The sequence below is a fragment of the Stegostoma tigrinum genome, chromosome 3 (assembly GCF_030684315.1).
Source record: "Stegostoma tigrinum isolate sSteTig4 chromosome 3, sSteTig4.hap1, whole genome shotgun sequence".
NCBI classification, from domain to species: Eukaryota; Metazoa; Chordata; class Chondrichthyes; order Orectolobiformes; family Stegostomatidae; genus Stegostoma; species Stegostoma tigrinum.
The window spans coordinates 37,889,254-37,961,342 of record NC_081356.1 but is presented as its reverse complement, the minus strand read 5'-3'; positions in this window follow the sequence as shown (position 1 = coordinate 37,961,342).

Genomic DNA, 72,089 nt, shown 5'->3' with positions numbered 1-72,089 from the left:
TTTTGAATGATGATCTTCTCCATCCTTGACAGCTCACAAACTGATCTGCTAGAGCTTGCTTTTCAGGTTTCTCACGTGGTAAGTCACAGGGCAATATGATGAGCCCCTTAAGTGGGAATTAATTTCTTACTTAAGGGCCTCAAGTGGCACTGGGAGAAGGTAATTCACAAGCCTTTCAGCTGCAGTATTAATGGGATGACAACAACAGGAAGACAAGAGAATCTGAGCCCACCACTCTCCTGCCCAATTAAAGGTGCCATAGAGATGTATAGCATAGAAACAGACCCTTCGGTCCAATTCATCCATGCTAACTAGATATCCAAAATTAATCTAGTCCCATTTGCCAGCATTTGGCCTATATCTCTCTAATCCTTTCCTATTCGTGGACCCATCCACAGCCCTTTTAAATGTTGCAACGGTAGAAGCTTCCACCAGCTTCTCCAGCAGCTCATTCCATACATGCACCACTCTCTGTGTGAAAACGTTCCCCCTTGGGTCCCTGTTATTTCTTTCCCCTCTCACGTTAACCTTATGCCCACTAGTTTTGGACTCCCCTACTCTGGGAAAAGATCTTGGTTATTCACCCTATCCATGCCCCTCATGATTGTATAAACCTCTGCAAGGTCACCCGTCAGCCTCCAAATCTCCAGGGAAGATATCCCCAACCCATTCACCACCACCATAGCTCAAACCCTCCAACCCTGTCAACCTCCTTGTAAATCTTTTCTGAAGCCTTTCAAGTTTTCACAACATCATTTCTAGAACAGGGAGACCAGAACAGAATGCAATATTCTAAAAGTGGTCTAACCAATGTCCTGTATAGCCACACCATGACCTCCCAACTCCTATACTCAATGCACTGACCAATAACGGCAAGCATAACAAATGCCTTCTTCATTACCATGTCTAACAACGACTCCACTTTCAAGGAATTATGACACTGCATCTCAAGGTCTTTGTTTGGCAACACAGCCCAGAACCCTACTATTAAGTGTCTAAGTCCTGCGCTGATTTGCATCCAAGTGTAGCACTTCACATTTATCTAAATTAAACTGTATCAGCCACTTCTCAGCCTAAAGCCCCATCAGATCAAGGTCTCTTTCAGTGCCCCTGCCACTAGAGACATTGTACCATTAATATTTCTTAATATAATAAATACATCATGTCTGTGCTGTCTTCCAGTCTGCACTGATACTGCATCCAGGGTCATTTTCTGCTTCAACCTTTTGCCAAAATTTCAGGAGATGGTTCAAATAAATTAATAGTGGTAGACTCCTCCATCGGCTTATCTTTCTAACTGCACAATCTGTCACGAGACTGCCAAAGATCTCAAAATATGCTTCTGATATTTTTAAGAGGCACATTTTTCCTCAGTCACTTAAATTTCTAGAGGCAAAGTTTCTGTTCTAAGCACAATTAATATCCACAAAACACGGTACTGAGTTGGATGATCAGTCATGATACTGAATTGCCTACTCCTGTACCTAGTTTCTGTTTCTAAAAGCATTGTCTCCTTTACCCTTTTACCCTCAAAATATTATCAATAAAACAGAGGCATTGAAACTGATTGAATAAAATGTTGAGATGCAATACACCTCTCTACCTTGTTCATGCAGGCATTGAAAAAAAATACTTCATAGAGAGATCAAATAATTATGAAACATTAAAACTATCAGTCAAATGAACATATGAAATAGGCATAAAACTAGACCATTGAGTCTTTGGAGCCTACCCTGCCATTCTTTATATCATGGATGATCTGTCTGCATTTACATCAATAATATTTGATTCCCTTGCCTAACAAAAATCTAACCATTATTCCTTTAAAATATTTAATGACTGTGCCTTCATTGCCTTCTGAGGCAGAGAATTCCAATGTTGCTCAACCCTGCAAGAGTTCAAAAACAAATCTCATCGGTCCTAAAAGGACAAACCCTAATTTTAAAAACAGAGTGCCCTAGTTCTGAATTGACCCACAAGCGAGAACATCTTCTCCAATGTCAAGATCATTCAGGATCTTGTGCATTTCAATCAAATCATCTCTTACTCTAAACTCCAATAAGTTCAGCCTGTTTAATCTATACTTATAAGAAAACTCACTCTTTCAGGATATCAATTTAGTAAACCTCCTCTGAACCATCTTAAATGTACTTCCAACCTTTCTTATACAAGAGTACCATGCACAGTTTTGATCTTAGAAATGTGGTCTCACTAATGCCTTGTATAAAATCCTTACTGTTATGTTCACTTGCTCATGCATTAAAGGATAGCATCCCATTAGCTGTCTTGGTTATGTGCAGTGCTTTATGACGTATGCACTACAACATCTAAATCATTCTGCATCTCAGCTTTGCAGTCATTCTTATTTTCAGTGATACTCAGTTTTTTTCATTCTTCTGACCGAAGTGAACAAGTTCACATTTTCCCACATTGTGCTCCATCTGCCTGATTTTTTGCTCACTCAACCTATCCATATCCCTCTGCAACTTCTTTATTTATTCTTGATGACATACTTTCTAACCTATCGTGGTATTGTTTGTGAATTTAGCTACTGCGCTATTGCTCTCTCTACTAGGTTGTTGATGTCAATTTTAAAATATTGATGACCTAGAACAGATCCATGCAGGACTCAACTTGTCATATCTGGCCAATCAGACTAACATCCATTTAGGTATTACCTCTGCTTTCAGCCTCTCTTCTATCTATGTGAATATGCCATAACATTTTATTTTCTGCAATAACCTTTGATGTGACACTTCATCACATACCTTCAGGAAGTTAGGACATTCCTTAGCTACTGAGCAAACAAGCTCCTGCCAAGCTAAGTCTGCTAACTAACAAAGCAGTAGGGAATTGAGGAGTAATACCATTACTCAGAGAAAGTGCGGTTGGAATCTGGAACTTGTTACCACAAGAAATGTTTGAAGCAAATTGCTAAGATGCATTCAAAAATACAGAACATGGCAGAATATATAACCAAAGATAGTCAAAATTCTGAGATGTGGCAGGATGAAAGAATGAAAGCTAATGCGGTACATAAATATTAGCACAGAATTATTGGGCTGAATAGCCTGTGTTTTTCCCCAGTTGTGTATCATGTGTATGTAACTGGGACTGCTAAAACAATATTCTATATTTTTAAACTAATATGCCTAGACTAATGTCAGCAGATACAATAATTGCCCTGAATTAAAGTCAAAGAAATATGGTTTAGTGGGGCTTCCATATAAACATCATAGTACCACTTTGGAACTGCTTCTGTGAGTGTCCTCCAATGCCCTACAAAGAGAAGACAAAGATTTAATCTTTCTACTAAACTCCCTAATAAATGCATGCAATGAGAAAATGCATGTTTATTTTTCCAGGCTTTGTAAGAGTAAATTAAATATTGATCATGATTGCAGTTACTTTTGAATTTGCATCCAGCAAAATAGTTTCTTTGTGTCATGTAATGTCTTGCATATTTTATTTTTCTGTCAAATTTTGTTGAACTAAGTATTTATGAAGTCAAGTGCAAATGACCATGAATGGAATTAAGAATACTTTAATTATGGCTGTGTTGTGGCATTCTTACCAGTGAGTCAGAAGATAGGAGGAAGTATCAGATGATCAAACAGGCAATCATTCAGATGAGATGTTTGACCAAAACTCTGTCCACGCTTTCCGGTAGATATAAAAGATGTGGTTTGAACAAAAGCAGCAAAACTTCATCTGATGCCACGGAAATGGTTTACTCCTCTCCCAACATTACTTAAAAAATGTATATTTGGTGATTTTTCTTATTGCGACTTGAGAGCTTGTTGTGTGCAAATTAGTTACTGTGTCAACTACCTGCTTTACGAGGAAGTTGACACAGTAGCCAAGATGTATCTTGGGGCAAAGGGTTCTTGTGGTGGTGTGGTAGTATCACTACCTTTGGGACAGGATAATGGGAACTGCAGATGCTGGAGAATCCAAGATAACAAAGTGTGGAGCTGGATGAACACAGCAGCCAAGCAGCATCTCAGGAGCACAAAAGCTGATGTTTCGGGCCTAGACCCTTCATCAGAGAGGGTCCCTCTCTGATGAAGGGTCTAGGCCCGAAACGTCAGCTTTTGTGCTCCTGAGATGCTGCTTGGCCTGCTGTGTTCATCCAGTTCCACACTTTGTTATCTTTGGGACAGGATGCCTGGTTTCAAGTTCCACCCGTTCCAGGTGTGTGTAAGTACATCTCTGAACATTTTGGTTTAAAAATAGTTTTGGGGGCCTGCTTATCATGCAGTGGTAGTGCCACTACCACTGGACCAAGAGGCCTGGGTTCAAGTCCCATGAAAGAACTGTGAATGCTGGATGTCTGAAAACAAACAACAAAAACAGAAAATGCTCAATAAACTAAAACTTTCTGGCAGCATCTTCAAGAGAAAACAGTTAAAATATTTTGAGTCCAGTGACCCTTCTTATGAACTAAACACTGGTTATCTAGGGAAAATATATTCCTAGAAATATGTATCTTATTTAAAAAAGTAACAGCCAACTAGAACTCTTTAAAATTCTAGTAAAGAAAATACCACAGGCAGTTAAATTTGTGGCCAAACACAATTGTGTCTTTGGTAAATCTGGTTATCTTGTGGAACACAGCCCAAAAGTTACACCACTACGGACTAAATTTAGATCTTTTCCCCCCCTTTCTTCAAACCACACTATTATATCGAAAGGAAATAATATAAAAACAGCAAGACATCAATTTAAATAAAAAGTTAATTGGCTATATTGCCAAATCAGGTATCAAGGGAAATCATGCTAAGGGTGTCACCCTTCAAAAGTCTGCTTGTTTTACCTTTACCAAAACGGTTGCATTACAAGTTACAGCAAATTTTAAAAGCCCCACGGCAGATGATGTAAGTTCAATTGAAAACTGACCTACCTACAACAGTGCAAGCATTGTCAATTGCCACAAAAAATCCAACTAGTTCACTAATTTCTTTTAGAGAAAGAAGGTTATTCATCCAAACACTTACATGTGATTTCAAATTTGCAGTGACGTGACTGACTCTCAACTGCTCTCTGAAGTGGAACTAGCAAACCACTCGGATTAAAGGCAATGAGAAATGGACAGCAAGTGTTGGTCCAGCCTGTGAGACCCATATCCATGAAGGTTTCCTTTAAAAAAAACAGAAATCAATGAGGCTGATCAGATTGTGGTCTTTGCTTTAATTGCCTGTCTGAAGGCTACACCCACTCCCCTGTTCACCCTAGGTACCAAAGTGTGGAGCTGGATGAACACAGCAGGCCAAGCAGCATCTTAGGAGCACAAAAGCTGACGTTTCGGGCCTAGACCCTTCATCAGAAAAGGGGGATGGGGAGACGGTTTTGAAATAAATAAAGAGAGAGGGGGAAGCAGATCGAAGATGGTTAGAGGCGAAGATAGGTGGAGAGGAGACAGACAAGTTAATGGAGTGGGGATGGAGCCTGTAGAAGTGAGTATAGGTGGGGAGGTAGGGAGGGGATAGGTCAGTCTGGGGAGAACAGACAGGTCAAGGGGGCAAAATGAGGTAAGTAGGTCAGAAATGGGGGTGCAGCTTGAGGTGGGAGGAGGGGATAGGTGAGAGGAAGAACAGGTTAGGGAGGCGGGTCGAGCCGGGCTGGTTTTGAGATGCAGTGGGGGGAGGGGAGATTTTGAAGCTTGTGAAATCCATACTGATACCATTGGGCTGCAGGGTTCCCAAGTGGAATAGTAGTTGCTGTTCCTGCAACCTTCGGGTGGTATCGTTGTGGCACTTCAGGAGGCCCAGGATGGACATGTCATCTAAGGAATGCGACAGGGTGTTGAAGTGGTTCACTACTGGGAGGTGCAATTGTTTATTGCAAACCAAGTGTAGGTGTTCTGCAAAGTGGTCCCCTAGCCTCCGCTTGGTTTCCCGGACGTAGAGGAAGCCACAACAGGTACAGTGAATGCAGTATGCCACATTAGCAGATGTGCAGGTGAACATCTGCGTGATGTGGAAAGTCTTCTTGGCTCCATCCCTGCCCCTTTAATTTGTCTGTCCTCTCCACCTATCTTCTCCTCTATCCATCTTCAATCCACCTCCCCTTCTCTCCCTACTTATTTCAGAACTCTCTCCCCATCCCCCCTTTCTGATGAAGGGTCTAGGCCCAAAACGTCAGCTTTTGTGCTCCTAAGATGCTGTGTTCATCCAGCTCCACGCTTCGTTATCTCAGATTCTCCAGCATCTGCAGTTCCCATTACCCCTGTTCACCCTATCAACTTTACTCCCGTTGTCAACCCCGTTAACTCTGCCTTAAACATCTCATTAGTTTGGGCATGTTAAGAATCCATTCACAGTGCCACTTATGGGAAAACAGCACAGCACTTGATAGTGAATCCTATTTGGTTGTCAGCATCTCCGCATGAGCAGTTTATATGCTCTCCTTGCTGGGGTTGAGTAGATAAATATTAGTTGGCCAACTACCAAGCTTGGCTCTCCCTGCCTTAGTGCAGGTCATTTACTCCTCGAATGCGACAGAGAATGGGAATGAACAATAAAAGCACCCGGCACAGCCACTAGTGTAGTTGCAGGTGGGAGTAAAAGGTGGTTAGGCAGCCCGACTGAGTTAGTAGGAAGCGCAGAACACATGCAAGGTTCACAGTTGGGGATGGGTGAGAAGCGATCGAGAGCCGACGCTGGGCACAACTGTGTGAGTGCTCGACTACATTTACTGGTGTTTGGAGGGTAGAATTGGAGTGTGTGTAATAAAACAGCAGAGCGCTACCCTTGCGGCACACAGAAAACCATTAATTTCCTTCTTTCATTGCTGGATGTTCGTCCGAACCTGTGACAGCTTACCCATCCAGGTGGCAACTTCAGGGGCTTGTGTCGTGGTCTGCTCGGGCAGTGCTGAGGAAAGATGTCGGCTCTCCCCTCAGAGATGGCAAGAACTGCCGAAGCCGGAGTTAAAAACCACGCTGCGTGGATGGAGCTGGAGGAACACAGCAGGCCAGGCAGCATCATAAGTTCAGCATCGTTTCCGAAGAAGGGTCCCGACCCGAAACGTGGGTTTCCCTGCTCCTCTGATGCTGCCTGGCCCGCTGTATTCCTTCAGCTTTCCTCTCCTCCATGCTATCCAACGTATCCCTATCAACAAAGTGAGGTTCCTACTTCCCTTTCTCGACCGTGTCATTTAAAACTATGCAACAACTGACGAGAACAGTCGGTTCCGAACTTCGTGCATTTGACACGGTGCCGCTCTGGGATTTAAACATGGCGCCAGCGTAACGAATCCCCGGATGTGGCGGGTACTGGCCCTGTTGATGAGCTTGAGACAGCACAACAATAGCGTACCGGGAGAGTGATGTACCTACAGTAAAGGTGAGCAGTGAACTACAATGTGTGGGATAACTTGCTCAAGCTCACAGAGGGGAGGCCCTGCATGAGACTCTCTGAAATGGATATTCAGATGAATTTTGCTAAAATTCAGCACCATGTGGTTAAGATCGATGGTGAAATTAGTAATTCGACAAACAAGCGATGCTGAATGTTTGGAGTAATATTTCCAAGCTTATCAATGGATGTCCATTCCGTTGTGAAATAAAACCTCATGGGAAACTAAGTGTCAAGCTAAAGAGTTTAAAATGCAAGAACTAAAATACTGAGAGAATGAATGCTCAGTTTTGTTTTAAATTATTCATTCATAAGATGTGGGCATTACTGGCTGGGCTGTTATTTATTACCTGTCCCTGAGAGGACAGTCAAGAGTTAACTACTTTACTCTGGGTCTGGAGTCACATGTAAGCCAGACCAAATAAGAGCAGCAGTTTCCTTCCTAAATGAACCAGATGGGATTTTGCGATCACTGACAAATTTCATTGCCATCATAAAACTCGTAATTCCAGACTTCTGTTTTTCTCTTGAATTCAAATCCCATCATTTTCCAGAAGTTTGAGCATTAGAATACTTCTAGAAATTAGCAAAGAATAATGTGAAAAAAATGAATAGAGTGAAAAAACGAATGACTGAAAATTAACTGGGAATATTTTTTTAAAAGCCTCTAAGACCTCCTACAAAAGTGCAAATGTAAGCTAATGAAGGTAAACATTGGTTTCTTAGTGGCTAGGACAGAAGTTATAATAGGCCTAAGGGAAGAAATATTTATCAAATGTTTTATACCTGTCTTCACAGAAGGAGCCACAATAAATACCAGAAATAGTGGGAAAATAAGAATTTAATTAAAATAACTTGAAGTAATCAAAATTAATAATGAAATAGTATGCATTAATTTCTCTATTACCAAAAACAATTAAGCCCCTGGGCCTGAGATTCTATAGCCTAGGGCCCTCAAAGAGACGTCTGTAGATGTGGTGGATGCATCAGTTTTAATCTCCAGATTTCCATAGTTCCTGCAAATTTGAACGTAGAAAATTTATCCTTATTTATCAAGAAAGGAGGAAGTGAGAAATTGGAGTACTACAAACCTGTTGTTCAGGCATCAATACTGAGAAACATTCTGGAATGCATGATTAAGATTGTGGTTTCAGGGCACCTTGAAAATCATACGTGATGTACAGTCATGGTTGTAATACTAGAGACTAGGTGCAACTACAGTTCATGAGATAGATTTCTGGAATTAGAGGGTTCTCCTAAGGATACAGATTGAGAAGAATGGAACCAGTCTTCTTGGAGCTCATAAAAATGAGGTGATCGCATCTCTGATGCAGAGAAGCAGATTTCTCTGGCTGGAGAGATTGGAGGTGCGGGGTCGGGGAAAATTCATGTTAAAAATTTAATGCTTCAGATGTTCAGTCATTTAGAACTTTCAAGACAGATGATCAGATTTTTGTACTCAGAGGGATTATAGATATGGAAGTCAGGAGGGAAAGGGGAGTTGAAGTAGAGGATCAGCAATAGAAGTATAGAAAATAGGAGCAGGACACCATCCAGTCATTTAAGTGTGCTCTGTCATTCAATATGATCATGCCTTATCAATCTTTGGCCCCAGTTGTGTTTCGTGACTGAGAATTCCATTGGCTGACCATTCTTTGTTTGAAGAATCTTCTCATCTTATCCTAAATTGCCTATCCTGTGTCCTTACATCATGACCCCTGAGATCTTGACTCCCCCACCATCATGAATATCTTTTTAGAGTTTACCGTGTCTAGTCCTGTTTGAATTTCATCGATATCTATGAGATCTTCCCTCATTCTTCTAAACTTCAGTGAATATAGACCTAACTGATTATAGTATCTCTTCATACATCAGTCCTGCCATCCTAGGAATAAATCTGGTAAACCTTTGATGCACACCCTCCATAGCCAGACCATCCTGCCTCAGATAAAGTGACCAAAACTGCACACAACGTGTCAGGTATGGGCCTCACCAACTGCAATAAAATATCCCTGCTCCTATGCCTGAATCTTCTCACTATGTAGAGCAACATATCATTGTCATCATCACTTCCTGCGGTATTTGCATGCTTACTTTCAGTGACTGATGTAGAAGGACATCCAGGTCTTGTTGCATGCCCCCCTTACCCACCTTACCCAACCTATAACCATTCAGATAATTATCTGTCTTCCTGTTTTTGTTACTAACATGGATAACATCACACTTATCCACATTATACTGCACTAAAAAGCCCAAAGAACTGTGAATGTTAGAAATCAAAAACAGAAATTGCTGGCAAAACTCAGGAGGTCTGGCAGCATCTATGAAAAGAAAGCACAGTTGACTTTTCAGATCCAGTGACCCTTCTGAGGCCCGAAAATTATTGGACTTCAAATTGAGTCCTGAAGACTGCAGGGTTCCCAAAACTGAGATGCTCTTCTGCCAGCTTTGTTGGAGCACTGCAGAAGGGCCGAGACAGAGCTGTTGCTGAGGCAACAAGCTCACCGTTATTTTTGGTGACAGACCTGAGCAAGAGCTCAATGTCACCTCCTGCACAATAGAGTAGTGCAATATTAGGTGCAGCAAATCAGACAGGACTCAACTTACAATACAAAAACCAAAAGAACTACAGATGCTGTAAATCAGGAACAAAATCAAAGTTATTGGAAAAGCTCAACAGGTCAGGCAGCATCTGTGAAGGAAATAACAGAGTTAACGTTTCTGGTCCAGTGACCCTTCCTCAGAACTGATGGTGGCTGGGCAAACGTTACTTTATATGCAGAAAATAGGGAGATGGGTGGGCTAAGGTGTAAGTGATAGGATAGAGCCCAAAGAGAGAGAAAGACATTTGGACAGACAAAGAGATAATGGGAACTGCAGATGGTGGAGAATCCAAGATAACAAAGTGTGAAGATGGATGAACACAGCAGGCCAAGCAGCATCTCAGGAGCACAAAAGCTGACATTTCGGGCCTAGACCCTTCATCAGAGAGGGGGATGGGGAGAGGGTTCTGAAATAAATAGGGAGAGACGGGGAGGCGGATCGAAGATGGATAGAGGAGAAGATAGGTGGAGAGGAGAGTATGGGTGGGGAGATGGGAAGGAATAGGTCAGTCCAGGGAGGACAGACAGGTCAAGGAGGCGGAATGAGGTTAGTAGGTGGGAAATGGGGGTGCAGCTTGAGGTGGGAGGTGGGGATATGTGAGAGGAAGAACAGGTTAGGGAGGCGGGGACGAGCTGGGCTGGTTTTGGGATGCAGTGGGGAAGGGGGAGATTTTGAAGCTTGTGAAGTGCACATTGATACCATTCGGCTGCAGGGTTCCCAAGCAGAATTTGAGTTGCTGTTCCTGCAACTTTCGGGTGGCATCATTGTGGTACTGCAGGAGGCCCATGATGGACATGTCATCGAAGGAATGGGAGGGGGAGCTAAAATGGTTCGCGACTGGGAGGTGCAGTTGTTTACTGCGCACCGAGGTGTTCTACAAAGCCGTCCCCAAGCCTCCGCTTGGTTTCCCCAATGTAGAGGAAGCCACACCAGGTACAATGGATACAGTATACTACATTGGCAGATGTGCAGGTGAACATCTGCTTAATATGGAAAATCACCTTGGGGCCTGGGATGGGGGTGAGGAGGAGTTGTGGGGGCAGGTGTAGCACTTCCTGCGGTTGCAGGGGAAGGTGCCGGGTGTGGTGGGGTTGGAGAGGAGTGTGGAGCGGACACGGGAGTCACGGAGAGAGTGGTCTCTCCGGAAGGCAGACAAGGGTGTGGATGGAAAAATGTCTTGGGTGGTGGGGTCGGATTGTAGATGGCGGAAGTGTCGGAGGATGATGCGTTGTATCCGGAGGTTGGTGGGGGTGGTATGTGAGAACGAGGGGGATTCTCGTAGGGTGGTTATTGCGGGGGGGGGGGGGGGGGTGTGAGGGGCGTGTAGCGGAAAATGCGGGAGACACGGTCAAGGGCGTCCTCGACCACTGCGGTGGAGGAGTTGCAGTCCTTGAAGAACGCGGCCATCTGGGATGTGCGGGAGTGGAATGCCTCATCCTGGGAGCAGATGCGGCGGAGGGGATGGAATTTTTGTAGGGGGCTGGGTGGGAGGAGGTGTATTCTAGGTAGCTGTGGGAGTTGGTGGGCTTGAAATGGGCATCCGTTTCTAGCTGGTTGCCTGAGATGGAGACAGAAAGGTCCAGGAAAGTGAGGGATGTGTTGGAGATGGCCCAGGTCAACTTGAGGTTGGGGTGGAAGGTTGTGGTGAAGTGGATGAACTGTTCGAGCTCCTCTTGGGAGCAAGAGGCGGCGCTGATACAGTCATCAATGTAATGGAGGAAGAGGTGGTGTTTGGGGCCAGTGTAGGTGCGGAAGAGGGACTGCTCCACGTAATCTCCAAAGAGGCAGGCATAGCTTGGGTCCATGCGGGTACCCATGGCCACTCCCTTCGTCTGTAGGAAGTGGGAGGAATCGAAAGAGAAGTTGTTGAGAGTGAGGACGGGTTCGGCTATGCAGATGAGGATGTCGGTGGAGGGGGACTGGTTGGGCCTGCGGGACAGGAAGAAGTGGAGGGCCTTTAGGCCATCCGCATGAGGAATGCAGGTGTATAGGGACTGTCTGCTCTGGTCGACCTATTGTCTCCGCCTGCTCCTGCCCCACCAAACTCCTCTCCGCCTATCTGGACTCCATTTTCTCCCCTTTGGTCCAGGAGCTCACCACCTACGTCCATGACACCACCCACGCCCTCCACCTCCTCCAGAACTTCCAATTCCCTGGCCCCCAACACCTCATTTTCACCATGGACATCCAGTCCCTTTACACCTGCATTCCTCATGCAGATGTCCTTAAGGCCCCCCGCTTTTACTTGTCCCGCAGGCCTGACCAGTCCCCCTACACCAACACCCTCATCTGCCTAGTCGAACTCGTCCTCACCCTCAACAACTTCTCTTTCGATTCCTCCCACTTCCTACAGTCAAAGGAGGTGGCCGTTGGTACCCGCATGGGCCCAAGCTATGCCTGCCTCTTTGTAGATTACGTGGTACAGCCCCTTTTCTGCACCTACACTGGCCCCAAACCCCACCTCTTCCTCCGTTATATTGCTGACTGTATTGGTGCCGCCTCTTGCTCCCAAGAGGAGATTGAACAGTTCATCCACTTCACCACCACCTTCCACCCCAACCTCAAGTTGACCTGGGCCATCTCCAACACATCCCTCACCTTTCTAGACCTCTCTGTCTCCATGTCAGGCAACCAGCTAGAAACCGATGTCCATTTCAAGCCCACTGACTCCCACAGCTACCTAGAATACACCTCCTCCCACCCATCCCCCTACAAAAATTCCATCCCCTATTCCCAATTCCTTCGCCTCTGCCGCATCTGCTCCCAGATGAGGCATTCCACTCCCGCACATCCCAGATGGCTGCGTTCTTCAAGGACCGCAACTCCCCGCGCACCCCCCCCCCTCCGCCAGCAGTTGTCGAGACTGCCCTTGACCGTGTCTCCCGCATTTCCTGCAACACACCCCAAACAGCCGTCCCCCGCCATAACCGCCCTAAGAGAATACCCCTCGTCCTCACATACACCCACACCCCAGCAACCTCCGGATACAACGCATCATCCTCCGACACTTCCGCCATCTACAATCCGACCCCACCACCCAAGACAATTTTCCATCTGCACCCTTGTCTGCCTTCCGGAGAGACCACTCCCTCTGTGACTCCCTTGTCCGCTCCACACTCCTCTCCAACCCCACCACACCCGGCACCTTCCCCTGCAACCGCAGGAAGTGCTACACCTGCCCCCACACCTCCTCCTCACCCCCATCCCAGACCCCAAGGTGATTTTCCATATTAAGCAGATGTTCACCTGCACATCTGCTTAATGTAGTATACTGTATCCACTGTACCCGGTGTGGCTTCCTCTACATTGGGGAAACCAAGCGGAGGCTTGGGGACTGCTTTGCAGAACACCTCCGCTTGGTGCGCAATAAACAACTGCACCTCCCAGTCGCGAACCATTTTAGCTCCCCCTCCCATTCCTTAGATGACATGTCCATCATGGGCCTCCTGCAGTGCCACAGTGATGCCACCCAAAGGTTGCAGAAGGAGCAACTCATATTCCGCTTGAGAACCCTGCAGCCGAATGGTATCAATGTGCACTTCACAAGCTTCAAAATCTCCCCCTCCGCCACTGCATCCCAAAACCAGCCCAGCTTGTCCCCTCCTCCCTAACCTGTTTTTCCTCTCACATATCCCCTCCTCCCACCTCAAGGCGCAACTCCATTTCCCACCTACTAACCTCATCCCACCTCCTTGACCTGTCTGTCCTCCCTGGACTGACCTATCCCCTCCCCACCTTCCCACCTATACTCTCCTCTCTACCTATCTTCTCCTCTATCCATCTTAGATCGCCTCCCCCTCTCTCCCTATTTATTTCAGAGACCTCTTCCCATCCCCCTCTCTGATGAAGGGTCTAGGCCCGAAATGTCAGCTTTTGTGCTCCTGAGATGCTGCTTGGCTTGCTGTGTTCATTCAGCTTCACACTTTGTTATCTTGGACAGACAAAGAAGTTGCTAATGATCAGGCTGGGAAGGTGAATAGTTGTTAATGGGGACTGTTAGTGACTATCAAAGGAGGCGTGTATTGGTAGGCTATGTGGTAACAAGACCTGGCATGTGGGGTAGGGGCTGGGACATGGCAGAGTTTAGGCCCTCAAATTATTGAACTCAATATTGAGTCTGGATGACTGTGGGGTCCCCAAGCGGAAAATGAGGTGTTGTTCCTCCAGTTTGCAGTGGGCTTCGCTGGAAAACTGCAGCAAGCCAGAGACACAGATGTTGGCCAGGGAGCAGGGTGGTGTGTTAAAGTGGCAAGCAACAGATAGTTCAGGGTCTTTTTTTGTGAGCAGAACATAGATGTCTTCACTTCGTTTCCCAAATGTAGAGGAGACCACACTCTGAGCAGCGAATGCAGTGGACTAGATTCTAGGAAGTGCAGGTTGAAGTGTTGCTTCACCTGGAAGGTATGCTTGGGCCCTTGGATACTGGGGAGGGAGGATGTGAATGAGCAGGTGTTGTACCTTCGTCGGTTACAGGGGTAGGTGCTCTAGGGCTGTGGGGGGTGTTGGGGGTGAAGGAATTGTGGACCATGGTGTCCTGGAGGGAATGGTGCCTGCAGAAGGTGGACCAATGGGGTGCAGGGGAATATGTGTCTGGTGGTGGCATCTCGCTGAACATGGCGGAAATGGCATCTGATGATCTTCTGGATGTGGATGCTGGTGGGATGGTAGGTGAGGATAAGGGGAACCCTATTGCTGTTGTTGAAATGATAGTCTGTTGGTATCTTCAATAGCAGGAGATCCACATCCAGCTTCTAATGTAGTAGAATATCACATAACTATTGCTGCATCAGTTAAAACACTTTGCTGAGGGTAAATTCACACCACCATGTGTCATCCAGAACTTGGCTATAATCCATTAAAATTGCAGGGGGCTCAGAGGTGCCCCCCCCAGCCATGGACCCTTAAGCCAATTTTAATTCATTAATTGGTTATTTTATTTACCAGAAGTCCTTTTTAATTCTCAGAGGGAGAAATCAAGTAATGTGAGAATTTTAACCCAAATGATAAAACCAGTACATTCAGACAGCAAATTCAAAGAGAAATACAAGTTAGTAGAGAATTATAATATTGAATTTTGAAGTTACAGTGGAAGACAAGAGAATTATACATTCATACAAATAAACCTTCTCGGTTTTAATATATAGTATGCGTTTGTTGTTAAAATCATTTACCATCCCTTTCACTACACTAGATTAATTTTAACACCAGAACCCAAAAAGAGACTTAAATATACCTGTCATATGTAAAAGACTTCAGATTCAAAAAAACACAATCCCTTTGGAGACTGCAAGCTAGAAGGTTCTCTTGAGATGGGGTTCTTTAAGCTTTAGTAAAATGTTTTAGGATATTCACTCACCTAGTGTCACTGGGGCCTTGTCACCATTCGATTGGGTGATATATTCTTTAATTTAGCTTAATTGGCTGTGGCCTTTGTGTATAATTAATTTTAGTAACAGGGCAATGAGGCCATTCAATATGTTCCCCTAATTTTCTTCAGAACCCAAGTTTATGATGGCTTATATAAATGTCAGTTTCTGTGTTTTGTAACAGTTGGATGAAGATATATTCATAAATGCAGCCATTATGTGTGTTTAAATTCAAAGTTTTTGATTTCTAGCTTACAGTATGCAAGAAGATTTTAGATTAATGTTTATTCTTTACAACAACATGCCTAATGTAAACAAAAACAAAAATTGTTGGAAAAGCGCAGCAGGCTTGGCAGCATCTGTGGAGAGAAATCAGAGTTAATGTTTTGGGTCCAATGACACTTCCGCAGGGTTGAGAATTGAGATAGGATCACTGGACCTGAAACAGTAACTTTGATTTTTGTCTGCAGATGCTGCCAGATCTGAGTTTTTCCAGAAATTTCTGTTCTTTTTTTCTGATTTCTAGCATCTGCAGTTATTTCAGTTCTTATAAATCTGCGTGAGTTTAAATTCTGTACTTTACAATTGAATTAATGAGTATCTATTGTTGATCTTTCAAATATATGCATAACATATTGTGAATTATCTTGCCCTGGCCCAATTACATTGCTATGGTTATTGACGTATAATTTTTTTTATTCCTAACACATTGTGACTTTGTTATGTGACACAGCATCTTCGAGACTTAGGAAGTAGTTAATATCAAGAAATCATTTATGACTTCTATGATGGCTTCCTTATTAACTTTTCAATAAACTTCAGCCTGAGAATGCTAGATATTTTTAAAACTAAAAATGACCATCTAAACTGACTCACACAGCCAATGAAAATTGGGTGTGCCTGTAATTGGGGGTAGGAAGCTTACAATTGTATTCCCCCACTGATGGCTCCACCGTCCTGACTCTTTGAAAGCCCAATCCATTGTATTTAGAACATAGAACATAGAACAGTACAGCACAGAACAGGCCCTTCAGCCCACAATGTTGTGCCGACCATTGATCCTCATGTATGCACCCTCAAATTTCTGTGACCATATACATGTCCAGCAGTCTCTTAAATGACCCCAATGACCTTGCTTCCACAACTGCTGCTGGCAACGCATTCCATGCTCCCACAACTCTCTGCGTAAAGAACCTGCCTCTGACATCCCCTCTATACTTTCCTCCAAACAGCTTAAAACTATGACCCCTCGTGCTAGCCATTTCTGCCCTGGGAAATAGTCTCTGGCTATCAACTCTATCTATGCCTCTCATTATCTTGTATACCTCAATTAGGTCCCCTCTCCTCCTCCTTTTCTCCAATGAAAAGAGACCGAGCTCAGTCAACCTCTCTTCATAAGATAAGCCCTCCAGTCCAGGCAGCATCCTGGTAAACCTCCTCTGAACCCTCTCCAAAGCATCCACATCTTTCCTATAATAGGGCGCCCAGAACTGGATGCAGTATTCCAAGTGCGGTCTAACCAAAGTTTTATAGAGCTGCAACAAGATCTCACGACTCTTAAACTCAATCCCCCTGTTAATGAAAGCCAAAACACCATATGCTTTCTTAACAACCCTGTCCACTTGGGTGGCCATTTTAAGGGATCTATGTATCTGCACACCAAGATCCCTCTGTTCCTCCACGCTGCCAAGAATCCTATCCTGTATCTATCCTGTATCCTATCCTGTATCCTGTTGCTATCGGTTTCTCAGGACGACCTCCAAGAATCCTATTTGTACAGATAAAATACTTTACAAGTTGTTTTAAAACATTGTTGCATTATAAACATTGAAAGTACAGAGTTCCAACTACAGTTGTTGAGGCCGTCTGAAACCTCTGCTCTCCCAAGGCACTTACAAGATTAAGAATCTACCTTCATGTTGGCTGAATCCATTGCTGGAGGTGGTAACATCAAAATGTGTATTTTACAATTACAGTTGAGTGATTTTAAATTTCCTGCATTCACATTGTCAAGTAATGAGCATGTTAAGTTCTCTGCCAAAATTATTCATTGTGTCAATTTAATTGAAATGATGTGAGACTAATACTGAGTCAATAGCTAACGCTTGCCATGTGTGTAGAATTGTGAACTACTGCAAATCATTTAATGCTTCACTGGACCACACAGGACAAAAAAGCAATCTCCTGCTCATAGGGCAGCAGCACAGAATTATCCTTGTCAACTAGTCTTTGGTTTCCTGTCTATGAAGAGATGGGCTGGTGCATCAAAAATAATTGGTCAATGCTGCTCGTAAAATAGTTTGCTGAATCTTGGTATATAACTATATTGGTTGTATTGGCTATTCAAAATTGTGATGGTAAATGTGAGACCAGTTTATCATTGTACACTATTTTCATTGTCCTAATTGGAGCATCACAACTTAGAATTTGAATGCAAAAGCTTTAGACTCATGTTTTCTTTCCCTTTTCGGATCCTGTTAGGAATATAAAGCATAGAATCCCTACAGTGTGGAAACCGGTGTACATGGAGAAAACTCATGCAAACTGAACAGAGCCAGTCACCCGAGGGTGGAATCAAATCTGGGTCGCTGGCGCAGTGAAGCAGCAGTGCTAACTGCTGAGGCACTGTGCTGCCCAGGGCTTTCTGCTCAGTGCAGACCTGCACTGTAACAACAATAACTTGCATTTATATAGTAAGTTTAATGTGGTTAAACATCTCACAGTGCATCAAAGGAACTTCATCAACCAAATTTTGACACCAAGCCAAAAAAGGAGTTACGAGGACAGGTGTCTGAAAGCTTGCCCAAAATTGTAACTTCTGTGGGGCCTTTTAAATGAGGACCTAAAGAGCGGGGAGGTCTAGGGTTTTACGGGGATAATTTCAGGTTTTAGGCATCAATCTGTGAGGCTGAGCCAAAGTTTAAATCATTGCAAAAACAAAAATAGAAATGATTATCTTCATTATATTTATAATTAAATGAAAGTTCCAGAATCTTGCTCAAAGTCTACCGGTGATCCAGTATTTTGAAAGTTAACATACATTACTGACTTTCATTCCCGCCACCTTTAAAATAGACATACAGACATCTCAACTTTACACGTTGATACAGATTTTAAAAATCCAAGTTTTAAAATTTAAAAATATATAAAATCACAAATAATCAAATTATTCCTTGTTAGATGTAAATGATTTAAACTGTTCTTTAGAAATGTAGTGGAATGAATATCCATTTGTTTGCACATTAGAAATTGTTTCAATTTTTCTTTATATTTCGCATTGATATTTACCCAGTTGCAAAAGTATTAGTTTTTTTTCATCTTCATTTTTGGGATTGGGCAGTGCTGATAAAGCTGCAGTTTATTGTCTTTCTGTAGTTGCCTCTGAGACCTCTCATTAAGCTGCTGTGGGTGATGTGATGAAGGCATGACAACAAAATGCGAGCTAGAGACAGACAAGGTTTTAACACAGTGACGTGGAAGAAATGTGATTTATATACCTAAGTCAGGTTGGTGCATGATGAGAATGGATACTTGGATGTATTGGTACCCTTCTGCCCTTTTGAGATAGTGTAGCTTGGGGAGCATTTGACAAAACCTTCATAACTTGCAGCCTTGCATGCGACCACACGAATTAGGAGCAGGAGTGACCACTAGAGCTTGCTCCCTCAATCAATGACATAAGACCTGATCTGACTGTGGACTCAACTTCACTTTCTTGCCTAACCCAATAACCTTTAACTCTCGTTAGTCAATAATCCATTTATCTCTGTGTTGTAAAGACTCAATGACACTGCCTGTGCTGCTTGCTGGGGAAGAGAATTACAAACAATCATGAAAATCCTATTCATTTCATCCTAAATGGGAGACCGCTTAGTTTTAAACTACCCCGTAGTTCTTTCCACAATGGGAAACATTTGGAAAAAGCTTTTCTGATTAGCCTGATTTGCTGCAGATCTTATCCATTCCCAACTTACATTGCTCCGTCAGCAATAGAAAATGTTATGAACAGATTGGTAGCTGGCAGTAATGATTTACTACAGATCATGCAAACAGTTGACCCCTCTCTAGTTTGATTCTGATTAAAATGGAATGTTGAGTAAGATATTGACAGCTGCTCAGTTGGTTTTGATTGCCTCTGAACCATTTTATAAATTAAACCTGCACCTAATTCAAAGATAGAATGCAAATTCATTTGTAATGCACTGCCATTTTCATCTCTTAACCAATTAAAACCAACTCAGTTTTTTTCAGTAGCTGCTCAATTATGTCCTCAAAAATGTGGGAATTTTGTAGCATTTTACAGATTTTTTAAAAAAAAATGACACAGTTTTCCTGATTTTACAAACCCACTGCAGATGTTCTAGATCTGCCTGTTGCTATCGGTTTCTCAGGACGACCTCCAATGCCAGTATATGGTTCCTTAGATAAGGGCCAAAAACTGATCGTAGTGTTTGGACTGTGATCTGACGAGTGCCTTGTATAGTTTTTAACAAGGTGTCTCTTTTTTTAATGCCACATTCACTTTTGAAATAAAGGCCAAAGTTCCATTTGACTTCACTATTGCCTGCTGAAATTGGATGCTAGCATTTTATGATTTACAGATGAGAACTCCCAAAACCCTTAGGGTACAGAAAGCTATGATACAATCTCCTGTTAAATAATATGCAGCTCCTCTACTTCTTTCTCTCAAAGTTAATAACTTCACCTTTTCCTACATTATATTCCACTTGCCAAGTTTTTGCCCACACGCTTAGCCGGTTTCTATCCCTGTGTAGACTCTTTGTGTCATTCTCACCTTTTGTCATCTGTAAACTTGGCTGTAAGGTATGTGCATTGTTCATCTAAGTCAACTTCAATACATATTGCAAATAATTGTAGCTCCAGCATTGATCCTTGTGGCTGCCAGTTAGTTACAGGATACCTCCTGAAAATGCCTTCTTCGTCCCAACTCCGTTTTCTAATAGTTAGCCAGTCCTCGATCCATGTTGGCTTTGAAAAACACAATGCTCATAATGTGGTTCCCTCTACATTGGGGAAATGAAGCATAGACTAGGTGGTGGCTTGTAGAACAACTGTGTTCTGCCTGCAAAAATGACCCTGAGCAGTTGCCTGCCACTTCAACTACCCCCCTGTTCTCTGACCAATATCTTTGACCCAGGCTTGCCACAGTGCTCCAGTGAAGCTCAGTGTAAGCTGAAAGAATGACACCACATTTTCCGCTTGGGAACCCTGCAGCCTTATGGACTCAACATCAAGTTCAATGATTTTAGGGCTTGAACTCTACTGTGTCCTAGCCCCCACTCTGTCACACCAGGCCTTGTGATTGTGTACAGTTGAAAGAACTACAGATGCTGTAAATCAGGAACAAAAACAGAAGTTGCTGGAAAAGCTCATTAAGTCTGGCAGCATTTGTGCAGAAAAAATCAGACTTAATGCTTCGGGTCTGGTGAGGAAGGGTCAGCTTGTGATCATGTAGTCTATTATTACACACAATCTATTCTTAGCCATTAACAGTGTCCATTAATAGCTCTTCACTCTTCTTTGTCCATCCAACTGTTTTTCTCTCTCTTCGGGCTCTATCCCCAATCACCTTTAGTTTAGTCCTCACTCCCTCCCCAACCCCAGCTTCTGCATAAAAGCTAATGTTTCCTAGCTACCATCAATTTTAAGGAAGTGTCACCAGACCTGCAACATTAACTCTGATTTCTCTTCACAAATGCAACCAGGTCTGCTGACCTTTTCTAGCAATTTCTGTGTTTGTTTTTGATTTACAGCATCTGCGGTTCTTTCAGCTTTTATTTCATCTTGAAAACCCTTACAAGGTTCATGGGGAGTGACTCATGAACTTCCCCATGGAGCTTGTTGAGTATGAGTTCCCTTGGTAACTTGCCCTTGGAATGTCCTGACCAGCTAGAACTCATCACCTGAACCTTCCATGAATCAGACCCAGTTGCCCATATTAGGCTTTGCATGAAAGTATCTAATAAATAAATTTGTTACTTTGGCAATTTATCAATCCTGTGTGATTTTTGCAGACTCTAAGGATTCTTAAACGATTACTACAAATACACCTACGATCTCTGGCTACTTCTTTCAATAACCTAGCAAGCATCCCATTCAGTCCAGAGGACATCCTGGCCTTAAGCCCATTAGTAGCATATTTTCCCCAGTGTTAATTACTATATTGATTTCTTCTCCTGCTTTTTCTCCTTGATGATTTAATGTTTACTTTGTTTGTAAGGGGCATTCCTCTGTCACTGAAACATGGAGGGAACATGCAATGCTGATTGACTATGCAATGCAAGCATCCTGCTTCCCAGAGGTTTGCTCCTCTGCGGTGACTGCTGTGCATAAGGGTATGCGTGTTCTTCGCAACCCTATTCCTGCAGAGCATAACAATGTCTCCGGTGGTCATCATACATGAAAGTATTCTAAAAGAAGTACAAACTCATTTTAAATATAAGCAGATTGTGCAATACCACAGGAATGTTGAAAAATACAGTGCATTTATTCATACTTTGTTGCTTTACAAAGGGTTACACTTGTGCATGCAAAATGATTGGCATATTCCTTTGTCTTTCTCTTTCTGTCACTAAGTCTTGGTGCTACCTCAACAGCCACAGCTAGGCTGGTGGAAACCTGCGTTACTGGTTTGCTAGTATCAGAGATAATGGGAACTGCAGATGCTGGAGATTCCAAGATAATAAAATGTGAAGCTGGATGAACACAGCAGGCCAAGCAGCATCTCAGGAGCACAAAAGCTGACGTTTCGGGCCTAGACCCTTCATCAGAGAGGGGGATGGGGGGAGGGAACTGGAATAAATAGGGAGAGAGGGGGAGGCGGACCGAAGATGGAGAGTAAAGAAGATAGGTGGAGAAGGTGTGGGTGGGGAGGTAGGGAGGGGATAGGTCAGTCCAGGGAAGACGGACAGGTCAAGCAGGTGGGATGAGGTTAGTAGGTAGCTGGGGGTGCGGCTTGGGGTGGGAGGAAGGGATGGGTGAGAGGAAGAACCGGTTAGGGAGGCAGAGACAGGTTGGACTGGTTTTGGGATGCAGTGGGTGGGGGGGAAGAGCTGGGCTGGTTGTGTGGTGCAGTGGGGGGAGGGGATGAACTGGGCTGGTTTAGGGATGCAGTGGGGGAAGGGGAGATTTTGAAACTGGTGAAGTCCACATTGATACCATATGGCTGCAGGGTTCCCAGGCGGAATATGAGTTGCTGTTCCTGCAACCTTCGGGTGGCATCATTGTGGCAGTGCAGGAGGCCCATGATGGACATGTCATCAAGAGAATGGGAGGGGGAGTGGAAATGGTTTGCGACTGGGAGGTGCAGTTGTTTGTTGCGAACTGAGCGGAGGTGTTCTGCAAAGCGGTCCCCAAGCCTCCGCTTGGTTTCCCCAATGTAGAGAAAGCCGCACCGGGTACAGTGGATGCAGTATACCACATTGGCAGATGTGCAGGTGAACCTCTGCTTAATGTGGAATGTCATCTTGGGGCCTGGGATGGGGGTGAGGGAGGAGGTGTGGGGACAAGTGTAGCATTTCCTGCGGTTGCAGGGGAAGGTGCCGGGTGTGGTGGGGTTGGAGGGCAGTGTGGAGCGAACAAGGGAGTCACGGAGAGAGTGGTCTCTCCGGAAAGCAGACAGGGGTGGGGATGGAAAAATGTCTTGGGTGGTGGGGTCGGATTGTAAATGGCGGAAGTGTCGGAGGATAATGCGTTGTATCCGGAGGTTGGTAGGGTGGTGTGTGAGAACGAGGGGGATCCTCTTGGGGCGGTTGTGGCGGGGGCGGGGTGTGAGGGATGTGTCGCGGGAAATGCGGGAGACGCGGTCAAGGGCGTTCTCAATCACCGTGGGGGGGAAGTTGCGGTCCTTAAAGAACTTGGACATCTGGGATGTGCGGGAGTGGAATGTCTTATCGTGGGAGCAGATGCGGCGGAGGCGGAGGAATTGGGAATAGGGGATGGAATTTTTGCAGGAGGGTGGGTGGGAGGAGGTGTATTCTAGGTAGCTGTGGGAGTCGGTGGGCTTGAAATGGACATCAGTTACAAGCTGGTTGCCTGAGATGGAGCATTTACTGGTTTGCTAGATGTGACTTTGATAGACATCCTTTACAGGCCTAAGGCCTAGAGGACTCTGGCCAGCTGGGATCTGCTGTATAGTGTAACCCTGTCAGCCTAAGCTGAAGGAGGCATTTGGGTCAGAGAGGGAGTGGAGCAGCACGGCATCTCTAGAGTTTCCCAAGAGTGCAACTCTTGGGTGCCTGTCTGTTGCTTGTTCCTGCTGTTATGAAGCAATGACAGTTACTTCAGCCCTTGAGAACATGGGGCACCTGTTGTGAGGTTAAGGTGCTTCAGCTTTCCCCACCCCCGACCCTCCTGCTTTGTTGATGAATGAATGCATGGAGACTGCGTACGTTCTGGAATCATGAGATCAGACGGATCATGGGAGTACTCCTGCTCTTTGTTCCAATATGTACAAGATCAATGGCAGGTGTTTTCCTGTTTGTCTGTGTAGCTTCATCAATTCATTTATGACCAGTCCAGAGACTCTACCTATCACATACTCAGCAGGTTCCTGCTCTCTTGCAGTCCTCCAAGTATTGGTGACCTCAGCTTTTCCCTCCTTTAGCTATGATCCTGTTCCTGCTCTAAGAAGATTACCTTCTGAGGTGAATGTTTCTGTGCTGATGACAGGTATGGTGAAATTTCTTGATGGTGCATCCCCTGAAGGTCCTGGGTATTCTTCTTCAGAGTTCTGTGGTGCTGTGAGAAATAGGCCTGGATCCTGGGGCTATGCTGCTTCTTATCTGGCACTGGGTTGTGAGAAGATTCTACTGCCTGCAGAGAAAAAATCTAGGTTTGTTAAGGTCACAAGTTAATGTTTTATTAAGACTTTGGTGTCTGATGTGTAGCTGTGGTAGTTGCTGTGAGGATTTCTCTCTAAGCACTGCAGGTATCCAATCTTGTCTTCACCATAGGTAGGCTCCCCCTGATCTCATACCAGTTCACCAGGCTGTTCCTCAAGTGTTGTGAGCACCCTTTGATTAGACAGGGACACTTAAATTGAAAGAGATAATTTATTTGCTTGCAGCAATGCATCTGGTCACACCCCTTCGGTTCCATGTGAACTGTTCAAAACCACTGCCTTCATTCAGACTATTTTGGTATCCTGGCCTCCTGTTCTCCTGCCTTAGAAAGAGGATCACCCCTTATTTGTAAACTCTCTCCAGCAATGACCATCACTTAGTTGTGGCATTGTGTTTTTCCAGTTCTGTGACATGATAAGAGGTGGGTGCAGATTAAGAGCAGAAGGTTGAATGATGCTCCAGGGTTGCAGAGAATGAAGGGCTGTCTGTCAGCCTTTTAAGCATGAACCCAAAGTTTGGAGCATAGAAAGTCCCCTCGTAGGCAGAAATTCCTATGCTCCCAACACTGAATTTTGATTGTTCTACTTACATTTGAATAGATGATGAGCTAAAAATGTAACCATGCGAACAAATAAGAATTGGCCCTGTGTGGATGCCAGTCCGACTTTACAGGCCTACCTCTACACCTTGCCACAAAAATGAAAGTTTTTGCCCCTTCCGTACACTCCTGACTTGTACATTGCTAAAGTGCTCATCATATTGTGACATTAAGAGATATAAGTGGCCAAAAATCACAGCATGTCTGTCTGAATATCTCAGCCTGTAATTATTCTTGACTAAGAAAGTAATAACATTCTCTCATCAGTGCTTAGTAGTCTGCCCTGCATCTGCTACAAAACATGCCAGAATTAGAATGAAAATTTGTCTTTCAAATGAAGAAGTCATCCTTTATTCACGAGGGATGAGTAGATTTAAAAATAACATGTAATGCCATTTTTCATTTCATGTTATGTGCCAATTTGCCAATTTTTAAAATCAGCATTCCAGAATTTTCTCCTCGTTTTTGCTTAGTCTATGGATTGTACAATCTGAAGTTTCTATATTTGTGGACTGGATTAATATTTCCAAGACTGTTCTTAATTTGTGATGTGCAATCTCTGTTCCTTATCCAGCTGAGATCAATTTTAATCAACTTTCTTTTGTCTCTGCTCGCCAAGGGAGGATTATCTATGCTGGATACCCAACATCATAAGCAAGCACTCGTAAAGCATGTAGAATATAGCTAGTGGCCAATTAAACATTCATACAGCCTAGATCTCAGAAAAGCAAGGTTTGACAACGCAACCTTACAGTCGCTTTTGAGTGCGAGAGCAAAATATTTGATAAGATCAGTACAGAGAGCATCCAGACACACAATTTCAACAATTTTGATGGCTGGAAGTGAGACAGTCAGGTTAGGTTTAGTTGTGTGAGACCCTTAGACTTTATTTTCATGTCCAAAATTAGAAGATACAGGAATGATATCAGTGCTGCTGGACAAGAGCAGAATGTCACAGAAGGTCAGGCCTTTGAAGAGGAATCCGTCCAATTTTTCACCACAAAACAACTGAGGAAGGTGGTGTATTTGGGAATGATTGAGGATGGGGAGGGATTCAGAGTTGCCAAAGTCAAGCAAGGCTCGGGGATCCATACAGGTCTGGGCCAGAGCTCCTCCTGCTCCACAGGAATGCCAGGCAAAAATTACTTTCACAAATTTAATTTGCCATCTCTTGCCAGCCTGTGGACTTCCACCATGGTCAAGAAATGCCACAGGTTTGTGGGGAATTGCTTTCCCCAATCCAGTAGGACACAGCTTTAAGACTTAATCTCAGGTGGGTCTACCTGCAGTGGCAGCCTCACTGGCCTTGAAAGTTAGGCAAGTGGGAATGGAGCAACCTCAGGCTGACAAATGGACATATTCTAACATAAACCACTTTGGTGTTGAATGGGTGAAATAGTTTAAATTTTCAGGAATGAATTGCATTAACCAACTGGAACAAGTACGCGACATGAAAAAATGAGGAGTTGGTGATTCATTTTTTCCAAAATGGAGTTCTAGTGAGTTCATTTCCGTAATGAAGTCTATGATGAATGATTTTATTATCACATGTATTTTACAGTGACAAAAACAGTAAAATACAATGAAAAGATTTTCCACTGTCATCACAATCTGGTGCCATTTTGAATAATTTTAAGAATAAGCAGAAAAAATGCTTGAAGAGAGTCCATCAGTCCTGACCCAGAACATCATCGACACCTGCCTGCCATCTACTTCCAGAGATATAGAGGAAACTGGAATTATGGCTATTTGATAGTTTCTTTCATGAGCTGTGGGTCAAACATAGATCAAATATTCATACGTCAAGAAATGAGTTCGTGGCAGCATGCTTGAAATTGGTAACAATAAGACCATAAGACATAAGAGTGGAAGTAAGGCCATTCAGCCTATTGAGTCCACTCCGACATTTAATTATGGCTGATGGGCATTTCAACTCCACTTCCCTGGACTCTCCCCGTAGTCCTTAATTGCTTGTGAGATCAAGAATTTATCAATCTCTGTCTTGAAGACATTTAATGTCCCGGCCTCTACTGTGCTTTGTGGCAATGAATTCCACAGGCCCACCACTCTCTGGCTGAAGAAATGTCTCCTCATTTCCATTTTAAATTTACCCCCTATAATTCTAAGGCTGTGCCCACAGGTGCTAGTCTCCCCGCCTAACGGAAACAACTTCCCAGCATCCACCCTTTCTAAGCCGTGCATTATCTTGAAAGTTTCTATTAGATCTCCCTTCAACCTTTTAAACTGTAATGAATACAATCCCAGGATCCTCAACCATTCATCGTACGTAACAGAGAACAATCTCTCAAACTCGCGTATTGTGCCTCGATCTGCTTATGAATCAGGGAGTTGCATGCTCCAGCTGGCTGCTGCCTTTGTAGTTGTGACACTGCATGCTAAAATCTAAGGAAATGCAGTTGGAGATGATGTAGGAAAACGTTGGGGAGGAAAATGATCAGGAGGTAGAGGAAAATGATTCGAAAGGGGTAACATGTAAACTAGTAGTTTGGTGAAGCCAGGTGGCATGGTCCTGCACCTTTCTGCTCCATTATCCTTTCTGATAATGATCTGTCCTGATTGGCTGTTTTTAAAACCTACTTGTCAGGTCACATGTACCATGTTTCCCTGAACACAGCTTTGACTGAAGTTGCCATAGTCTTAGGGGACCATAGGGGGGCTGCCTTCAGTAGAGAGAGATAAAGAGAGAGATGGTACTGATGGTGGTTTAACATAAGGAGCACCATTCCTCAGGCAGGGAGAAAAATTGAGAGGATTGTACATGGTTACCTCAGTTGGGGCAGGATTTCAATCCATTTTGTTGTTATTCCTATGCACCACAAACCAGCCGTCTGAGATAACTAAAACTCTCGCATTGATTATATTACCAAAAAGGGAAAGGGGTGTTAAAAAGGCATGAGTTCCCATTTTGTCTTTGTAAACGGTCAAATACCAGTTCCAGGTACAAGCTTGAAATGGATTCTCCTTCTGCTTTACAAGATGTGGGGCACAGTTTCATAACAATGGTGTGGGCTACAATACTATCAAAATGGCATTCCACAGCACTATTGTGATCTGATCTCCAGGAATTCCAGGAGATTTATACCCTTTAATTATTGATAGAAATTATGCTACTAGGGCTCCCAGCTTCCTGGAGAATGTTTGTTTGTCCCAGTAGAAACCCCAACCTGAAGAGCTGCAAACAAGTCAGAGACCACCAGCTCTCCATTACCAGCAGCACCACTGGGAATAGTGGCTGATGATGGTACTACAGTGAAGCCCTCATTAGGAGATAACAAGGTGTAGAGCTGGATGAACACAGCAGCCAAGCAACATCAGTGGAGCAGGAAAGCGGATGTTTCGGGTCTTCTTCAGAAATGGGGGAGAGGAAGGGGGGCTCTGAAATAAATAGGGAGAGAGGGGGAGGTGGATAGAAGATGGATAAAGGAGAAGATAGGTGGAGAGGAGACAGACAGGTCAAAGAGGGGGGCATGGAACAGTAAGGGTGAATGTAGGTGGGGAGTTAGGGAGGGGATAGGTCAGTCCAGGGAAGATGGACAAGTCAACGGGCTAGGGTGAGGTTAGTAGCTAGGAGATGGGGGTGGGGCTTGAGGTGGGAGGATGGGATAGGTGGGAGGAAGGACAGGTTGGGGAGGCAGGGCCCTCATCAGGATTCATCTTTATATGCCAGAGAAAACTAAGTGGCTAGTGAAGGAGTAGCTCAGATTAGAGACTCAAAGGCTGCTCTCAGTAGGCTTCCCCAGGCACCCTACCTTCCAGGAACAAAAACAAAGTTGCTGGAAAAGCTCAGCAGGTCTGGCAACATCTGTGGAGGAGAAAACAGAGTTAACATTTCGGGTCCAGTGACCCTTCCTCAGAACTCAGTTCTATTGCCAAATGTTGCCAGACCTGCTGAGCTTTTCCAACAACTTTGTTTTTGTTCCTGATTTACAGCATCCACAGTTCTTTTGGTTTTTACCTACCCTCCAGTGTTGGGTCCATTGATCAGTCAGTGTTTTTGGATGAAGGTATCTCTAGCCCACAATCTCACGCAACACCCTCTCCACAAGGTGGAAGTAAAACCCAACAGTTTAGTCTGTCAGTTTTCTTGCATGGTGAGCCTCCTCACCTGCTACTGTTTAAATAGCAATGATGAGAGGAAGATGCCATTTTGTGGGAATTGGGAGTTCCCCACACCATTTGCTTCCACCTGACCAATCTGCTTGCCTTGTTTTGGAACTGTCCTCAGGAGGTGGGGCATGGGGGGGACAGAGAATGGAATTACATTCTGTCAACAATGACTGGTGCATTCCCAGCAGGTACTGCATGATGTCACTCCACTTCTCATACAGCACGGTTCAAATACCAGTGCACTACCGTTAAAGCTGTCAGCCAGCTGAATGCTGCAGCTCCATGACCAGTGTGTTTGGTGGCATTCCAATGCGTATAAATGAGCAGAAGGGCAACATTTCCAAATGCAAGATAACATGGTGTGAAGCTGGGTAAACACAGCAGGCCAAGCAGCATCAAAGGAGCAGGAAAGGTTGACATTTCGGGCCAAGACCGTTCTTCAGACTTTCCTGCTCTTCTGCTGCTTGCCCTGCTGTGTTCATCCAGCATCACACCGTGTTATCTCACATCCTCCACCATCAGCAGTTCCAACTATCTCTGTAACTATTTCCAAATGCAATACAGGTACTTCTGCTATAATGCACATTTCATGAACGTAAATTGTTTACAGCGTGATTCATGAATAGTGGACACTGTTTAGATAATGCAGATTTTTTGCTGTACACGTATAGCAATTTCCCTATAGCATGATTTTTTATAACATGAGCTCACAAGAATGCAACTGTCGCTTTATAGGAGAACTATCTGCATTGGTAAACAAACTACTCCTGAAATAACACCAAGTCGCTAAGCTCACAGGAGTCTACAACAACTAGTTTGTGGCTGAGCTAAAAGTTTCTCTCAAGGTGTGGCAAATTGTTTTCTTCATGCCAGACAATTAGCCCCACCTTGGCAATAAGGACGAAATGTTTCGAGGTAATTTGAAACAAAGAAGGGAGGTTGAGAGGATGTGAACTGTATTTAAATTTCTTGCCCTTTGATCAAGAAAACCAGACATTTTTAAAGGATCTGAGATAACAAGCTGTAGAGCTGAATGAACACAGCAGGCCAAGCAGCATCAGAGGAGCAGGAAGGCTGACGTTTCAGGCCTAGACCCGTCTTCAGAAATTTCTGAAGACGGGTCTCGGCCCAAAACGTCAGCCTTCCTGCTCCTCTGATGCTGCTTGGCCTGCTGTGTTCATCCAGCTCTACACCTTATTATCTCAGATTCTCCAGCATCTGCAGTTCCCACTATCTCTGAAACATTTTTAAAGGATCAGCAGTTTCAATGATTATTCAATCAGTAATATAATTCAAATAGAATGCATTGAATGACAAATGACCTGTTGAAAATGGGCCTATGAACACTGACACTGAAGAATGGCTGCTATTATCTCAGTGCACCCCAGTGACTCCTATTGTCTTGCTGGTACATGTAAATGTATTTTCAGCTTTCACGCAGAGCCATGCTTCGAGCTAAAAATAGAAAACCATGTCAGTTTAGAAAAATCATTGGCAATAACATAATTTAAGATTCATCTGGACTGGCACAATATATCCATGTGTTGAATTAGAATTATCTAGTTACAAAGAGGCATTTCCAATTTACTTTAAATAGATAACATTGTAATCAGACCTGTCTAAAGACGCGACATGACATTTCAGTTAACCCAACCATACATTTTCATTTGCACTCTTTAATGTGCCAGGGCAATTCATATGCCTCGATAGTTATCTTGCTGTTTTAACTCGGAAGAACTAAAAATGAATGCTTTTTACCTTTTGTTTTCCTCTTGAGTTCTTTGCCTGAAGGCAGTTCCAACCTATAGCATGATGGCATTGACTATTAGTAAGGCAAGAAGGTAGGTCCCTGCTCCAACCCACAGGAAATGGGAGATGACCCCTGTGCTGTCAGCACCAATCTGAACCCCAATGATCTTCCAGCCAATCTGTCTGTCTGAGAGTCTGAGTTGTTGCGCTAACAACTTGTTTGTGTGCGCGTTCTTAGGAGAAAATCTATTTTCTAGTCAACCTGCTCATAGATTTAATTACACACTTCTTAACAGGTAGGACTTGAACCTCAGCTTCATGGCTCAGAGGTAGGGATACTACTGCCATTCCACAACAGCCCTTTAAATAAAAGAAAAGCTTTTAGTATTCCCTAATCAACCTGTTCACACGTCTGGAGCATGCAGAACTTGAATCCAGGGCTACTGGCTTAGAGACAGGGATTCTACCTCTGCCCCATGAGTCCCATGTTGTAGGTTGGAGCCACAGTAGACACTCTAACAGACTTTCCATAATATTCATGGGCCAGGAGTGTCTCTGGCTCTAAACACATGCCAGTGCCATTTAATGGAGGAATTTACAGGTTGATACACAATCTGTTTGGCTGCGTATTAAATGCACCTTCCAGGGCCACCAAGTTCTGGAGCTCTGGATCAGAGGAAGCGATGCTACCACAAGCTCTCTGCAAAATTTTGTTTTGTATATTGCGAAAAAGTTAGACTTGCACACCTAGCCTTTAGTTTGTTTTAAAAGTGCCTATTATTTTGACATTTTAAATTATTAAATGTGACCTTACATCTTTAACAATTTCTGCTTTTATCCCTCAATTGACATGCATTTCATTACATGAAGATCTCAAACAATAGGTTTGTAGACTGTCATTACTTTCCAAGCACATTATGTACCAGATGAAATTATGCGAATGTAGTGAGAGACTGTAGAATAAAAATTAAATTTGAAATCAAGACTTCAATGTCTAAAACATGATGTACCTTCTGTCACCCTTTCCAATAATATTTATGCTGTGTTATCTTCATAAAATTCAAGGAAGTGCTTTTACTTGATGAGAAGTTTTCTGTGAGGACAGCTTGTTCTGTTTTGACTGTAGCAAATTTTGCTGCCAGCAGTCTGGTTGGTTGTTTTTTTTCTTTACCAAGCTTATTTCCTTTTACAAATGCTTAAAAAATTAGTAGGTTTTAAAATCTCATATGGCACTGCTGAAGACCCAAGTGCAACCTCATGAGGTCTGCGTATCAGTTGTCAGTTCCTGTGCAATGTATGTTGCGAAGAATAAAGATACAAGCTGTCATCTTCCTGAACTGTAACTCAGGGTGTTGTACTCTGAAACATACCAAGTTGAAGTGGATCACATGGTACTGAAAGCCTCAACAAATGTTGATTACAGCTGCTGATATGTGAATATGTTACAGTCACAGGCACTTCAGTGTCTGGGCTAATACTGATCTATTCAGTTACATTCAGTAGCATACTTCCATCAGTGTGTCATGCTTCAAGTAACCTAGGTAAAGATGGTGCCTGAGATTTTTAAACCATCAGGTCGTGCGCTGTAATAGTGATCATATCATAGTCATGTCTCTTAAAGGTTTACTGCATACTAACAACAGAACAATCCTAATGGCTGGGCTTTGAGCTGAACTGCACTTTCTTGCCCGATCTTCCATGCTTGATTCATTCAGAATCCAAAATATATGAATCTCAGCCTTGAACATACATAACTGTCATCTCTGGTTCAATGGGCTAGAAAATCCCAAAGATTCTCCATCCTCCGAGTGAAGAATTATTTGCTGTCTTGGGGCAGCATAGTTGACTGTCGTTGTGGAGCTTGCACATTCTCCCTGTGTCTGCATGGGTTTCCTCCCAAAATACAAAGATGTGCAGGTTAGGTGGATTAGCCATGGGAAATGCAGGGTTACAGGGATTGGGCGGGGGCTGAGTCGGGGTGGGATGCTCTTTGGAGAGTCGGGGTGGAACTGTTGAGCCAAATGGCCTGTTTCTACATTGTAAAAATTGTGGTCTATTCTTAAACGATTAGCTCCTTATCCAGAAATTGTGCTGTCTATTTCTAGACTCTCTGGCCATGGAAACAAACCACATATTCTGTCAAGCACACTTTGAATTTTATCTAATTTACTGAGATTGCCTCCTCTTCATTTTAAACTCCATTGGGTTGGCCCGCTCTATTCCAACTTCCCTTAGGCGACGAAGCTCTCAGGCAACAAATTCTGTCAGTGAATCTACATTGCACATACTTTAAAAGGAGGTAACTTCTTCCCTAGACAAGAAACTGAAACCTTAAAAAATAGTTTAAAAATATTCTGTTTCTTCTCTTGAGATAACAAGGTGTAGAGCTGGATGAACACAGCAGGCTAAGCAGCATTGGAGGAGTAGGAAAGCTGATGTTTCGGTTCTGAACCCTTCTTCAGCCTTTCTGAAGAAGGGTCCAAGACCCAAAATGTCAGCTTTCCTGCTCCTCTGATGCTGCTTGGCCTGATGTGTTCATCCAGCTCTACACCTTGTTATCTTAGATTTTCCAGCATCGCTGTTTCTTCTCTTGGTGTGTTTGTAGGCCGCAAGGACATTTTAGTTTGGTATGAAAGTGGTGTGGCATACCTGAAATTCACCACCTTCTGACCTCCTCCTCAATTAATCCAAGATTAAGGAATTTGATGGTCCATCATCAGAAATACTCATCTTGCTGCTAATTGAGGTGATTAAGTAGGTAGGTAAATGGCCCATTTATGGATCACATCCTATTGATGCTGGTAGGTGGACCTTTTAAAAAATGCTACGCACAACAGGGAAACTGTATGGTTTATTTGGTATCTTCTGGGTAAAGGGCAATCCTTCTATTAAACTCGCTCCATAACGTCGCTGCTGATGACCTTGCAATGCTCTTATGTTGGCATCTGTCCCATGAAATCCCCCCCTGACATGATCTACCTGTGGCCATGATACCTCCTTGTCAATTGGTGCAACCTCTGTTTCCTGGAGCTCTTGATTCTTGTCAAATGCCCTCTGTTGGACTAGTCTCTGTGTGATTGGTTAACGGTTCAGCAGGCCTTCTTGAAAAGGGGCACTATGGATCCCTTCTCCAGCTGTTCAGTCAGCAGGCAAGGTCCCCTTTACATCAACTCATTTCCACAATATTTCATAAAAGTCCTGTACGCTTTCAGCAAGACAACTTTGCTGTTATGCCCAAGCATATGCAATAGAAGTGAGCTTCATTATTTCCCTTCGTAAATACTCCGGCATGCTAATTGCTTTTGTCGTTTGTGTTACTAAAGTGAATAATCTCACATTTCTACAAGTTACATTCCATCTGCCATCTTCTCACCCATAAACAGACTATTATTGTTTTGCATAATTTCTAGGGAGCGATTTTAATTTACCCAAGAAAAAAACATTCACTATCACAGTTACAATTGGGCGTAATTTCCACAGCTTACATGCCTGGGCAGCTTTGTGTTGTAGCACATTCAGATTCTCCATTTAAGTCTCCAATATAGATTGTAAGCAGCTGAGACCCAAACACAGATCTTAGTGGTACCAGACAACTAATAGCATGTCAGCCTGAAAAAAACCCACTCAAGGGTTGACACGTGAATACACAAAATGGACGATATCAGTGATGATTATTGATAATTGAGGAATTCTGAAGAGAGAAGTAACAAAGTGGATGTTGTGTTTGGTCTAAGTATACATGGTTATGAGAATATGAATGACCAGTTGCCTTACCTCTCATTAGTGATGCTTTGTACCCAGAGTCCTCCAAAACTGACCATACAACAATAGTCAGTGACACTGTTTATCACAACATAAGCCATGGGACAGCCGCTCTCGCTATCAGAAACGCTTGAACATGTGAGAGGCTCTTGGCAAGCTGTGAAATAGCAGGACTGGTGTGGCTGATTCACTTGATACATATGGACTTCAGAATTAGCAGTATAATCAAATAAAGACCAACTTCATATTCTAAACTGGGTGCATTTGACAGCACTGTAGAGGATGCTTTGTCAAGAAAGGGAGTGAATGAAAGTGACAGCTACTTGCAATGAGATTGTCAGAGTTCTGACAAATTTTTCGGTATCCAGTGCAATGTAATCATCAAGAGAGCAAAATTTTATAAGCAGAAGTTATGAGAGAGCATAGATTCATTCATCAATGACCTATACTATTTCATGGGTAACTGTGAATACAAGACATTAAAAGATGGCACGATTAGAGTTTGGATCAGAGTTGGAGCTCTGGAGGAAACCCAATCAGGTTTTATACACTCTAGGTAAGACTTGACTTTAACAAAAGCACTGCAAATAACAAGACGCGTTGAAATATTAGAAGAAAAGAGATTGGGATGGAAGGGATAGAGAAGTATTATGAAAAAGAGCTTTCAGCGATACTACAATATATCTGGCTCAAAAGCAAAAGGGCACCAAAGCTGAAGTTAGAGAAATGTGAAGAGAAGGCAGCAGATGCTGTCACGCTGGAGTTTTGTTATGACAGGAACAGGGTCCATCAGTGCGAAGACTATCCCGCCATAAATGCTATACCTGCAGTAGGAGTATATTTGAAAGCATTCTCGTTGTAAAAAGATTTTAACCTCAAAACAGAAGGAAATGATTGAAGAGTCAGACAGGAGTGAAATCACATTCCTATGAGAAATGAAAAATAAAAAGAGAAGTAATGTGAATGGGCGTAAAATGAATCTTAAAGATGATGCGGGGCAGGTGTATCAGTCTTCCCAGAGTGAAAAAGCTGGAATGCCTGAATAAAGAAACACTCCAGCCATCCACAACCTCAATCTAGGTACTGGGGTATCCAATTAAAAGTAAAAGAACAGCTGATTGCAAGATTGCAGTATAACATTGCAGTATAAAGTTATAACAAACTTCTAAAGTTTAATGTGATTCACAGCCATAGCTGTTCTTTACTGAGAAGAAAAACTTGCAGGCATCTGCAATTACTTTTCAAAGGTGAAGTCAACATTTAATTAAAAGCAACTTGATTCAGAAGTGAATTCTCAGTGTTTCTTAGTCAGTGGAAGGTAAAGACAGCTTACCACATAATGCTGAGATTGGATGCCAAACCAATTTGCCTATTCACAGCTAGAGAAGTCCTGAATAAAGTGGAATGTGAGATTGACGCAATGTTTCACCAAGGAGTTTTTCACCAGTGACTAAATCAATAAATTTTTGGTCACAAAACAGAACAATTCACTGAGAAAACAGAGATAACAAGGTGTAGAGCTGGATGAACATGGCAGGCCATGCAACATCAGAAGACCATGAAATCTGACGTTTTGGGGAAGGGTCCAGACCCAAAACATCAGCTTTCCTGCTCCTCCAATGCTGCTTATCCTGCTGTGTTCATCCAACACTACACCTTGTTATGTCAGATTCTCCAGCATCGACAGTTCCTACTATTGCCAGTTCATTGGGCATTTGTGTAGACAGAACAAAGCTATGCCATGAGCAATTTACCCTTTGATATCAGTGGATGAAAGTTTGGTAAAGCTGGAAACTAGCACAATTTTCACCAAACGCAGTGCTAATAGTCGATTTTGACTGTTACCATTGGTTAAAGCATTAAACCTTTAACGATGTTCATTGGACCATTTGGACAGTGTTGCTTTAACTGTTTACCTAAGCATCCCTACTGCACCTAAAGCAATCCAGAAGACAATGACAAACATCTTCCAGGGATTAGAATTCCTACATTCCAGATGATGCAAATGTTTGTCTCAATCGAAATTCTAAGTTATTATGTTCCTGAACTACCAACTAGAGCGGCCATTCATGTGATCTTAACTGTGTTAAGGGCAGGATTATTTTAAATTGAAACGGCAAATAAAGGTCAAGTTTACTATGCATCCAGTGTATTAACAGAAACTGAACAAAGGTATATTGTGGTTGAAAAGTAATTTTCTGTTATCTAATAATTGATGCAAATGTTAGAGAAAATAATGCCTCAACCACCTTTTGAGAGAAGTATGAATTAGACTGGAAGATTGTTGAAGCTTCCAGAACATTTATCCGTGTGGGACACACTTTGGATGGAGGTGGAGGAAAGTTTAAATATTACAAAGGAAATACATGGATAGATATGTAGCATTAAGGGTTAACATCGGGATATATAAATAGGAAGTTATGCCCCAAGTGATACAATGGTTTACATGATGATACAGAGACTCTGAAAAGAGAAACAATAATGTGGACATTGTGCTACGCCTAGGTGTACATTGTTATTAGACAGTGCTTAAAGATTACATAGAAAAACTTTCAGTTCAGCAATGTCACTTTAGTAAGGTAGCGCATGTAAAGCGCATCTAACCTCCTCCAAGCCTCCCAATTTCTGTGTCTGTGTTGATGTTACACCCAGCTTCTTAAACTTTATCTTTCAAAACAAGCCTCCATGTGCCACATCATTGAAATGCAATTGAAGGTGCAAATGTAGTGTTGCTATTTGGTGGTTCTTCATTTATAATGCTGGTTTCATCCTAAAAATTTCTAATCAATTTGTCAAATTGTGTTGACTCCGTCTAAATATATCCTTAACAGATGCCCTGTTACCATTTCCTTAATAATGGAATCCAATGATTTCCTAGTGACTGATGTCAGACTAATTCAACTATGATCCCCAATTTTTCTCTTTCTTCTTTCTTGAACAACAGAATTTAATTTCTTATTTCAAATCAATTGGAACCAAAAGGAAATTTGCGCTGATCACATTATCTGTTATCTCTGTTGACATTTCCTTTAACATTCTAGGATGTAGGTCATCAATTTTAGTGGGTTTTATTTCTGTTAATTGTTCCAGTTCTGTATCTTAACTGATTTAAATCTCTTAATGTTCCTCACTGTGATTAGACTATTCATTCTCAACTATTTCTACTAAAACTTCTGTATCTTAACCTGTGATGACAGGCAAAATGTTTGTTTAATGTTCTTAATCTATATCATAATCTTCCTGTCTCGGTCTCTGGAGGACCTGTGCATTTTTTTTTATTTTTACATACTTGTAAATCTTTCAAAATTTTAAAATACATTTCTTGCTATTTCACTCTTATTCCATTTTTCCCCTTTATCATTTCTTTTGACTTATCCTTTACAGTTACTAAAATTCTTCCAATTGTCAGGTTGATTGCTGTTCTTCACAGCTTCTTTCTTTAAAATATCACTGTATTTCACCTTTTCAGTAAGCCACAGATGGATCAGTTTGCATGCAGAACTTTAATTTCTCGAGGGAATATGTGTTCTTTGAGAAACATGAACTATTTCCTGAACTTTTTTTTTATGAGATCTTAACAGTGTGTCGGTGTCAATTTGAACAAGATAACATGTTTCATTTAAAACTCATACAAACTCTTTTATAACTATTAGCAAGAAAATGCATCTGACAGTGCATAATAAATAACAGCACAGTTATTAATGGCTTTAATATCTCTTTCTCAAATAAAGATTGCAATTAAGAGCGAACCAGATTAGATGACAATACACTGTTCAAGGCTCAAACAACATTGATAGCAGAGCTCAATGTAATTCTAAGTCAGATCATGGAAATATTTTTAAAGCTTATGTAATTTAAATATGTTGGCCTTCATCTTTGTGTCTTAACAGAAGTGTTTATGAGATGGCAGATTCATTGGTGTTAATTTTCCAACATTTCCTGCACTTGAGAAAGGTCCCATCAAGTTGAAAGAGAATGAGCGTACTCTTTTATTCAACAGAAAATTGAACACTGCACTAAGAGAATAATAAGGTGCAGAGCTGGGTGAACGCAGCAGGTCATGCAGCATCAGAAGAGCAAGAAAACTGACGTTTTGGATTTCTGAAGAAAGGTCTTGACCTGAAATGTCAGCTTTCCTGCTCCTCTCATGCTGCTTGGCCTGCTGTGCTCATCCAGCTCTACACCTTGTTATCTCAGATTCTCCAACATCGGCAGTTCCTGCTATCTCTCAACAGAACACTACGTGCAAGTTAGCTTAATAACTGCCATGAAGAAAACACGGAAATATATTTTTGATGAGGGTATTTTATGGCATTTCGAATATCTGAGTGCAATCATACAGTCAACATGGTTTTGTGAATGGGAGCTCATGTTTGATTAAATAGAGTTTTTTGATAGAGTGACAAGCTATGTGGATTAAGGAAACTTGGAGATGTACTGTACGTAGATTTTCAGAAGGACTTAACAAAGTGCCATGTCAAAGATTTTACTAAAGAAGAAAAGAGCTATTCGCATTGGTAAAATAACTTCATAGATAGAGGATTGGTCAGCTAACAGGAAAAATGGGCTAGGCATCAATGGACCATTTTCGGGTTGGCAAACCTAAATCTAGCCTCTAAGTGTTGGTTATGAAGACTTTGCAGTGTCAATCAAGTTGTGTTTGTGTCTTTTCTCGTGCCTAGGCAATGTCAGGTGTTCCACTTGGTTTCATGCCTTTCTTTAGACTTGTGGCAGTTTGATTCAGCTGAGTGGCTTGCCAGGTCATTTTAAAGGGCAGTATGGAGTCAAACATGTTGCTGCAAGTCTGGAGTCATGTGAATGCTAGACAAGGTAAAGATGGCTGATTTCCAACCAGAAAGAAACATGAGATTGACCCATTAGCTGCCCCCCTGTCACCCTACCTCAGAACCTCAAATGAAACCCTGGCAGGATTTACTTTCCAGGCATTGTGCACAGAGAGTCTCCAGATTGAACAGTGAGTAGCCGATTTGCAAACATTAACATCTCATTATTAACTAATCTAACCTCATTAATATGCAGGCTGCAATTTTGCCAGGACATGGAGAGGAACTGAGGTTGTTGACTTGCTCGCCAAGCTGACTGGTTCTCGTTCAGACGTTTTGTCACCATGCGAGGTGACATCAGCAGTGGAACCTCTGATGAAGCAATGTTATTGTGAAGAGAAATGGATGCCCCTTTTTGGTCTGGCTTACGTTTTACTTCACCAAAGTGGCTTCTTCTGACTACCCATGGAAAGGGTGCAGAGGAGATTTACTAGGATGTTGCCTGGTATGGAGGGAAAGTCTTACAAGGAAAGGCTGAGGGACTTGAGGCTGTTTTCGTTAGAGTGAAAAAGGTTGAGAGGTGACACAATTGAGGCATATAAAATAATCAGAGGGTTAGATAGGGTGGATAGGGAGAGCCTTTTTCCTAGGATGGTGACGGCGAGCACGAGGGGGCATAGCTTTAAATTGAGGGGTGAAAGATATAGGACAGATGTCAGAGGTAGTTTCTTTACTCAGGGAGTAGTAAGGGAATGGAACGCTTTGCCTGCAACACTAGTAGATTCGCCAACTTTAAGTACATTTAAGCCATCATTGAACAAGCATATGGACGTACATGGAATAGTGTAGGTTAGATGGGCTTTAGATTGGTATGACAGGTCTGCACAACATCGAGGGCCAAAGGGCCTGTACTGTGCTGTAATGTTCTATGTTCTATGTTCTATGTTCTATTTGACTTGGCTTGAAATTTATATTGCCTGGTCCGTTATGGTGAGGTAGTGTCATTTCCAGTTTTGACCTGTATGGGTTTGTGTATGGGGCCCGATTCTAATGCAATCAACAAACACATAGAATTGGACCCAGATACAAACTCATATGGATCAAAACCGGAAATGACACTACTCACCATAATGGACCAAACAGTATAAATTCCAAGCAGAGTAGAATAACATCATTTCATCGGCGGCTCCACTGATGATGTCAGCTGGCATAGTCACAAAACATCTGAATAAGAGCAAACCAGCTCGTAAGCAAGTCAACAACATCACCCACAACCAGAGCTACAGATCTTTGCCAAAACTTTGAGCAGAGAGGAACTAGATGACCTCAGTAGCTGAGTTGGATGTCAGAAATGTTACCTGGCAGCAACAGCTTACTGATGCCTTCCCTGGTCCTTCAAATTGTCCAGCATTCCCATCATCTGAGGTACAGTGTGTGGGTAGCATTCACAGAGGTTAGCATCGGCAAAGCACCAAGCTCACCATCAAGTTTTGTCTTACTTCTGTTACAACTCAGCACTTCAACACTGTGCTTTGGAACTCACTGACATTGTAATGCTGCTGCCAGGCACCTTTGCACAAAGGAACAGGCACTCATCTCATGTGTTGGAACAAGGTGTACCTCAAAACTCTTAGCTTGCTTTCGTAGTGCTCACTAAGAGAGCCCTGGTGTGACATTTGAGAAAAGAGGTGACTATGGAATGGGAGATAGAGCAACTCTATTTATTAGAAATTAAATAATGATAGATGTGCCCAAAGTTTATGCAAATCAATCCAAAGCCCTGACATATCCTGAAGCAGGCTTTTTCCGGCCCACATACACACTTCGCATTTTTGTTTCCTCTCAAGGGTGGATAACACATCTCTGCCATGCTCACTAATCTGGTGACACAGCAGCCATCAGTGCAGAAGAGAAAGAAAGAATATTTAAAATGGTGCTCAAAGCCCAGGAAAAAATTACATTCCACCTTAAATGTAAGAAAAATAATAGGGAATTAAGCAAAGTGGAAGTGTAAAACTAAATTGCCAAGAAAGGTAGAGCAATATTGTAAAATATTTCAGTGAAATATGAAATAAGCAATGAAAGTCTGAGGTTAGGTATTGGACCAAGAGCAATGAGGGTAATATTACTGGCAGCAGTAGGGCAGGGTTAGACGTGTATATAATTACTTTGTTTCAGTATTTTTCTGGTATGTGTCCCAAGAGCACATGACATCCAACAGTGAGGTTAGACATGATAAATTAAACGTTAGAAATGATACAAATAAAATAAAAGGAGGAGAATTATTTTCTAAATTAAGCAAGCTCAAAAAAGGATAAATTTCTATTCTAGACAAGTTACATCTTCCCGTTTTAAAATAATCTAGGGAAGAGATGGGAAAAACACTCTTGTATACTTAATAATTCATCACAAAAATGTAGTGCCAGAGGACAAGGGGGTAACAAATATTACGATCTATATTTCCTCTATTACAAATCTTTCTTCACTTCTGGAGTTCTTCTGAGCCTGTAAAGCACTTTGAGACATTACAAGTGCATGAAGCATGCTATAAAAAAATCCCAGTATTTCTTGATTCCATTTTATTTCTGAAGATGAGAGGTAGAGGATTTCCAAGAAACTGCGGCGCAGTCAATTTAATATGGATGACCAGAAAAGTAATAGAATTCCTACTACAGGCAAATATAAACAAATATCCAGAAGGTGAACCCACTGTGAAGAATCATCAGCATGGATGTTGAAAGAGAAAAGCTTTCTGAATTGAACTCATTCACTGAGAAGGTACTAAAGACCATAGACAAGGGAAACGAAGCAGATGCAATTTATCTAGATTATCAAAATACCTTTGATAAGGTATGCACAAATGAACAAAGATGGTCAGAAAATACAGAGTTAGGTGACAAGGAGCAAAATGAACAGCTATAATAAACACAGAGAATGTTGGAGAAACTCAGCAGATCTGGCAGCATATGTGGAGATGGAGCTTTTTAATATTTTGAGCCCGCTATGATTAGTCACGTAGTGTCAATGTTTAAGAGCAGCAAAAAGCTGAACTGAAGTCACACATTTTCAAATGATATGAATAATCTTGTATATGTGCCCAAAGTTTATGTAAAATCAATCCAAAGCCCTGACATATTCTGAAGCAGGCTTTTTCCGGCCCACATACACCCTTCGCATTTTTGTTAAACTCTCAAGGGTGGACAACACATCTCTGCCATGCTCACTAATCTGGTGACACAGCTGCCATTTTTCCTCTGTCTGCTCCCACCCCAAGTGCCCACTAATTGTCAAACCACAGTCCCCTGTTTCCTTCCTTCCTGTTCACTGACTATCTTTTTTTAAACCTTTATTCATTCACAGGATGAGGGTATCGCTGGCTAGGCAACATTTATTGCCCATCCCTAATTGTCCAGAGGGCAGTTAAGAGTCAACCACTTTGCTGTAGGTCTGGAGTCATATGTAAGTCAGACCAGGCAAGGGTGGCAGTTTCCTTCCCTAAAGGACATGAGTGAACGAGATGGGGTTTTCCCAACAATCGACAATGGATTCATGGTCATCTTTAAACTCTTAATTCCAGATATTTACTGAATTCAAATTCCACCGTCTGCCTTAGCAGGATTTGAACCCTGGTCCCTAGAACATTAACTAGATTTTTGGATTAACGGTCTAGTGGTAATACCACTAGGCCATCACCTCCCTCTAAGTAATCATAGGTTTCACTTTCCTTACTCTCTTCTACGTGGGGGCTCATTGATCCTCAAATCATGCTTTCTACCTTTCCCCGCTTTCTGCCAACTTTCAGGCCCATTACCCAAGCAATCAGAAAGGTATTGAATGATGTAATGGTGATGCACATATTGAGGTCTCATGATAGGTGCAGAAATCAAGCATGTGAATTGAGGGAGCAGTGCTGAAGGAACTCCCTGTTATGCAACCCTAGCAGAGTAAGAGTGGAGAGAGGACTGTTGGAGATAACAACACCTAAGTGGGTGATGGCTGATCAAGAAAAAATGTTGACGTCATTTTATTGTGTTACTTTTTGAAAGTTAATTGTATGGAAAAAGTATGTGCAAGACTGACGGTTTATCTGGGGTGCCATGATAGGTAACTTCTAATCAACCTGTTCAGACTGTTATGACACAGCTTGGAATCAAGTAGGACTTGAACCCAGGCCTTCTGGCCCTGAGACAGGGATACTATCGCTCTGCCACAAGAATCTCCAGCGAGAATGTTGCTATACTCTTAGAGAATGAAGCTGGGGAAATAATAACGAGGAATCAGGAAATGGCAGAGGAATTGAATAAATCCTTTGCATTAGCCTTCACAGAATACATTAATAGCATTCTAAAATTACTAAATAATCAAGGCTCAATTTCCTTGTCGGGAATAAAGACAATAACTATTACTAGAAAAAAACTGCTTTGAAAACTGAGGACAAAATTCCCTGAACCTGATGGGATGCTTCATTGCATGTTAAAAAAATGCAGACAAATTAGATACACTAGTAATAATCTTTCAAGAGCCTTTTAGATTCTAGAAAAGTCCCAGAGGATTGGAAAGCTATTGATGTAACGTCGTTAGTCAAAGGGAACAGGAGACAAAAATAAACAGCCATAGGCCAGTTAGTTTAACGTCTGTTATTGAGAAAATGTTAGACTCTGTTATCAAGGATGTAATGCCAGAACATTTCTAAATATACATGATCAAGCAGAGTCAACATGGCTTATTGAAGCAGAAATCATGCCTGTTAAAAATTTCCAGAAGTCTTTCAGGAAATAACTAGCAGGATTACTAAAAGAGAAGCAATGAATGTGATACATTTAGATTTACACAAGGGGTTTGATAAGGTTACTTAAGATTAGAACCAAGGTATTTGAGATAGCAGATTAGCATAAATAGAGACAAAAACATAAGTTGCTGGAAAGCTCAGCACGATCTATGAAGATTGTTAACGTTTCAGGTCCAGTGACCCTTCCTCAGGTGGACATGTGCGCTTTAGAATTTACAAGGTGATCTTATTAAAACATTCAAAATTCTCAGCGGATTTGACAGAGTACTTGTGGGAGAGTCTAAAACCAGAGAGCACAATCTCAGAAAAAGTGATTGCATATTTACAATAGAGACGAGGAGGAATTTCTTCACTGAGAGGGTAGTCAATCTGTGTAATTCTTTACTGTAGAGGGCTGTCAATGCTGGGTCATTGTGTTTCTTCAAATCCGAAATAGACGGGGTTTTGTTTTATCAATAAAGAAATGATGCGTGGCAGGGAAAGGCAGAGAAGTGGAATTGAGGATCATCAGATCAGCCATTGAATGGCAGAGCAGACTCAATGGAAAGAATGGCTTACATCTTTTCTTATGTCTTATGGGCTTCGACTCTTGCTTTGCCGTGTAAGTTGAGGACTACATGGGACTGGAAAGGTTTGTAATAGAATAGAGGATAAGAGAGATTATATGTCCAATTAGATGAAGGTGTTGGGAATTGGTAATGGAACAATTAATTACAGAGAAAAGACACATTGCTGATTCCGTCTCCAAAGCTCCATGGCCTTCCTGGTTCCCATCTACCATCTTTTGTAAAACCTCATCCAAAGCATTCCTGTTCCTATTCCAAGAGTCATGCAGAACCTTATGATATTTCTGCCAATGAATGATTTATCTCCCACCTCCTACCATGACTTTCCATTTACCTCGACCCTCTGGATTGACCACACTAATTTTATTTTTTTTAAAGAATATACTTGTCAGTTATTTCAGTGTATGCCTAATATCTCCCCGGTGTGAACTTATTCTTGCATGGTGGAGTAGGAAGACTGTGAGTTGTTGTTTGTGTGGCAGCAAACAGGCCTCAGATAGCAGTCCATTTGGCCTCAGCCACCAAAAAATGCAAATCAAGTAGTCAAAGAGGACTCATTGCTATCAGAAGTCAACCTGTGTTCAATGGCAATCATTGCAGCCTCTGAGCTTGAGACCGCAAAATACCATTTTATGAGCCTACCAGAGGTCTTGTTTCACCATTTTGGAAACTCTGGTTTAACTGCTTAGCTGCTGTACTGTAAAGAAAACATGTACTCAGGTTGTCCTGTCAGATAGTTTAAAAGAAAGGCAGTGTTATTTAACTACTTACTTGATGCTTTTAACTTGATCTAAATTAAAATAATTCAAACACTCCAACTCTCTCACATATACATTCGAGAGTTTGCACATACACACCCAAATTATATATAAATTAGGAGGATATGGTTAAATGGTTTCATTCCTTTAAATGTCAATTGTATTGATTTGGTAGATTATTGACTGGAATGTATTCAGATTGAACAAGGTGGATCTAAATGGCTGAAACATTATTTTGAATATTCCAAACTTTAATATGACATTCTCTGCTTATGTTTCTTTTTCACTCCCATTGATAGACAGCAGGGCTAAGAATATTGTTTCAGAGATAGTAGGAACTGCAGATGCTGGAGAATCTGAGATAACAACGTGTAGAGCTGGATGAACACAGCAGGCCAAGCAGCATCAGAGGAGCAGGAAAGCTGACATTTCAGGCCTAGACCCTTCTTCAGAAATGGGGGATGGGAAGGGGATTCTGAAATAAATAATGTTTGAATTTTCCAGCAGATGAAAAAAGAAGAAATGGCTTCTTATGCTAAATGTAAAGTACCTATCCTACCCTCCCCCTACCCCACACAATGTGTAGCAACAATTTAGATGTATTATTGTGACTTTATTAAAATGCAACAGTCCCCTCCAGATGAATGAAAACTTACATCAAGTTATATGTTCTCCATGGACCCTACCATCTCAACTAAGGGTATGCTATAGGCTTTATGTCTAATAAATTGCATGTATTGCTCAAATGTAGTCTGTGACTCTTTATATTTCCCAAATGTCATATTTATAGCTGCCTGAAGAAACAAGATGTTATTTAAAATTCCATAAAAAATAATCAATATAATAGGAGATATGAGAAGCCACATTGTAGATTACTATGTTATTTCAATGTACTAACACAAGCTTAGGATAACCATAAATCACATTAACTGTCCCCATGGTCCCTAAGGCAGCTGGTGCTAGTGAAACCTCAGTTCTGTTAAATTGTACTTTTTACATTTTTATGTCGAGAAGCATGTGGAACTGTTTAAGGGCTTAGATTCATTAAATTCACAAAATCAAGTCAAAGGTCATTTGTGTTGTCAGTATTAATTAACATTGGATGTCAAGAAGCCACAAGTACAATTGCCACATTAATGATTCGTATTTGCGTTTGGATATTACAACATTTTGAAGAGTTAGAACGTAGAAACCATTGCCCAGTTTTATATATAAACATCTCTTCCGTCTGTACTACACTACCATGATATTTTAACGGAGACTTTACACAACTGCATCCATTAATAAAATTGTAAAAGCGTCATGTAAACAAAATGAGCATTCCCTATTGAACACATGAATGTGGGGGCAGAGATAATAGAAACTGCAGATGCTGGAGAATCCGAGATAATAAAGTGTGGAGCTGGATGAACACAGCAGGCCAAGCAGCATCTTAGGAGCACAAAAGCTGATGTTTCAGGCCTAGACCCCCTTTTCTGAATGTGTGGGCATCTTTTTTCACCATTTTGCACGTTGCTCATGTTCATAACCTATCCAGTCTCATGGTGCATGGTTACCAGTACATGTGATAGAGAGGTAACTGTATCAGTTTGGTAACTCAAGAGCATAATAAACCACAACAGTGCCTGAGCTATACTGACAGTTGTATCAGTCACACAGCTCAGAGACAAAGGAGTATTGGTGTCAAATTTAGAATTGCTGTGAGTTGGGCAAAATATTGTCTCCGGGCAAGTTAGAACTCACTGGTCCAAATTAGTTCCTGTTGTACACTTTCTCCTGCCCCTTCAACTGTATAACAGAGAATAAAGTGTGCAAGTAGGCATTGTGCATTCTGTTTGGATGATGTGTTTAGGTATGTGTCATGATTAGCAGATGTTGTTGGTAGCTAATGATATGGATATGGTGAGGTGTGGCGATTTGAGCAGTGACTGACGATCATGATGCAGTTGGTCAAATTTGGCATTTCTGGATGTATTTACTGACTTTTTCATTTTGGTGAGATCATTAAACTTATTCTTGTATTGCATCAAAGTCCCAGGCCATACAACTCTGACATTAACTTCTGCAGAAATCTGTTCCCACCACTTTCTGATTGTTTGTCTGGAAGACATCCTTTTCGCCCTTGGATTCAGGACATTGATTCGTCGTCTCTTCGACCAAGATTAGATTAAATTAGATTTCCTACAGCGTAGAAACAGGCCCGTCGATCCAACAAGTCCACACCACCCCTTGCAGCATCCCACCCAGACCCATCCCCCTATAATTTACCATGGCCAATCCACCGAGTCTGTGCATCTTTGGACTGTGGGAGGAAACCAGAGCACCTGGAGCAAACCTACATAGACACAGGAAGAATGTGCAAACTCCGCACAGACAGTTGCTCAAGGCTGGAATCGAACCCGGGTCCCTGGTGCTGTGAGGCTGCAATGCTAACCACTGAGCCACTGTGCTGCCCTGAAAGATGTCCAGTGCAGCATCTGAAAACCTGGAATGCCATTGTGTGTCATGGTCAGACATTCTTTATTCTCCTAGGTCAGATTCCCAGTGCCTGCTATTAGCAGCAAGGGACTGGTTTTATGGTTGCATTTAGTTAGTGCAAGTTATGAACCTTATTGGGACCTTGCAGATGCAAGCTGGCTGCATGTCATGAATACTATGATTAGCTTGCAACCTGAACTTTGTATACTTGGCTTTGTCATAGAAAGTGACCCACTGCCCACTTTTTTCAGTCTGACCTTCCAGTGGCCCAATTTCTCCTGATCTTTCAACTATCATTTCTTCCTCTCAAGCCCACATCAGAATCACTCCTAATAGCATGAAGGTATAGATATCAGCAATAAAATCGTTGAAAAGTTTAATGCAGAAAGAGGATATTCAACCCTTCCTGCCAGTGCTGGCACTTCATAAAACTGACCCAGTTAATTCCACACCCCCTGTTCTTTATCCATATCCCAGCATTATTGTTGTAATTTATATATTAACTTTCAAAAGAGGCTTGAGTGATTATAGAATCTGTTTCCTCGAAACCTCGAGGCTAAGCATTAATGTCATACAAAAACAAAACACTGCATCCAGGTATTTTGTAGAAATATGGAAAATAGGAGCATGTATAGGCCATTCAGTCCATGAAGACTGTTCCGCCATGCAATATGATTATGATTGGTCATTCCAGGAATCAGTTGGTAAACCTTCATTTCACTCCTTCCATAGCGAGATCGCCTTTCAACAGTTAAGGAAACCATAACTGCACATGATGCTTCAGGTGTGGCCTCAACAGGGTCATATAAAATTACAGCAAAACAGCTTTTCTGCTGCACTCGAATCCACGTCCTATGATGGCCAAAATATCATTCCCTTTTCCTGGAATACCATCATCCTGGGATCATAGGACTAATGTTTGAAGAGAGACTAGATTGGTTCGGACTATATACACTGGAGTTTAGAAGATTGAAAGGAAGAGTCATAAAAGCCTGTAAAATTCTAACAGAAATAGACAGGGTAAATGCAAGAAGGATGTTCCCAATGACTGGGGAGTCCAGAATCAGGGTCACAGTCTAAGGATATGGGGTGGACCGTTTAGAACTAGAGTTAGGAGCCTGTAGAATTCACAACCAGAGCAAATGGTTGAGGCCAAAACATTGGATGGTTTGAAGAAGGATTAGATATCATTCTTAGGGCCAACAGGACTGAAGGGTATGGGGAGAAATTAGGAACAACGTCCTGAGTTGGTAATCATATTGATTTCTTCACTGCTTGCAGCACATACATGCTTCCTTTCAACCACTAATACACAAGGACATCCAGGACTTGCTGTACTTCTCACCTTTCCCGATCTAGTGGTATTCAGATAATAATCTGCCTTCCTGTTTTTGCTACCAAGTTTTGATAATTTGTTCACATGTTACTTCATCTGCCATGCAGTAGCCTACTCACTCAACTTGTCCAAATCACACAGAAGCACTTCTATAGCCTCCTCACAGCCCACTCTTCCACCCAGCTTTGTATTGTCTGCAAACTTGGAGATATTGCCTTTAGTTCCCTCAACTAAATCTTTAATATATATTGTGAATAGTTGGAGCCCAAGCCCTAAGGCACGCCAGTAGTCGCTGCCTGCCACACGGAGAAAAACACATTTATTCCATGTGTTTGTTCCCTGCCTGCCAACCAATTCTCTATCTGTGTCAGGCCATTACATCCAGTAACATGTGCTTTAGTTCAACATGCTATTTTCTCATGTAAGATCTTTTCAAAAGCCTTCTGAAAGTCCAAATAAACTACATCAGCTGGGTCACCCTTATCAACTCAACTAGTTACATCCTTGAAAAATTAAATTTAAATTTGTTAAGCATGCTTTCTCTTTTGTAAATCCATGCTGACTCTATCCAATCTTATCACTTTTTTCCCTAGTGTTTTGCTCTTACATTTTTAATGATTGATTTCAGCATTTCCTACACTATTGATGTCAAGTCTATAAATCCCTGTTTCTCTCCACCTCCTTTTTTAAATTGCAAGGATACATTAGCAACCCTCCAATCCTTATGGAGTTATTGGCCTTTAATCCCTTTAATTTCTTCTACACCATTTCTCTACTTGTGCTGACTTCCTTCAGTTCCTTCTCTCATTAGATACTGTTTTCTGAAACATTTTTGGGCCATAAGCCTGCCATCTCCTTGTACTCCTTTGTGACTTACCCTGTTTCTAATTCATATGATCAGATAAAATAATTCCATGTGTAGATAGAGAAAGGCTATATCTTTTGGTTTTGGAGACTAGAATAACAAAACATTATCTTCAAGTTAGAGCTAGGATATTCAAGACTGTGAGCAATGCCTCCTAGCAAAAAAAAACCTACAAATCTGGACCTCATATACCAAATGTTAAGTCCAGATGTCAATTCATAATGAAGGGTGAAGATTCTTGTAAAACTGATCTTACAGGTTATGGAATGAAGTCAAGTGAATTGAGTTATTATGTTTATCTGTCTTGCTCTAGTTGAATGAAAGAAAAATATGAAGGAGCTAAACGGCCTGCTCTTGTCACTAGGTATGATGTTATTCTGTCATTGTACTATTCTCAGCTGTCACGGTACTTTTGCTTTGTGGAGATTGTGTGGCTTTGTGTGGTTGATCTGTATTTTTTTCATATTTTGCAGGTGTGCTGAAAAATATTTAAATCCATTTTATGAAGCTCTTGTAACTCCTGAAATTAGGAGTTGTTCTTGTTGCAGATGATTTTTAATGATTTAATTCAATTTATAAGTGGCCAAAATGAACGTGGGGAGACAAAAGTAAATCACACATGTGCATTACAGTTGGTCTGCAGCCAAAATCCCTTTCCTAGCCAGTGGGTGACAAAGGAATCAAAAGATAGGTAAAGTAAGGGTTTATTTTATGCTTTAAAGTAAGAATTGCATTGGTATAATGCCTTTCGTGACCTCGGATTATGCCAAAGTGCTTTACAGCTAATGAGCTACTTTTAACATACGGTTCCGGTTGAAATGAAGGAATGCATTACCATTTCTGTTTATTGCACATTAATATTTCAGTAGGAACGACATGTTTATATCAATAAAGGTTCTTAGTAGTTAAGCTTTGAAGTATGAGCCCATTTTCTGCATTCAGTGTCAGGATTGCAATCTCTTGTGTTTAATGTAACAAAGGTTGGATGCCACATTTCAGAAAATTGTCTTAACACAAAGCCACAAGTCCATTTTCACTGCATCACTGTGACATTTCAATTTTCCCTACCAATACCGTTGTGGCCTCTTAGGATGGGATTAACAATGTATTTCAATTAGCTTTGAATTATGGCCGGTTTTGGTTTGTGGTCTCTTAACTGTTGGGAAGAAGAACCATGCTTCTCAAACTCATTTCCCTTAGGATCCCTTGAGCGAAAAGAAACTCTCATCTTGTCAAATGAGATGGTTCAAATGCAAGGCCCAGAGTGCACCAGCTAAATTAACCACTCAGTTTCTCCATATTGCATTCTCAAGCTTGCAGATAACATTAAAACTATCACTAACCATTTTATGTATATATATATAATACATGCATGTATATTACAATTTGAATGCCTATTTAAAATCTCAACAGTGTTTGTGATTGCATTGATCATCTAACCGTCATCACACATCAACAAAATCTTATACTTATGTCTTCAATATAATGAAAGGCATTTGACAGGACCATAATAAAGCAGAACCATTTAAAGAGCTGTTAAGTCAGACGATCCAATACTTGGCTAAAGTGTATTTTAATGAATGCCTAGAAGGAGGGAAGTAAACAGATGTAAAGAGGGACTTCCTGAGTTTGGGGCCTGGCAGCTGCCAGTGGTTAAGCAGTCAACACACGGCCAGAAATACAGATATCTCAGTGTGTTGTGGGTCTGCAACTCAGCAGTGAATATTTTCTTCTTTCTCCTCCCTTGTCTGAAGGCAGGTCTGGCCCACAGAACCACAACCACACAAACATATAGAGAGAGGCCTCTATATGTTTGTCGAGTTTCGATCTGGAGAAGGCTTTTTTATGTTTGAAACTTTATTTCAAAAACAAGTTTGCCAAAAGTCTTTGCAAAGGAGAGATTGCTTTAAATATGGAGCTTGTGGAGAGGACTAAGTGTTGACTGCTCTGGAGACAGTTTTTTTTAAGCTGAAGATTGAAAGCTGACAGTTGGAGGACTTGAGGAGGAAACCCCGTTTTTGATTATTTCAGCTAGTACTTGATTTTGTTTTTAAGATCTATGAGTTTAATTTATTTTATACTTTGCACAGTTAAGATTAAAATCTGTGGGTAAGGAAGGGTGGTTTATTTTTATATATGAGGTGCTATAAGAGCCTACTTTTTTGGCTTAATGTAACTGAGGCATTCAAAAGACACAGTGTGATGGTTAGTAGATTTAGAGAAATGATTACGCAGCAGGATCAGTCAGATAGATGGCTGTCTGACGGGAAAGATAAGGTAGTTCAAAAGTCTCCCGTGACAATTCCTCTCTCAAACAGATATTCCATTTTGGGTATTGTTGAAGGCGATAGCCCTCAAAGGAAAATAGTAGTGGCAGTCAGATCCTGGGCACGAAGAATGAATCTCCTATTAAGCAGGATTTGTCAAGATTTAAAGGAATATTTGTTGTAGGGGACAGTCCTGTCAGGGGAGTAGACAGGAGATTCTGTGGCAGTAAACGTGAATTTAGGATAGTATGTTGTTTTTCTGGTGCGGGGATTAAGAACATCTCAAAACGCTTGAAGCCTATTTTGAAAGGGAGGGAGAGAAGCTGGATGCTGTTGTACACATTAGTAAGAATGAAATAGTTAGGGATAATGGGAACTGTAGATGCTGGAGAATCCGAGATAACAAAGTGTGGAGCTGGGTGAACACAGCAGGCCAAGCATCAGAAAACTTTTCTGATGAAGGGCCTAGACCCAAAATGTCAGCTTTTGTGCCCCTACGATGCTGCTTGGCCTGCTGTGTTTATCCAGCTCCACACTTTGTTATCACGATATAGTTAGGGAAAGGGTTAAGGCTTACAGGGTGAATATGAGGTTAGGTAGAAGGTTAAAAAATGAAACTCAGAGGTAGTAATCATTTGTTTGCTCCTGGGGAATGAATAGAAGGTTAGGGCAGATAAATCAATGGCTGAAGAGATGCTGCAACATGCAGGGATTCAGATTCTTGGATCATTTGGATCTTTCTGGGGAAGAAAAGACCTGTTCAAAAAGGATGAGGTTCACCTGAACTGGAAAGGAACCAACACCCTGGTCGGGAGATTTGCTACTTCTCCTCTGAAGAATTAAATTGTACTTATTTTAGTGCAAGGGGTCTTACAAGTAAGATTGGTGAACCTGTGTCATGTAACAGAACTTAAAGCTCTGTAATGAACATTGCATAGCAGTTGAAACAAAATGTGAACTGATGATTATTTGTCTCGCTTTATACTGCCATCTAATAGCCAATACAAAGATATGAGTAGGATCATAGAATCCCTACGGTGTGTAAACAGGCCATTCGGCCCATCAAATCCACACTGACCCTCCGAATGGCACCCCACTCAGACCCACCCCCTACACTATCCCTGCATTTTCCACCCTAGACACTATGGGCAATTTAACATGGCCAGTCCACCTAATCTGCACATCTTTGGACTGTGGGAGGAAACCAGAGCACTTGGAGGAAATCAGGCATGGGGGGAATGTGCAAATTCTACACAGTCACTTGAGGCTGGAATCGAACCCAGGCCCCTAGTGCTGAGAGGCATCACTGCTAACCACTGAGCCACTGTGCTACCCCGATGACACAGTTTGGGACCATCATTGAAACTCTGTAAATGAGCACAGTTATGAGAAACTTAGAATGTGATTAATTCACACTGGCCAATTTTCTAGGCATTTCCTGTTTTTTAATGTAGCATTTTTAAAACAAGGAGAAAAAGTGCAAAAAAAATAGCATGCACTGAATGTAATTTGTGCTTAAAACTTTGTAATCCATTGCTGTTAATGTTGACTTATGGAAAATTTCTGTTTTAAAAAAAAGACAACACCGTTAAACATATATTACACAACTTTGTAACAATGATTTTGATTTGAATACAAAGAAATTGGTCATTAGATTTGCTAAGGAGACAACATTGGGATATTTGGCAACGGTTTGGAGGAACATTTCAGTGAAGCAGGTTCAATGTCATGTAAATAAGAGCGAGGCAATATATTTTTGGAAGAAATAGGAGTATAATCTTCTTGGAAAGAGGCAAAAATATTGGATAAACGATAAAGATCAATCACATTATCCTCTGTAGTCTGAGTGCAAGTTCAAAAAAGCCTTAAAGTTGGAAACTTACATTGGAATAATAGAATGGTTGGAACATGGTCTTACCAACTGGTTGGAGAGCTGACCAAAGATGTATTTACTTCTTTTCAGGAAGTTTCAGTGAACTGCATGTCAATCAGGCAGTGGCAAGGCCATCAGTTGGACTTTTTTAGGAATCAAAGCCCTGGGGGTGGAAGTCTCACCTGTGAGCTCTTGCACTGAGCAGTGCCATAGAGGAAGTCATGAATGCTTCCAAAGAGGACACCACCTCCACTCACTCCCTCTACTTGGGTCCCAAGATCTGGAATGTCCAAGCCACAAGTAAACACTGTTACAGAGGTGGAAGTAATGATATGATATAGGTAGTGGGAGGAGGAGGGAGGCGGGTTCAGAAGCGACTACAAGCTTTCAGCAGGCCAATTGATATCTTGTCCCTTTGGCAGGCATAGATTGTCTTTGGTTGAGGGACTAAACCCCCAAACACCCTTGAGGTGACAAGTTGCCCACGCATGTTGACCTGTTGCTTACACTGCATGGCATCAGGAATGCCTGCAGCTGACCTAACACCTAAGGTTGAATTTCCTTAATTGGCTATTTAAGGCTTTCGATTGCCAGCAGAGCAGTGGTCTGCCCACTCAAAATCTTACTTTGCTATGGGGTGGGAAGGACACAATTCAGGGCCACCATCACACCACCAAACTTAATGCCCTTCCCATCTCTAAGCTCACCACTAGTGAGAGATGTCAACTAACGTTTTGGGTCGGAGATGCTTTGTCAAAATAGTCCTGATAAAAATGTTAACCCTACTCTGAAAATGACAAATAACCTGCAATAAGTTTAGTAAATGCCCCTTTTCAGACAAAACAAAATGTGAAGTTTACATTTATTGCAAACACCACTAATTAGAAGAAGCAGCTTGCATTTAGATAGTGCTTGTCATGTCCTTGGAATAACCTAAACTGCCACACTGCTAATGAATTCTAAAACACTAATAGAGGTTCTACGTACAATCTCAAGTCTGTGCTATTTTTGCATTTGCAGTAGATCTAATTTGTTTCCACTTGACATAATCTTTTAATGACGTTGCCCACGAGAGTCAATATCCACCACTTCCAAGTTTTTTAGCTCGGTGTATCTACAGAAAAGAATTGTGAGCAGTGTTCATACTGAGGTGATTCCAACTCGAGAGAAAGGCTTTGTAAATGAAAAGCCATGTTTTAATTGAAAGAGCAGCAATCTACATTAATTTGAAACAGTATAACAGCATTAGTCATTAGGCATGTTCTGTTCTGGGCATTTTTACCCTTCAGTCTGAGAGCCTAGTACACAATATATGGAATGTTTTACAGTAATAGCATGGTAATGGGTGACTTGGTTTTCTTTTACACATGCAATAATATGTATATAAGCACCAAATAACAGGCAATAGTTTTTACGCGCATTGTCGAGCAAATCCTCCTTTATCTGCTCATAAGAATAATATGTGGCCTACTCTCAGCTCCCCATGTAGTGTTGTTAATAGCGTAAATTCATCTATCCCTTTATAGTTGTAACTTTTTAACAGAACCATTTGCAATTTGTTTCAGTAACTAGGCCCTGACACAAAGTGCTTTATAATATTGCAGCTTCCTCTCACATAAAAGCCGTTTTCACTGTGTTTGCAAGGGCGAGATAGTTTATCTGTGGCACAGTAGGGAATTCAGATAAAGCAAGCAGATATAATGGCATAAAGCATTAATTCAACAAACACTTTTTCTACAGAAAACAAATGCAGAGCTTTGAGGCGTAAAATATGTTGCAAAATAATGGAGCAAGTTGCATCTTGAGTTGGGAATTTCGTTTTTGCAATCAGATTATAGAGCAAGATGTAAAATGAGATAGTCCGAGAGAAGTATGAAATGAAGTAAAGCTAGAAAAAGGAGAGGTGGTGGTGCCGAGAAAATATTGGAGAAATAACATTGTAAAGTTGCTAACATTTAATTTACAAAAGACCATGTAATTTACACAAGAAGTATAACATCACACCTTCTGAATCTCCACAAAATTCTGGATGTTTTAAGCCTTGTCTGCTGAGCCCTCTAATATTTTGAGGGCAGCTGTAAAAATGTAGCACTAGCACTGTGATCATCTCATTTTTACCATTCTTAAACGTTCATTGTGTCTTATCGATGTAATAGAATCTGAACTGACATCTAACTATTGGAGTCCCAGCAGATTTAGGTGGGAGCAAAATTACAGTAGTAAGACCTTTGTAGAGCAGACTAATCAGTACAAGTTTTAAATTCTCCCTCCTCTCCCCTGCCCTTAGTGTATTTTAAAGAGAAACACTGGGTTAGAGGTTTCATTCATTTACTTCAAGATTATTAGTGCAATGCGGGCAGATTCAGACTAACCAGGGCAAAAATAGGAGGCAATTTGGCAAATAATACACCTTTAGAAGTCATGATCCATGATTCCTGCTCAAAAAAGGATCAAGAGACCCAAGACCACAGTTTTGAAATGCTTTGCAAAAGAAGCAAATGCAGGGTGTGAGAAAAAACAAACGCTCTTACATTCCAGTGCCTAACAATATATGGTATAAATTGCTTGGAAATATGGAGGAAACAAGTCTAACTGAGGTATTCAAGAGGACATCAGGTGATTATTTAATTATAAATGATATACAAGGGGATGGGGAAAAGGCAGGAAAGTGGCACACGTTTAAAGCTTAGAGACCTGGTTCAGACATAAGATATGAGCTGAAGTAAGCCATTCAGCCCATTCAGTCTACTTGACCATTCAATGAGATTATTGCTGACCTGATAATCCTCACCCCAATTTTGTTGCCTTTTCCCCATAAGTCTTGATTCCCTTACTTTTGAAAATCTATATCTAACCTTGAATATAATTAGGTGTTAAGTGGCCTACTTGTACACCATGACAATTTTGTGATAAGAATTAATTACAATAAAAAAGCTCCAGAGTGAATAGAAAATTGAGGACTAACACCCTAAAGGCAAGGTGCTATCTTCTGCTGCTGCCAGATCATGACCATAGAATCCCTAAAGTGTGGAAACAGGCCCTTCAGCCCAACAAGTCCACACTGATCCTCAGAGTATCCCAACTAGACACATCACCTTATACCCCACCTAATCTACCAATCCCAGAACCTGAAGGCAATTTATCATGGCCAATTTACCAACCCCACCCATCTTTGGATATTGAGAGGAAACCAGAGCACCCAGAGGAAACCCACACAGACACAGGGAGGATATGTAAAGTCCACACACAGTCACCCGAGAGTGGAATTGAACCTGGGTCTCTGGTACTGAGAGGCAGCAGTGCTAACCACTGAGCCACTATGCCACCCATTGTTAATGGTAACTCAGAGATTGATTCAACTGAAAATAATGAATTATCTGAAGTGAAAGTTGTACTTCTTTTGATGTGGTTTAGAGGCTGCAGATGGCGCCGGTGTTTTTAGCACTATGACTGGAGTTGAGGTTGCAAAATAATGCCTAAGGATCATACATATACCTCCATACAGTGCTGGAAGCCATTTTGTATCATTTTGATTTGATGCTCATATTGCCATTTTGAATTTGCTATTCTAGCTACCATCTTGTCTTACCTTGTCACAATTGAATGTCCACTCAGGAACAGACAGGACCCTAACCTGGTACTCACCATTCCTACCCCATCTTAATCCCAAACAAGTGCTGTGAAGGCATCATTAACTAGTTTCAGATTAGTTGCTGTTTGTTTTGTGTTGATGTGCTGTGAACATTTCTAAGCAATATTTAAGGTTAATGAAGTCATGCAGGGAGTTGTGTTGAATGGGGTGAAAGTAATGACTTTGAGTCCACTGCTCAGACACTTGTTCTGAGTGTCAGAGTTGTCACTTATCTTGCTCTGGACCACAGCTGGAAATTGGTGCAGATTGGTACAGAGTTAGAAAGCTGCATAAGAGGAAGGAGAAAAGCACAGAGGCTATCAGCAGGAGAAGAAAACACCCCAGGATCCTGTGAGAACATTCCTCAGCTTCAGTGAGGAATTGTTTCTCGGACATTTAATGAAGACACTGTCTGTTGAAATCTGTCACGTCTTGCAAGCAGAACTAATGCCTCAGAACAAGGACAGTGCTACAAGTGGCTGGGAAAGTGACACCCTGACCACGAGCTTCTTTGCGTGAGGAGCTTTCCAGGCACCATAACATCTCCCAGTTAGAACATAGAACAGTACAGCACAGAACAGGCCCTTCAGCCCACAATGTTGTGCCCACCATTGACCCTCATGTATGCACCCTCAAATTTCTGTGACCATATGCATGTCCAGCAGTCTCTTAAATGACCCCAATGACCTTGCTTCCACAACTGCTGCTGGCAACGCATTCCATGCTCTCACAACTCTCTGTGTAAAGAACCCGCCTCTGACATCCCCTCTATACTTTCCACCAACCAGCTTAAAACTATGACCCATCGTGCTAGCCATTTCTGCCCTGGGAAATAGTCTCTGGCTATCAACTCTATCTATGCCTCTCATTATCTTGTATACCTCAATTAGGTCCCCTCTCCTCCTCCTTTTCTCCAATGAAAAGAGACCGAGCTCAGTCAACCTCTCTTCATAAGATAAGCCCTCCAGTCCAGGCAGCATCCTGGTAAACCTCCTCTGAACCCTCTCCAAAGCATCCACATCTTTCCTATAATACGGCGTATTATAGGACACAGTATTCCAAGTGCGGTCTAACCAAAGTTTTATAGAGCTGCAACAAGATCTCACGACTCAAACTCAATTCCCCTGTTAATGAAAGCCAAAACACCATATGCTTTCTTAACAACCCTGTCCACTTGGGTGGCCATTTTAAGGGATCTATGTATCTGCACACCAAGATCCCGCTGTTCTTCCACACTGCCAAGAATCCTATCCTTAATCCTGGACTCAGCTTTCAAATTCGACCTTCCAAAATGCATCACCTCGCATTTATCCAGGTTGAACTCCATCTGCCACCTCTCAGCCCATCTCTGCATCCTGTCAATGTCCCGCTGCAGCCTACAACAGCCCTCTATGCTGTCAACACCTCCGACCTTTGTGTCATCTGCAAACTTGCTGACCCATCCTTCAATCCCCTCATCCAAGTCATTAATAAAAATTACAAACAGTAGAGACCCAAGGACAGAGCCCTGTGGAACCCCACTCACCACTGACTTCCAGGCAGAATATTTTCCTTCTACTACCACTCGCTGTCTTCTGTTGGCCAGCCAATTCTGTATCCAAGCAGCTAAGTTCCCCTGTATCCCATTCTTCCTGACCTTCTGAATGAGCCTACCATGGGGAACCCTTTCAAATGCCTTACTGAAGTCCATATACACCACATCCACAGCTCGACCCTCATCAACTTTTCTAGTCACATCCTCAAAAAACTCGATAAGGTTTGTGAGGCATGACCTACCCCTCACAAAGCCGTGTTGACTGTATTTGATCAAGCCATGCTCTTCCAGATGGTCATAAATCCTAACCCTCAGAATCCTTTCAAACACCTTGCAGACGACAGACGTGAGACTTACTGGTCTGTAATTGCCGGGGATTTCGCTATTTCCTTTCTTGAAGAGAGGAATTACATTTGCCTCTCTCCAGTCCTCAGGTACGACACCAGTGGACAGCGAGGATGCAAAGATCTTCGCAAGCGGCGAAGCAATTTCATTTCTCGCTTCCCAAAGCAGCCGAGGACAAATCTGGTCCAAGCCTGGCGACTTGTCAATCTTAACGTTTGACAAAATTTTCAGCACATCAGCTTCCTCTATCTCTATCCATTCCAGCATGCACACCTGCTCTTCAAAGGTTTCATTCACTACAAAGTTCGTTTCTTTCGTAAATTTGTTGGTGCATTGTCCTGTTAGAGAGCTGAATGGCAATATCCAAGAGAAGAGAACACTTTTTGTCTGACTAAGAACAAGCAGGTGGATCCTGTAATTGTTACAGTGAGAGTAGGAACTGCAGATGCTGGAGAATCTGAGATAACAAGGTGTAGAGCTGGATGAGCACAGCAGGCCAAGCAGCATCAGAGGAGAAGGAAAGCTGATGCTTCGGGTCTAGACCCTTCTTCAGAAAATCGGATTTTCTGAAGAATGGTCTAGCCTCTAAATGTCAGCTTTCCTGCTCCTCTGATGCTGCTTCGCCTGCTGTGTTCATCCAGCTCTACACCTTGTTATCTCAGATTATGTAATTGATTTTGATAGGATAGCAGGTTTTACCTGTGCAGTGTCACTGTAGTGTGCATATGATTTTGTAGATACTTCAACAAGGTGCAGAAAGGTATAGCAACCACAAATTATTCTTCTTTCTGAATTTATAATTACTGTGTGACTGTGATCAGTACCTATGCTGCTGGTTGCTAAGTATACAGGCAGCAGTCATAATGCCTTTATTTTCTGCCTTACCGTTTTGAACTACCACATCAAGCCAGAAGGTGACTATCAGGCTGTCTTCACCAGGGTATGCTGTCATAATTTATCATGCTGTTTTGTATTGAGCAAATCATCACTAACCTGAGGGCATTACCCTGTCACCAGGTCTGTTGCAAGAACAGCTGAGAAGGTGGAGGAGAATTGGAAAGAGTGAGGGGAAGTTGAGGTGTAGTAGAAGGAAAGAGGCAACCAGCAAATTTCCCTTCTGGTTGGGCTGGTTATGATCGACTCATCTGACTGCAGTGCTCATGAACCCCAATCCCCTATTTAGAAACTGTCACACATCTTACCATCCTTTGTCACTGTGTCTTCAGGTGACAGTGTACCTCTAAAATTAATCACAAAAACAATATTCAGAGCAACTTAGGAAATATTAGATAATTTTATTTTGTACAAAATTCCATTACTCAACGTTGCTGTAGTGACTATCTTGCAGGCAGTTTTGGCTGACCTACTGTTCTTTGCAGTTCTACCCACTAGTTATGGTATGGCTATTAGAAGGCTGCTGACCTTAAATTGGGGAAAGACCACAGATTGTTTCCAGGCTAGATCTACATTTGAAACAATCTAGCAGTCTGGCCCAGATCCATAAGACCATAATACATAGGAGCAGAATTAGGCCATTCAGCTCCTCCATTCAATCACTTATATGTTTCTCAACCCCAGTATTCTGCCTTCTCCCTGTAACCCTTGATCCCCTTACTAATCAAAACCTATCTATCTCTGTTTTTAATACTGTTGACTTAGCCTCCACAGCCCTCTGTGACTATGAGTTCCACGGTGTCTCCACCCTCTGGATAAAGACATTTCAGTTCTAAAGGATCATGCCTTCACTCCGAGGCTGTGCCTTCAGATCCTAATCTCTCCTCCCAGTGGAAACATCTTCTTCACATCCACTCTATCCAGGCCCCGCAGTATTCTGCAAGTTTCAATTGTATCCCACCTCATTCTTCTAAACTCCATTGAGGATAGACCAAGAGTTCTCCACCTCTCCGCATATGATATGTATTCATGCCTGGGATCACTTTTGTGAACAGTCTCTGGATTCCCTCCGACGCTAATATATTGTTCGTTAGTTATGGGGCCCAAAACTGCTCACAGTATTCTAAATGTGGTGTAATCAGAGCCTTATACAGCCTCAGTAGTATATATCTGCTCTTGCATTCCAGCTGTCTTGAAATGAACATTGCATTTGCCTTCCTAACTGCCAACTGAACCTTAGGGGAATCCTGAACTGGGAATCTCAAGTCCCCTTATGCTTAAGACTTCGGAACCTAACCCTGTTTAGACAATAGCCTAGGCCTCTATTCTTCCTACCAAAGTGCATATCCTCACACTTTCCAACATCGTATTCAATCTGCCACTTCCTTGTCCACTCTCCTAGCCTGTCCAAGTCCTTCTGCAGCCTCCAGCTTCCTCAACACTAACTGTACCTCCACCTATGTTTGTGTAGTCTGCAAACTTAGCAACAATGCCCTTAATTCAATTCTTCCAGATTGTTAATATGTATTGTAAATTGTTGTGTTCCCAACACACAACCCTGCAGAATTCCAATGGTTACCAGCTGCCATCTTGAAAAATGCCCCCATTATCCATTCTCTCTGCCTTCTGCCAATCAGCCAGAGTTCTATTCAGACCAGTACTTTGCCCTAACACCATGAACTCATCTTTTTAAGAGCCCCTTGTGGAGCGTCTTGTCAAGGCCTTCTGGAAATCCAAATAGATGGCATTCACTGGCTCTCTTTTATCTAAATTTCTTGTCACCTCCTCAAAGAATTCCAACAGATTTGGAAGGCACAACCTCTCCTTACTGAAACCTTACTAACTCTGCACTATTTTACCATGCACTTCCAAGTACTCTGCAATCTCATTTTTAATAATGAAGTTTAAAATCTTACCAATATCTGATATTAGGGTAAATAGCCACTGTTTCCTGTCTTCTGCCCCCCTCCCTTTTTAAGCAGGGATGTTATATTAGCCATTTTCGAGTCCTCTGGGACCCTCCCAGACTCCAGTGATTCCTGAAATAATCATAAACATTTATTCATGTTTGCATTATTAATTCACGCTTTTTGTTATGAACACAGCACATTCAAATACAGAGCATTTAGTTCCGTCTTTTTACTGTTTCATTTATAAATTCTAGCCTTATCCGCTGGCATGCTTTTACGTTTATTACATGCGCTGCCCCTTCCTGCCATTCTCTGGTTATCATTGCTCTTATGCTACCTTGCCTCGGTCTTTCCTTTAATCTATTAAATCTTCCCTCATGTCTCTTCTGCCTTGGTTAGTTTACAGACTTCTTTGCCACCCTAACTATTTGAATCAGCAGAACACTGCCAGAATGGTACAGTTGAAAGTGATCCCAACAGTACATCTCTGATTTACCCAGTACTTCTATCATTGCCCATCAAATTAATTTTTCCCATACCAATCTTTGAGCAAAATAATCAACATACTAATCTTGATTGTACTACATCAATTTGCTCATATTATTATATTCAAGGTTATTTCTTAATTTAATTCCAAGATGCCCTGATTCATAAAGGTAACCTATTTTCTAGTTTAATCTGTGTATGTTATTGGTATCTCTTTGGACCTCAACAACCAGATCCTTGCCCTCCCACTGCAAATTCTTCTCCAGCTCTGAGCAAATGCTCAGATCCCTGGCATCAGGTGGGAAATGGTTCCATCAGGACTCTCTGTTTCAGAGAATTATGTCGAACCCCCCTCCCCACCGTAATGTCCCTTATCACCACTATATTCTTATGATTCCCTCTACTTGAATGGCTTCCTGTATCTAAGGTTGCCATGATCCTTTTTCCCATTCACCATGCAGACCTCATTGCAGGTTTCATCCCAACAAGTTGAAAGAACTGGAAGCCTTTTGGTCAGTTGCAAAGATAGAGGCTCCTGCCTTTCAATCCTCTAATTTGTTTCACTCACAGTCCTATCTGGTTTTCTTGATGAGTGATCCAGTCAGGAGATGTTAGTGATTGCCTTCTGAAATAAAATGTCCGCGTGACTTTCTTCTTTCCTGATGCAGCATAAGGTCTGTAGTTTGGTCTTTAGCACATTGATTCTGAGTTGCAGCTCTTCATGCCATGAACAATTCTCTCAGATGCATTTGGCTTGGACACACCGGTGGCCTCAAGCTTGCACGCACTGCAGCTGTAATACATCACCAGCAATTTTACTTTGTTTTTTCTTTCTTTAATGCATCTCCACAACGCCATTTACTCTGCTGTATTGAACCTTAGTAATACAATAAATAATGTCACTTAAAATTAAATGACAGACAATACTTACTCTCTTTGCATATATATCCTAAAAACAGTCATTTACCAACTGATTAACTTACAGATTTCCTGTGTTGGCAACATCTATATTTTTTCAGACTGTGATGCTTCTGTATATTTATCTCCCTGAAGATTAATCATGTAAGCTACAATCCTCAGGCTTTATTTTATGTGCTTACCAAACTGTGTTAGTCCTGTATTCTCATTTCAATATTTCTCACTCCTAGAAAGTAAATAGAAGGTAATCAAGCTTTCTACTGTTAGTCAGCTTGGATGCATCACTCTCGGTATGTTATGATTTAGGTATGAAAATGTGGGACTTCCTAGGATTGTAGCCTCACTGCTAGCAGAAACCTCCATCATGGCTGCTTCTACAATGGTGACCACCTTCTCTTTCATGTTTAAAGTCATTCATTTGAATTTGTCAACTGTCACCATAGTGCTGTTGAGTGTAGTTATGCCTAACTTAGCCTTGCAAAGGAGAGAGAAGTATGTCAGAAAGTGTGGTTCAATGCTTTTGACAGATGAGCTAGTCATGGTTGAAACTCTGGCAGTGTGCGCTTCTTGAAAGATGTGATTATGAAAGTTGCACACATCTGCTAAGTATGGAATGGTGAGGGTATGGTGAAGCAAAGAATATTAGATATGAGTAATAGTTGTTCGAGGTTTTTGATAGATGAGTAGAGTGTAAATGGTTAACTCTGCAGTGTCTGAGGTTATTGGAGAAGTTGGCACATAAGAACATGGCACTTGAAGATGAACCCACCAACTAACCAATTGTTTCAGTTCACAAATATTTTGCAACAATGTGTCTGTCCTTGGGACTACAATGTTATCATTTACTCCAACAGTTATCTGCTCCCATTTTATTTACCTTTACTGCTCGGAAGGCCCTTTGTGATTAGAGGACATCTCTTCTTACTGCTTGCACCAAGATCTCCAATGCAGAGTCTGAGAACATTGGAGTCTGCTATTTTCCTTTGTCATGACATAGTTTGTTCTTCTTCCTGCTTGGAATATCTTTTCCAGCAGTTGCTCGAGCCAGAAGGTGTGTCCACTGTTTGAGAAGCTGGGTCATGTTTAAAATGGTGTTAACTTTGCTTGCTTTTGTGTCTCTGCTGACACTCAACAGTATGTTTAACAAAGGTTATGCTCAAATGTCAGTGAAATGAGCAAAAAGCACTACTTCATTTGTGTGCCACTTACATCAAAAGGAACGAGTATTACAGAATTGTAGATCACACTTCCGGCACCTAAAATCAGGGAGTCTCCAATTTTGCTCCCATTCATCTCTGGCAACTGGAATAATCAGGATATGTGATAACAAGGTGTAGAGCTGGATGAACACAGCAGGCCAAGCACCATCTTAGGAGCAAGAAAGCTGATGTTTTGGGCCTAGACCCTTCTTCAGAAATGTGGAAGGAGAAGAGGGTTCTGAAATAAATAGGGAGAGAGGGGGAAGGCAGATCAACATAGAACATACATAGAACATAGAACATTACAGCACAGTACAGGCCCTTCGGCCCTCGATGTTGTGCCGACCTGCCATACCGATCTCAAGCCCATCTAACCTACACTATTCCATGTACGTCCATATGCTTATGCAATGATGCCTTAAATGTACCCAAAGTTGGCGAATCTACTACAGTTGCAGGCAAAGCGTTCCATTCCCTTACTACTCTCTGAGTAAAGAAACTACCTCTGACATCTGTCCTATATCTTTCACCCCTCAATTTAAAGCTATGCCCCCTCGTGCTCGCCGTCACCATCCTAGGAAAAAGGCTGTCCCTATCCACCCTATCTAACCCTCTGATTATTTTATATGATTCAATTAAGTCACCTCTCAACCTTCTTGTCTCTAACGAAAACAGCCTCAAGTCCCTCAGCCTTTCCTCGTAAGACCTTCCCTCCATACCAGGCAACATCCTAGTAAATCTCCTCTGCACCCTTTCCAAAGCTTCCACATCCTTCTTATAATGCGGTGACCAGAACTGTATACAATACTCCAAGCGCGGCCGCACCAGAGTTTTGTACAACTTCACCATAACCTCTTGGTTCCGGGACTCGATCCCTCTGTTAATGAAAGCTAAAACACTGTATGCCTTCTTAACAGCCCTGTCAACCTGGGTGGCAACTTTGAAGGATCTGTGTATATGTACACCGAGATCTCACTGCTCATCTACACTACTAAGAATCTTACCATTAGCCCTATACGTTGCCTTCTGGTTACACCTACCAAAGTGCATCACTTCACACTTGACTGCATTAAACTCCATTTGCCACCTCTCAGCCCAGCTCTGCAGCTTATCTATGTCTCTCTGCATTTTGTACAATAGCCTATTGTGGGGAACCTTATCGAACGCCTTGCTGAAATCCATATACACTACATCAACCGGTTTACTCTCATCTACCTGTTTGGTCACCTTCTCAAAGAACTCAATAAGGTTTGTGAAGCATGACCTTCCCTTCACAAAACCGTGCTGACTATCCCTAATCAATTTATTCTTTTCTAGATGATTATAAATCCTATCCCTTATAACCTTTTCCAACACTTTACCAACAGCTGAGGTAAGGCTCACTGGTCTATAATTACCAGGTTGTCCCCCTACTCCCCTTCTTGAACAGGGGAACCACATTTGCTATCCTCCAGTCATCTGGCACTATTCCTGTAGACAATGACGAGTTAAAGATCAATGCCAAAGGCTCGGCAATCTCCTCCCTGGCTTCCCAGAGGATCTGAGGATAAATCCCATCCGGCCCAGGGGACTTAACTATATTCACCCTCTGAAGGATTTCTAATACCTCTTCCTTGTGAACCTCAATCCCACCTAGTCTAGTAGCCTGTATCTCAGTATTCTCCTCGACAACATTGTCGTTTTCTAGAGTGAATACTGTTGAAAAATATTCATTTAGCGCTTCCCCATCTCATCTGACTCCACACACAACTTACCACTACTATCCTTGATTGGGCCTAATCTTACTTTTGTCATTCTTTTATACCTTAAATACCTATAGAAAGCCTGAGGGTTTACCCTGATCCTATCCACCAACAACTTCTCATGTCTCCTCCTGGCTCTTCTGAGCTCTCTCTTTAGGTCTTTCCAGGCTACCTCGTAGCCCTCAAGTGCCCTAACTGAGCCTTCACATCTCATCCTAACATAAGCCTTCTTCTTCCTCTTGACCAGAGATTCCACCTCCTTCGGAAACCACGGCTCCTGCACTCTACAGCTTCCTTCCTGCCTGACAGGTACATATTTTTCTAGGACACACAGGAGCTTTTCCTTGAATAAGCTCAACATTTCTAATGTGCCCATCCCCTGCAGTTTCCTTCCCCATCCTATGCTCCCTAAATCTTGCCTAATCTCATCGTAATTGCCTTTTCCCCAGCTATAACTCTTGCCCAGTGGTATACACCTATCCCTTTCCATCACTAAAGTAAGCATAACAGAATTGTGATCGCTATCACCAAAGTGCTCACCTACTTCCAAATCTAACACCTGGCCGGGCTCATTACCCAGTACCAAATCTAATGTGGCTTCGCCCCTTGTTGGTCTATCTACATACTGTGTCTGGAAGCCCTCCTGTACACACTGGACAAAAACTGACCCATCTATAGTACTCGAACTATAGTGTTCCCAGTCAATATTTGGAAAGTTGATGTCCCCCATGATAACTACCCTGTCTCTCTCACTCCTGTCGAGAATCATCTTTGCTATCCTTTCCTCTACATCTCTGGAACTATTCGGAGGCCTATAGAAAACTCCCAACAGGGTGACCTCTCCTTCCCTGTTTCTAACCTCAGCCCATACTACCTCAGTTGACGAGTCGCAAAACATCCTTTCTGCAACTGTAATACTGTCCTTGACTAACAATGCCACTCCTCCCCCGCTTTTACCATCTTCTCTGTTCTTACTGAAACATCTAAATCCCGGAACCTGCAACAACCATTCCTGTCCCTGCTCTATCCATGTCTCTGAAATGGCCACAACATCAAAGTCCCAGGTACTAACCCATGCTGTAAGTTCACCCACCTCATTCCGGACGCTCCTGGCATTGAAGTAGACACACTTCAAACCAACTTCTTGCTTGCCAGTGCCATCTTGCTTCCCTGAAACTTTATTTCGGACCACCCTACTCTCAACCTTTTCCATAGTCGAACTACAATTTTGGTGCCCACCCCCCTGCTGAATTAGTTTAAACCCACCCGAATAGCCTTAGCAAATTTCCCCCCCAGGATATTGGTACCCCTCTGGTTCAGGTGAAGACCATCTTGCTTGTAGAGGTCCCACCTACCCCAGAAAGAGCCCCAATTATCCAAGAATCCAAAACCCTCCCTCCTGCACCATCCCTGTAGCCACGTGTTCAACTCCTCTCTCTCCCTATTCCTCACCTCACTAGCACAGGCAACAAACCAGAGACAACAACTCTGTTCATCCTAGCTCTCAGGTTCCATCCTAGCTCCCTGAATTTCTGCCTTAAATCCCCATCTCTCCTCCTACCTATCTCATTGGTGCCAATGTGGACCACGACTTGGGGCTGCTCCCCCTCCCTCTTAGGGATCCCAAAAACACGATCAGAGACATCACGCACCCTGGCACCTGGGAGGCAACACACCAACCGTGAGTCTCTCTCGTCCCCACAGAACCTCCTATCTGTCCCCCTAACTATGGAGTCCCCAATGAGTAATGCTCTGCTCCTCTTCCCCCTTCCCTTCTGAGCAGCAGGGACAGACTCTGTGCCAGAGACCTGCGCTCCACTGCTTTCCCCTGGTAAGTCCCCCCGCCAACAGTATCCAAAACGGTATACTTATTGTTGAGGGGAATGGCCACAGGGGATCCCTGCACTGCCTGCCCGTTCCCTTTCCGTCCCCTAATCGTAACCCATCTGCCTTTTTCCTGTACTTGAGGAGTGATTACCTCCCTGTAACTCCTCTCAATAACCCCCTCTGGCTCCCAAATGATCCGAAGTTCATCCAACTCCAGCTCCAGTTCCGTAATGCAGTTTTCAAGGAGCTAGAGTTGGGTGCACCTCCCTCAGATGTCGTCAGCAGGGACACTAGTGGTGACCCTTACCTCCCACATTCTGCAGGAGGAACATTCAACTGCCCTGACCTCCGTTCCCATTATTCTAAATTTCCAAGACTTAAAAAATAAAGAATAAAAAATAAACTTGTTACCTTACCAATCAGGCACACAGAACCTTTTTTTTTGGTTAGAGGAGGAGGATGGGTGGGAGACACTACCCGGGTAGTGTTTCGGGTAACACAACCACACAAATATATTACCTCACTTACTCAGCAGTCCCGTGTCCACTCCTGCTCAGCGTATCTCCGCCTCTTCACGAGGTAAGCTTTTTAAAGATTCAAAAACCGTGACTCACCGGCTTCCCGACAGGCTCCTGCTCCAAGCTCCCACTCGCGCTGCTGCTGCAACCAGAAATCATGGATAGAGGAGAAGATAGGTGGAGAGGAGACAGACAAGTTTAAGAGGCAGGGATGGATCCAGTAAAGGTGAGTGTAGGTGGAAAGGTAAGGAGGAGATAAGTCACGTCCAGGGAGGAAGGACAGGTCAAGGGGGCGGGATGAAGTTTGTAGGTAGAATATGGGGGTGTGGCTTGAGGTGGGCGGAGAGTCAGGTAAGAGGAAGAACAGATTAGGGAGGCGGGGACAAGTTGAGCTGGTTTTGGGATGTGGTAGGGGGAGGAGAGATTTTGAAGCTTGTGAAAAGGGGCCGCTTTGCAGAATACCTACGCTCGGTTCGCAATAAACAGCTGCACTTCCCAGTCATGAGCCATTTCAACTGCCCCTCCCATTCCTCAGACGACATGTCCATCCTGGGCCTCCTGCAGTGCTACAACAAGGCCACCCAAAGGTTGCAGGAACAGCAACTCATATTCCGCTTGGGAACCCTGCAGCCCAATGGTATCAATGTGGATTTCACAAGCTTCAAAATCTCCCCTCCCTCTATCGCATCCCAAAACGAGCCCAGCTCATCCCCCCCCCTCCCTACCCTGTTCTTCCTCTCACCTATCCCCTCTTCCCACCTCAATCCACACCCCCATTTCCTACCTACTAACCTCATCCCACCTCCTTGACCTGTCCGTCCTCCCTGGACTCGCCTATCTCCTCCCTACCTCCTGATCTACACTCACCTTTACTGGCTCCATCCCCACTCCTTTAACTTGTCTGTCTCCTCTCCACCTATCTTCTCCTCTATCCATCTTCGATCTGCTTCCCCCCTCTCCCTATTTGTTTCAGACCCCTAACCCCACCACCCCCCGCCCCCATTTCTGATGAAGGGTCTAGGCCTGAAACGTCAGCTTTTGTGCTCCTGAGATGCTGCTTGGCCTGCCGTGTTCATCCAGCTTCACACGTTGTTATCTCAGATTCTCCAACGTCTGCAGTTTCTGTTATCTCTAATCAGGATCTGTCATTGTTTCGGATATAGTAAGAACTGCAGATTCTGGAGAATCTGAGATAACAAGGTGTAAAGCTGGCTGAACACAGCAGGCCAAGCAGCATCAGAGGAGCTGGAAGACTGACATTTTGGGCCTAGTCCCTTCTTCACACCTTTCCTTTCTGAAGAAGGGCCTAGGCCCGAAATGTCAGGCATTCTGCTACTCTGATGTTGATTTGCCTGCTGTATTCATTCAGCTCTACACTTTGTTGTCTCTATGTAATTGTTTAGTTTGCTTCCTTCCTTTATGAAAATCCTAATGTATTTGAGACTGGCAATCTTGCACACTTAACAATACAAATGTACATGAAACTACCAAGCAAAAAGTACAGTTTACTTAAGCATGTTTACGTTCACTGAAAACAAATAAAAGTAAAGTGTACGAAACTTTTTAATGATATATACTAATCTGATTCTTAGTACAATCTTTTGTGATGTGAAAATTCTTTTACAACATGTGGATTAGTGTCTGTACACCTGAGAAAAGAGAATTTGAAGAATGTTCTAGAATCAGGACGATCATCAGAATGTCAGAATTTCACCTCAGGACTCTGACCAATTTGTGGAAGAAGCTTGATTCTGGCAAATTGAATTGAGATTCAGTGGAATAATCGCAGTGAGAAAACCCAATGTAACTGGCTTTTGGATATTAAAGTGTGAAGCTGTATGAACACAGCAGGCCAAGCAGCATCTCAGGAGCACAAAAGCTGACGTTTCGGGCCTAGACCCTTCATCAGAGAGGGGGATGGGGTGAGGGTTCTGGAATAAATAGGGAGAGAGGGGGAGGCGGACTGAAGATGGAGAGAAAAGAAGATAGGTGGAGAGGAGAGTATAGGTGGGGAGGTAGGGAGGGGATAGGTCAGTCCAGGGAAGACGGACAGGTCAAGGAGGTGGGATGAGGTTAGTAGGTAGGAAATGGAGGTGCGGCTTGGGGTAGGAGGAAGGGATGGGTGAGAGGAAGAACAGGTTAGGGAGGCAGAGACAGGTTGGACTGGTTTTGGGATGCAGTGGGTGGGGGGGAAGAGCTGGGCTGGTTGTGTGGTGCAGTGGGGGGAGGGGACGAACTGGGCTGGTTTTGGGATGCAGTGGGGGAAGGGGAGATTGTGAAGCTGGTGAATCCACATTGATACCATTGGGATGCAGGGGACTGCTTTGCAGAACGCTTCCGCTCAGTTCGCAAAAAACAACTGCACCTCCCAGTCGCGAACCATTTCAACTCCCCCACCCATTCTTTAGATGACATGTCCATCATGGGCCTCCTACAGTGCCACAATGATGCCACCCGAAGGTTGCAGGAACAGCAACTCATATTCCGCTTGGGAACCCTGCAGCCCAATGGTATCAATGTGGACTTCACCAGCGTCACAATCTCCCCTTCCCCCACCGCATCCTAAAACCAGCCGAGTTCGTCCCCTCCCCCCACTGCATCACACAACAAGCCCAGCTCATCCCCTCCGCCCACTGCATCCCAAAACCAGCCCAGCCTGTCTCTGCCTCCCTAACTTGTTCTTCCTCTCACTCATCCCTTTCTCCACCACAAGCCGCACCTCCATTTCCTCCCCACTAACCTCATCCCACATCCTTGACCTGTCCATCTTCCCTGGACTGACCTATCCCCTCCCTACCTCCCCACCTATACTCTCCTTTCCACCTATCTTCTTTTCTCTCCATCTTCGGTCCACCTCCCCCACTCTCCCTATTTATTCCAGAACCCTCACCCCATCCCCCTCTCTGATGAAGGGTCTAGGCCCGAAACGTCAGCTTTTGT